This window comes from Natrix helvetica, assembly GCF_964273705.1.
Source record: "Natrix helvetica genome assembly, chromosome: Z".
NCBI classification, from domain to species: domain Eukaryota; kingdom Metazoa; phylum Chordata; class Lepidosauria; order Squamata; family Natricidae; genus Natrix; species Natrix helvetica.
In genome coordinates this window covers 30684316-30750682 of record NC_138554.1, presented here as the reverse complement: position 1 = coordinate 30750682, position 66367 = coordinate 30684316, and the positions used below count along the sequence as shown (strand labels likewise).

General features: G+C 41.0%; 3 protein-coding genes and 1 long non-coding RNA gene across 7 annotated transcripts; 1 reads left to right on the top strand and 3 right to left on the bottom strand.

Annotated features, from left to right (window-relative positions):
- Positions 1-9461: 9461 nt before the first annotated feature.
- Positions 9462-13340, bottom strand: NAT14 (N-acetyltransferase 14 (putative)). Of its 3 annotated transcripts, none has more exons than XM_081932494.1 (3): positions 13064-13340; positions 12327-12425; positions 9462-11755 (listed from the first exon to the last, which is right to left on the bottom strand). In XM_081932494.1, the coding sequence occupies exons 2-3, from the start codon at positions 12405-12407 to the stop codon at positions 11213-11215; spliced, it is 624 nt and encodes a 207-aa protein (XP_081788620.1). In that variant the 5' UTR covers positions 12408-12425; positions 13064-13340; the 3' UTR covers positions 9462-11212. The 3 variants fall into 3 exon arrangements, with proteins under 3 accessions (XP_081788620.1, XP_081788621.1, XP_081788622.1); XM_081932495.1 differs by lacking the exon at positions 13064-13340 and adding an exon at positions 13017-13041; XM_081932496.1 differs by lacking the exon at positions 13064-13340 and adding an exon at positions 12925-12992.
- Positions 13341-17456: 4116 nt separating this feature from the next.
- Positions 17457-24107, bottom strand: ZNF628 (zinc finger protein 628). Its single transcript, XM_081932455.1, has 2 exons — positions 24054-24107; positions 17457-21778 (listed from the first exon to the last, which is right to left on the bottom strand). Exon 2 carries the CDS (start codon positions 21761-21763, stop codon positions 18245-18247), a length of 3519 nt encoding a protein of 1172 aa, XP_081788581.1. The 5' UTR covers positions 21764-21778; positions 24054-24107; the 3' UTR covers positions 17457-18244.
- A 373-nt stretch (positions 24108-24480) lies between these two features.
- Positions 24481-32038, top strand: LOC309381470. Its single transcript, XR_014173559.1, has 3 exons — positions 24481-24789; positions 28358-28486; positions 30018-32038. It is a non-coding gene; the product is annotated as an uncharacterized lncRNA (long non-coding RNA).
- A 6252-nt stretch (positions 32039-38290) lies between these two features.
- Positions 38291-53191, bottom strand: LOC309381464 (serine/threonine-protein kinase SBK2-like). Of its 2 annotated transcripts, XM_081932489.1 has the most exons (4): positions 53098-53191; positions 48670-48834; positions 42605-42807; positions 38291-40872 (listed from the first exon to the last, which is right to left on the bottom strand). In XM_081932489.1, the coding sequence occupies exons 1-4, from the start codon at positions 53135-53137 to the stop codon at positions 40279-40281; spliced, it is 1002 nt and encodes a 333-aa protein (XP_081788615.1). In that variant the 5' UTR covers positions 53138-53191; the 3' UTR covers positions 38291-40278. The 2 variants fall into 2 exon arrangements, with proteins under 2 accessions (XP_081788615.1, XP_081788616.1); XM_081932490.1 differs by lacking the exon at positions 48670-48834 and having other exon boundaries at positions 53098-53183.
- Between the last annotated feature and the right edge of the window lie 13176 nt (positions 53192-66367).

Genomic DNA, 66367 nt, shown 5'->3' with positions numbered 1-66367 from the left:
CCAATTCACTTTTATATGTGAATCCTGGCCAAAAATAGACACAATCTTTCCAAGATATCCACTCATCATTTCTCAAAGTGTTGTGTTTTTAACAGTGGGATATAATGCTTTTTCCATGCAGTGTTCTAGAGTCATGTAATTGTCATTTGCATCCTTCCTAGCCAGCTTCTAACAAGTCAATGGGAAAGCCAGCAGGGAAAGTTATAAACTGCTATTATGTGATGTCTCATTTAATTACCACATTAATTAATGATGAGTTTCCAGTCTCAACTGTGGTCATAAGTCTAAGATTACCTGTACATTTTTTCCTATACCATTTTTAAGAAACATTTTTAATTTGTTTTTTTATTTAATAATTGGTTTCATAATGTTTGTCTCTTATAAGGAGAGATGGTGGTCCAATGCTTAGAATGCAGTATTGCAGGCTAACTCTGTCCACAGTCTAGAGTTTGATCCTAATGGGCTCAAGGTTGACACAGCTTTCCATTCTTCTCAGGTCGGTAAGATAAAGACCCAGATTGTTGGAGGCAATATACCGACATTGTAAACTGTTTGTATAGTGCTGTAAAACTTTGTGTGTGCGTGCGTGCGTGCGTGCGTACGTACATACATACATACATACATACATACATACATACATACATACATACATATATATATATATATATATATATATATATATATATATATATATATATATAAAAGAGCTGTTGTTATTTTATAAAGTTATGCTTCTGTTTAACTGTATTTTCTTATTATGGCATATACAGTACACCATCCAGGGCTTTTTTGTGGATGGAAGGTTATTTAATATATAGATCAAGATATTCACAAGATAGTGCACCAAGATCAAACTGTATAAGACACAACCAACTTATGATAAGTACCTAATAATTAATAAATTAAATATTTTTGTTCCCATAAGATAAACATTAGGAAATACTGTGTCAGGCCTGCAGTTATATTCCTTTTAGAATCTTTGGCCTGCCACACTCTCTATTATTTTACTATGCTGTTTTATTAGTGTAGGAATTGGGAGGGGAATAGTAAGGAGTAGAATCGTAGAATGTTTTGTTGTCATTCCTTCTAGAAGCCCAAGGTCATTCTTTGTCTCTGCACCTCTGCACCTGACCGGAACTAGATGGGTGGAAATGCCAGTGTGGCAGAGGAAGATTGGACCATGTGATGAACTTGTGGGTGTGGGGGCAAGATATTGAACTTTCAACTGGGTGGGAACCCAGGAAGCTTTCAGGTTTGGGATTGCCACAGATGTACCAATATGTCTCTCTTATTAAATTGGAAGTTTAAGGATAGTTTTGCCTTGGACTCTGATTTATTTCTGGATGATATTTGGAATGCTGACATTATCCCGAATCTTCCTAAAAAATAAATCACCAGAAACTCCTTCATGGGGCTGGTGAGGGGTGCTGACTCCCAACGTTGGCCGGGTCAGTATAAAATATCAGTGAACAATTAAGAGAAAGCCTTTTGAGATAAGAAGCTGAGATGAGACGCTTCTCTACATATCTCCCAAGCAGCAAAGGAATTTGTCGGAGAGGAAATTTTCAGATAAATAGCATCAGGAAAGATGCAGCCAGAGGGGGCTGGGAAAACTAATTCACTGCACAGCTGGAAAATGAAAGTCCCAGATCAACTTGAGCAGCTAAACGTGAGTGATGCTCCCCCTCCTCTCCCAGCCAAGGCTTGGGAAAAAAACTGGAGTGGAGATTTTGACCCCTTCCAAACAGTGATAAATGACCCATTACCCTGCAACTGAGTTGAAGACAGATTCCCTGTCAAAATGGGAAATTCAACCCAGCCAGCAAGAAGGGATTTGGCCAGCATCTTTCACTAGCCAGCCACCGGAAATTGGGCTGCAGCTTGTGAATCAAGCACCACCAAATTGGGCTTTCTTCCCAAGTAATGGATGGGACAGATGCCAATGGGCACCAGCTTGGCCATCAACATGGGCAATTTCTTCCCGACCAGCAGCTGATGGTTGGCCTGCAACCTGTCAATCAAGCAACCCCAGAATGGGTTTCTTTCCTGGGTCACGGATGGGAGAGATGCCAGCGGGCACCTGCTCTCCCTCAGCAGATGGCACCATGGCAGATAACTGGGCAGTGTCCAACCCAGAGATTGACCCCTCCACCGAGGCCAGTCTCACCTGCAATGCCCCAACAGGTTCTTACCCCACCTTCCTACAGAGAAGAGTTCTTGAAGACAACCTCTGGAAGAGGATCCCCAACCTAAGGTGATGAAGAGTCCTACCAATGGGGAGGCCTCAGAGGGAAATGCCAAAGACAACCCAGGGAAGTTGAAGCAGTTGTGGACACCGATTGCACTTGATGCTTAATCAGCATGTTGCTGGTAAAGCAACTGGGCATATGCGCAAGACCTCTAGCCTGTCCCATTCCGGTTGAGCAGATAGATGGAACGCTAATTGGAGGGGTCCCAGCCACGCTAATAACTGAACTGGTAAAGTTACAAGTGGGCCACCACTGTTAGGGATATAACCCTAGGCTTGGCTTGGCAATGTATATAAGCTATGATTACTTTGCTGTTACTTTAAATGCTTAAGATATGTAATTGGCTTGTTACCTCATGCAGCTATAAGAGGGAGCCAGAATGGCTGTTACCCTCTCTCTCTGTTTGTTAGATGCTGATCGGATATTGTATCGTGAGTTACTGAGTCTTGCTACTGTTAGCTACTTTGTGGGTTAAACTGAGAATATTGATAACTGACTGACTGAACTGTGTATGACTTGGACTCTGAATACTTCTATATTTCTACATAGTAAACTACCATATTTTTTTACTATTCAGTGTCTCTGTATGCTGGTTTGTGTGTGTTATTCCATATCACTCTCATTACGCTTCTCTGCATACTCGCTCTTCTAATGGGGAGCTCAATTACTTAACAGCCACTATGAGCTTCTCAGATTCATTGTGGCTCCAGAGATACCGGAATATATTATCTTGGGGCTTGCATGGCTTGACAAGTGGAAGCCTACGATAAAGTGGGAAGACAGCAGTAGGAAACTGATGATTGCGTTTGGGCCATTATCACTGGTGGAGGAAAGGGGCCACCCAGGGATGACTGAACCCAAGAGCCCAGAACCTGCAGCACCTGCAGCAGAGACAAAAAACCCAGGGATCCAACAAGTACCAAAAACCTTGTTGGGGGATGTTTTGTTGAGAAAACTGCAGGGCAATATTAAGAAGGGAGAAGTTGTTCACCCCGTTTCTTTCTCCCACCAAAAGGCAGCCCAAGTCACTAACCGAAGCCAGGATACACTGATGACAGCTATGAAATTGGCGCTCCCAACAGACCAGTGGCTCAACAATAACCAGGGTATCCTAACGATGGAAGATGGTTTAGCCTGAAAGGGGTCCAAATTGTACGTCCCCGCAGGGTTGAGGCTGGAAGTTCTACAGCAAAGCCATGAGGCAGAACTAGGAGGCCACTTTGGACTCCTAAAAACACTCCACCTCACCAGGCATCAATTTTGGTGGCCAAAGATGAAAATGGAGGTGGAAGATTACGTAAAAAGCTATGCTATTGTGCAACGATGAAACCACTGGCGGAGAAGTCCCCTGGACTACTACAATGAGTGGCCAGCCCTAACCGACCACGGGAAGAAATCAAACTCCCAGATAGCAGTGGGAACAGAGTAATCTGGAGAGTTATTGATTTGGTTTCCAAGCAGGCGCACTTCATCGCTTGCTCAGGGTTGCTGTCCGCAAAGAAATTAGCGAAAATGTTTGTGAAACACATTTATCGCCTGCATGGAGTGCCCAAGAGGATCATTTCAGACTGCAGAGTCCAGTTCACAGCCAAGTTCTGGAGAGAGGTTCTGAGGTCCATTGGGTCCATACAAGAACTGAGCTCAGAGGTTCATCCCAGCATGAACTGTGCAGCAGAGAGCCAATGCGGTGGTGGAACAATACATCCAGTGTTAAGTGGACTATCAGCAAGACAACTGGTTGGACTTGCTACCCTTCGCCGAAGTGGCGTACAATGCAGTCCACAGCAGCACTGAATTAACTCCTTTCCAGATTACCAGTGGCATGGAATTTATTCCAATGCCTGAGCTGCCTAGAGAACCTCCCTCCTCCATGTCTCTGAATGAATGGATGGACACGCTAAAGAAAGGATGGGAAAATATGAAGAAAGCTCTAGCACAGTGATGGCGAACCTATGGCACGCGTGCCACAGGTGGCACGCAGAGCCATTTGTCAGGGCACGCGAGGTGCTGCCCTGTCAGCTGGCCAGCGCGCATGCGCGCACTGGCCAGCTGAGTTCACCATTTTTAAAAGCCATTTTTCACCCTCCCCAGGCTCCAGAGGCTTTATAGGAGCCTGGGGAGGGCGAAAAGAGCCCCCTGGAGGCCCTCCAGAGGCTTCAGGGACCGTCCGTAGGCTTCCCTGAAGTCTTCTGAATGCTTAAAACGACCCTCCGAGCAAACCAGAAATGACTTCCAGTTTGCTCGGAGGGTCGTTTTAAGCACTCCGAAGGCTTCAGGGACCATCCGGAGGCTTCCCTGAAGCAATTGGAGCGCTCAAAACGACCCTCTGAGCAAACCGGAAGTCACTTCCGGTTTGCACGGAGGGTCATTTTGAGCGCTCCGAAGGCGTCAGGGAAGCCTCCGGACGGTCCCTGAAGCCTCCGGAGGGCCTCCGGGGAGGCAGGGGAGTCTCTTTTCGCCCTCCCCAGGCTCCTATAAAGCCTCTGGAGCCTGGGGAGGGTGAAAAAAGCATGTCAAAATGGGGGGAAGCGCCTTTTGTGCACGCATGCGCACTGGGGGTCGCGCATTCCATTATGGGTGCGGCACGCATGCACACGACCCCTCTGCGCTCCCCCCCCACTTGTGGCATGCAAGCCAAAAAAGGTTCGCCATTGCTGCTCTAGCAGATGCGGCAGAAGCCTACAAGAAGCAAGCTAATAAATACCGCTCCCTCCAAACTCCCTTTTGTGTGGGGGACAAAGTTTTTGTATCTACCAAATACATGAGATTAAGAATGCCTACCCAGAAATTTGATCAAAAATTTCTAGGTCCATTCCCAATAGTGAAGATAGTTAACACAGTTATAGTTCAACTCAGTCTACCCAAGTCTAGGGAAAATTGACCCAGAATTTCATTATAGCTTGTTGAAGCCAGTAATTGGGTCCAGCTCTGCAGGCAGCTGGCCCATAACCATAGAGCGTGTGCCCAGAGCAGCCACTGCCGAAAGACTTCAGTTGGAAGCCGCGGAAAAAGCCAGGCTGGGATGGCAGCGGCGGTGCCCTGGTTTCATAATGAGAGCTAGGCCATGCATCCTGAGGCTGGGAGGTGGGTGAGCGAGAGCGGAACAGCCGCTCACGCAACCCCCCTCTCCAGTCAGGCAGAGTGCCATTCACTGGCATTTGGAAGGCGCCAAGCCGCAGGAGCCGGGCAGCAGCGAACAGGCACTCATGCAACTTGGCAATACCCTTAGGTCAGTGAATGGCGCTGTGCCCAGCTGCAAAGGGGGTTTGCCGGGTGGCTGCTTGTGAGCGTGGCCGCTTCATGGCTGTTGTGTTGCACTGCTGTGATAGCGCAACACAGCCATTCGCCCATGAGGCTGTGCCCGGCTCTTTGGGAGCCTACTCACAAGAAAGCAGCCTCCCTGCAACCCCAAAATAATAACCCCCCCCCCTCATAATAAAGCCCAAGCCATATTTTGTAAGTAAAAAGAAAATAAGACCCTGTCGTTTTTTCGGGGAAACACGGTATTAAATTGGAAGTCTATGGATAGTTTTGCCTTGGACTCTGATTTATTTCTGGATGATATTCGGAATGCTGACATACAGATTGAGTTCAATTAAGAATTTAAATTAATCTCCCCCTTTCTTTTTTGCTACAAATTGGAGGGAAAGGAGACTACAGAGTTATATAATCTGCTCTGTCCATATCTAATTTTATAAATATTACCATTGGGCCAGAGGTGGTATTCAACAGGTTCTGACCAGTTCTGGAGAACTAATAGCAGAAATTTTGAGTAGTTCGGAGAACCAGTAAATACTACCTCTGACTGGCCCCACCCCCATTTATTCTCTGCCTGCCAAGTCCCAGCTGATTGGGAGGGAATGGAGATTTTACAGTATCCTTCCCTACCACGCCCACCAAGCCACACCCACAGAACTGGTAGTTTTAAAAAATTAAATCCCACCACTTCATTGGGCACCTAGTTTGCCATCTTTAAAATAAGTGCATATAGATATTGGAAATTAAATCGTCTCTTTCTACCACTTTTCATCTCTATGGTAAATGGGAAGGTTCCTCAAACAATTCATATCTCTGTCCATCAGCTGGCTTATTATTATTGAAATGAGTGTCGATATCTAAGAGACAAAGGAACTCTCTGTCTCAACACATTATTTAAAAGTAAAATCCATAGTCTCCAATTTGCAGCATACCGATAACTGAAATGTCCAGCAATTGGAACAATTCCAAAGTTCTTGCCCAATAGTTGGTAGTCATGGTAATACAGCATTATATAGTTCAACAATCCAGACCAATTTAGAATAATGGCTAGCGACTAAAAGAAGAGATGGTTAAAGAAAAATGAGGCCAGTAAAATTCAGACAACAGTACTGTTGCTAGGTTCTTTCAGCATTTTATTGATGAACACAGACATGGATTCTCAACATAAGTATTAACTTAAGCTTGCTCCTTTGAATCTTGTTTTTGAAAGTCAAGTTTCAGCTGCAGGACATATGAGGTAAGTGTTTCTGGATAAAATGGAAATCTTTTATGCAGTACTAGGCAATCAGAGCCAAAATTGTACATCATTCACCACTAGGAATAGCTGCTAAGACAGAGAAAAGTTCTTCTAAATAAACAAAACTGCCTTGGCTTAATCCTTTCAAATCTAAGAGAATGTCCTTGATGATATTTCACATTGCATTCCAGATAACCATGAAATTGCTTGCCTCTCAATGAAATTATTATACATTATTATATATGAAGTTATAATTATTTTTGAAATCTAGTTTCTTCTCTAAGATCAGCCTACAAGGATCTAGAAGGAAGTTAGCAGAATTGGAACAATAATCATTACCATCATTATCAGGATTTCTCCCCCTAGTTGATCGTGACATAAAGATGGAGAACCTGTCTTCTTCAAATTTGTTGGCCTCAGACTTTCAGATGAGAAATGGTCATGGCTGAAGGAGATTCATACTCTCTTCCATTCTCCATTCTTCCATTAGGAGAATAGCTTTTCTTACATACCTAACTTGGGATTTTGCCCCTAAGTTCCTATCATATTAACAGAGTCCACATTTTGCGTAGTAGCAATACTCACATTAAATAGCTCTATGTTGTATTCAATTCCATTTGGACACCATGTTACATCTTTTCAGCCTACTTTTCTTTCTTTTTTTTTGGGGGGGGGGGGGAGGTTGTTTCCTACAATCATACCTAGGATGGGATTGTTCATTTCTGTTCTGTCAAATAGAGAACCATCCTTTTCAGCCAGAAGCCTTATTCACTACTGGCAGTTCTCAACTTAAAGCAACAATGGGAATTGTAAAATCAATTGTTAAATGATGCAATCATTAAGCAGAGCATCATGTGACCAAACCCGATTTTATTACTTTTTTTGCTGCAGTTGTTAAGTAAATCACAGTGGTTGTTAAGCAAGACAATTATGTAACTGTGATTTGTTATCTTTCCTGCTGGTTTCTCCACTGATTCTTTGGAAGTTGGCTGGGAAGGTCACCAATGGTGATCATGTGATCATGGAATAGATAACCATCATAAATGGTGTGATGATTGCTAGGTGCCCAAATCTTTATCACATGAACTCAGGGATGCTGCAGTGGTTATAAGTGTAAGGTCGGGTTGTCAGGTTTCTTTCTCTGCTGACATAAACTTGAATGGCCGCTAAATCTAGTATAAGGATTGCCTTGTACTAGAAAACAGCAAAACACTGGGATTTTTTTTTTCATGACAATTTCAGAATGTTTAATGACTCTTTGCAGTGTAAAGACAAAATTTGGCATAGGATATTCACAAACTACATTACTGGTAGTAATGTAGTAAGGCTCAAAGAGAAAGATATTAAACCTTTGGATTCTTATATCTAATCAGCTTTGCCTCTGAACCCAACTTCTTTTTATCCTTTAATATTTTTGTTTGGGATTGATCCTGAATCAGTATGTAAGCAAGTAATGTGTCGCAGTTTGTAAGCAAGTAACCCTAAGTAATTCATAAATCACAGTTCTGCAACATTAAACCTGACTTTTATTCATATCTATCAAAAATACCAACAAGCCTTTTCAAAACTATAGTGAAGGCCAGCATTGCAAAGATAGTGCATCAAATTAAAGCAAGCTAGAAAGAATGACAAATAATGAAAATAGAAGATTCCACAATTGTTACTAACTCCCATATACCTTTATGGGTTGAGAGTTGGGGGCTAGTGAGAGTTAAGAGTTAATCAATATTTTTCAAAGGCAAAATTTCCATCTGCACAAAGTAGATTCCAATGAGAATAAAGCAACTGGCCAGAGCATAAAGGGAAAATCACAGAGCTACATATATAAAAATATTGAGTTGAAGGACTCATGTCTAGTATTCTTATTCCTGACCTTTTCTCTTGGTTTCTGCAGTGTTTCCTAACATAGTGAATTACAAAAAATAAATTGCCACCCCTGAAGTCACAGGGGCAGAACATGTTGGTCCCAACAACTAGAACTCAACTTCCAATAACTTGGCTGTCACACAGATGTAACACATGTCAGTACACTGTGTTCCTAATCACTAGGTACTTAAATTAAAAGACATCACCTCCACCCCGTCACAATATATCACTGTGTGTATACACACACACACACACACACACACACACCAGGGAATCAATTTGAGCTGACGGTTAAACCTCCAGATGAGCTGATGGTTAAAGCTCCAGATTAGAAACCAGGAGGAGACTGTGAATTCTAGTTCTGCTCTAGGCATGAAAGCTGGCCTAGTGACTTTGAACCAGTCAGTTTTCCTTAGCCCATGATGTCAGGCTAAGGCAGCAAGTCAGTTGATCAATTCTTGTTGAAACCAATAGATCAATATTGATCAGAAAAACACAGTCTCTGTATCTGCAGAAAAAAATCTAGCAAGAGAAAAAAAGAAAATGTATACACAAAGCATTTTTGTTAATCATACAAAATTTCCATTTCACTGAATTCTTTTGCAATGTACATCTAATGAGTTTGGAAATCTAGTTCAGCATGATGGAAGTAGGGTACAGACAATGATTCATTCATTATTTGAATTCTTTTGGCTAAAACATCTGGAGGAAGATACATTTGTGAGCCAGAATATAGGCAAGAATTTCTAAAATCAACTTCCTGCCTGGGCTAATAGAGCCCCTAAATAGGTTGCTAGTTAACTCAGCTTGGTTGTTAGAAAAATGACACCGTAGAATCAAGCCACGTCTGGGTTGTTTGCTAATTTGGACACTGAACTATGTTATATAAACATGAATTCCAGAACATTTATTAGCTCATCTTTAAAAAAAAAGCTTTTAAAGACTATTCAAATGTAAATTCTTTTAATCCTTTGTGTGTCTGATACTGTGTTCCTTGTCAGTTACATTTTTATTCATAAATTCCATTCACCAGTTTATCTTCAAAAGACACTAGATGAAGTAGGGATATGCAACATGAATTAAATACATACTGTATATTTAACATGTATCATTTTAAAAAATGACCTCTAACCAGTTTTTATTATCTCCAAATCCTGTGAAAATTAATTTTATGAACATATACAATTTAAACACCTCTAATGTTCTTGGATTTATGATTTCCAATGATGCTATCCACATCCTCATCCTATAGTAATTCAACAGTTTTTATGTGCACGATTTAAACTAGTTGGAACTACAAGGATCATGTTCAAATTTCCCTATATAGCTGAAAAATATTTTATCAGAATGTATAAAAGAACTTCTGAAATCTCATCTTAAAAAGGTGTTTTCTCCTTTTTTAAATCAATTTTACTGAATTTATAAAAGCGAGAATGCACAACTAAATTTCTGACCCTAAGAACTAGAGTCAGAGAATATACTCCAACTCAGGCATGCAAATACAGATTTAGAAAACTTGTCCATATATTCACTGCCAGCTAACAGAAGTGAGGAAATGAATGTAAAATACATTAATGAATGCAAATGACTAGATCTGTCCAGTCTGTTTGGCATCAAGGTACGACAAAATGCTTACCGTATTTCTTTAATTCATTTAAGAAACTGATCAGCTGCTGGGAATTCACCATCCTGATCATTAATTTGAAAAGAAAATATACATTAACCTGATAAAAGATAACCTGATAAATTCAGGCTGGCTTGCAGGTGAAATATGAATCTGGCATGTAAATTCCTCATCTGTGCATTCTGAAAGGATATTTGAACAATAATAATTTTCAGACGGCCTTCTGTTATATGAAGTGCATTCACAGAGAAGTACATATATACAAAGGGTGATGCAAAGATCAGGCCCTATAAGCCAATCTTTCAGTTTTTTTCCCCTCTAGGGAAAATGTTACTATATTTTGGAGTGTTCAAAAGGCATGCATCAAACAAGAGTTCAGAAAAAAAGGAAACCAAGCTAAACAATTAATGTAATTTATGTAATAAATTGTCTATAGGGCCTGACTTTTGGTATATTCTCTGGTTTGTGTATGTGTGCGTGTATACACATTGAGAAAATATGTGCACGTTTGTGTATACACACACACACACACATAATCCTCTGGGTGTAGGTATGTATGCATGCATGTAAGTATGTACACAAACACACATGTGCACAAATTTCTCAATTGTTAGAATTTGCTGTTCCCTTTGTAAAAAATGTAAAGTTACTCTGACCCCAAAAGAGGATACAGGAAATGAGCTTTAGTTCCTGTTTCCAACATCAGTGAATAATGTGGAACAGAAACCCCAAATGACAAGAGTTTGATTGCTATACCAGACTGGAAAGAAGGCACAAACTATCCTGATCTGCTTCGCAGCCACACTTTGTTTTCTAAGCAGAAACCATGTTAATAGTAACTACTGCTTAGAACCTGGATTGCCTTCTTTTAATTGCAGTCTGTTTCTGAAACTCTGTGTTTTCTTTGTTCAAGAACAACAACATTCCAAAACATGCTATTTTGCCTAACAACTTGGTACCAAACTAGTAGATACAGTTCTAAAGTTCTTTGATGAACTCTTGTTGAACAGTGTAACCCAACCATGGGCGCCCACCACTCACACTGTAGTCAGTGTTCTCAAAGAGACCAATAGCAGCCTTAGCCACCACGGAGACCTGGGCTACCAGGAATTTGAAGCCCTGTGCACGAGCCTGTGCCTCTAGAAAATGAAGGAGGCACCGACCCACACCCGAGCGCCTGTACCATCGGCTGACAGCCAAGCGCTTGAGCTCAGCAGTGTGAGACTCTCTATCAAGAAGCTCCAAAGCCACACAGCCACACACATCATCATCATCATAAACAGCCACCCACAGCCCACGATGGTTTGCACTGTAATAGGCATGCAAGTGTTTAAGGTCTGGTGAGCGCCACAGTAGAAGTTTCAAAGCCACTACAGTGAGGAGTACTGGCAGCACAAGGGCCACCACAAAGGAGTTCAGGAAGAAGCGTAGTCCACTGCTTACAACTGCCATCAGTAATAAGGCTAGTGGCCGTGTCAGCACATAAAGTATCAAGCGGTTTTCCGTATCTTTGAATCCATCCTGGTGGGAGAGAAATAGAAGAACATAAAATCTCCTAGAGTTTAGAGGAACCCAAATGCCAGAGAAGTTATCAGGCATACATAACTGTCTCTAAGTCTGTCTCAGACAGCCATCACATTCTTACGTGGCCCTGTTCAAAATCAGTGAACTTTACGAAACAGTAACGAGATGAACTCAGATATTCTTGGTTCTATTCTAGCATTCAAAACCACATGATCATATTGTCACAAATCATTTCCCAATAATTAAAATCTCACCTATCGCTTTCATGTTACAAGAAAAAGTCAAAAGCAACAGGCATGATATCTTTTAAGAAAACTTTTATGCTATTAAATTTTGTAACTAAAAAATTCCAGAAAATATTTTGGACAGATTTGAGACTGTCTAAGACTACACCCAAAAATACAATTAGACTTCTTGTATAACAGCTGAATCCATGAAACTTCCAGAGCACAAATACAAGTATTATCAACTTGATGGAAGATATCTTCTGGCAAAAAAGGTTTATGTGAATCAACATAAAGAAAATAAGTCCTGATATAGCTGGATCCACATTTCTCCTCCATCTCACCTTCAGAAGTTCCAAAACAATGGGGGCTTCATCCTCTCTCATTTCCCTGATTAACAGCTGTTCCGGGTCCAAGGTAGGCATATTGTTAGCAACTGATACCTAAAAGGAAAAAAAGTTCAAATGTTGACTGAAAAATAACTTCAGACTATAGTGAAAGAACCTTTTGCTTAAATGGGGAAATAAATGCTCCTCAATACTCCAAGAGAAGGCAAACTCCAACTTTTTCCATTAAAAGGTTCTCAACCACCTTCACCATATAAAATAAATATAATTTGGTAAATATACATAAGCAGCCAGGGAAGTCTCTTCACCTCTTCATAATCATTTCTACTTTATATTCCCCCCCCCCCCCATGTTCTCCACATATGCTTAGACTACAGTACAGAGCCTTCTTTAAATTATGAGCAAATTTGTGATAGGTATCACTCAGATAAAGGGTGATATCTAGCAGGAAAAAAAGAATTATTGAAAATGGTTTTATTATAAAATCACAGTCTAACATCACGCAGGGCTAAAATCACAGATTGTTGATTACAGCACAATTTAAGATAAAAACATAATTTTCCTCGTAAAATTTACAACAGGAAAACTGCAATACCTCTATTTTGCCTAGCCCCTCCCTTTCATAAGAGGGCCAGCGCAGCCACGCCCCTCCGCAAAAAATAGAAGCACCTTATTTAGCATACTCACTACAGTTAAACCTTTCACGGTTCCCCCTCTGTTCCCAATGGACTCACCCAGTTTGCAGGCTACGGCTGACTTCTCCCCTGCAGAGAGGCGCATGGGATATTCCAATAACTGTTACATTCTCCACTCCTCCTTCCAGACGTATGGGAGGGGTGGGTAGGAAACAGTCTTGACCCAAAGGCCCGATAATTCAATCTCTCTTTCCAGTCTCAAGGCTTCACTGAATATGCGCATGCGCTACGTTCTTTCTTCTTCGACCCCATCCCTTCCTACGCAGCCCTTAGTTACTGTTGCTAAGCGGGACCAATGTGGCCTCTCGGGTATGCCAAGACCGTCGAGTTGTAGAGATGTCAGAGGAAGTGTGTGTGTGGGGGGGGGGGGATGACTGACCCCCCCTTCTTTTCTGTATTGTATAACAACAAAAACAAAAGCTATCGGATGCGTAAATCCTGGCAGACAGGAATGCAACAGATAAATCTATGCACAAATCATGGCAGACAAATTCAACAGGTAAATCTATACATAGAAAAGGATATATTAACTGTTTCCCTTTCTGGATGTTATGGCAGTATTAAAAGCACTTTAAACCCTGAGGAGCCTATGTTGTTTGCACCTGGTGGGGGAAAAGGATTTGAGATTGACAGGATATAGGGATTTTTCTTTTTGCCTAAACCTTTAAATTACATTCATAAGCTAACAAGCCAGCCTTGGTCTATGTAGAAAGCAGAATTCTTACTACCTACGTGGGAGACTACCATACCAAGAAATCCTAGAACTGCAGATTAGAACAGGGAGGATTTAAAAACAAACAAAAAACAAAAGAACAAAAACATTCTGGGAATGGTGGTGGCAGCCCACTTCCATATCATGGCTAGCAAAGTGCTAGATTCAATCATGTATGTCACCAATAGTTTAGCTTGACTTAAAAATGGATTTTATACATGTTTAAATTTTACCTTCCCCCTGTCTTGGAATAAAGCTGGTTGAAAATTTAAATGGTAACCAATTATACAGTAGGTTTATAGAGCACCAGTTTCGAAAGCTACCAAAGCCACAGAAATTCACTATGTGGCTGCACCAATAATTTGGAGTTCAACCAACTTCACAGGATTCAGCTGTGGGACAGAACAAAGAGCTTACCCAACTAAGCCACCTTAAGTTCTTGGAAGATAGAATAAATAAATATAAACAAAATGTATGCTAATTCAAAGTACTGATAGAGGCAGTATTTCATCTGTAAGCTTCTTTGTATCCAGTTGGCTAATGTTAATCTTAAATGAGATCCTGAAAACAAAATCAGCGCTGTTCTGAAAATATTGTGTGGTTTAAAAGCTGTTGCTGAAAATAAAAGAAAGTTCGCAGTACCAAACCAGTATATAGTTAATTAGTTTGCACTTCATTATGCAATATGCATATTACTTGTTGAAAATGTTAATTTATTTTCAGTATTCATTATATGTAGTACATAGATGGTCTGAATGCACCCCCCTGTGGTGACAGGAAATACTGAATACATGAAGGCAAACAGTGGTATATTATCATAGGTTTGATGCATTACATTGATCTGCAGCTATTTGTTGTGCCAAAATGATGAGTAGCAACTATGAGAGCAAAGCTGTGATAAAGAAATCATTTAGTTAATAAGTTTCTACACCTTATGTATACCTATGAAACACTTGTGGCATGTTAATCTATATCACAGGGATATTTAAGTACATGCTTAATGCCTCAAAACCTCAAGGCAGAAATTTTGTTTTAACACTGATTTGGAGATTAAGTACAGGGGGACAGAGGGCTAGTTCTAGAAGTCATCAAAGGCTTTTGTTCTTAGAACAGCACATTTTCTAGTTGTCTTCTATTTAATATCTTCATGAAACCACTAGATATTTTCATTAAATCTAACAGGAGAATGCAGCTATTGTAAACCCTTGACTGAAGATCAATGCACTCCCATCTGGGATGGTCGTCTTGTCCCATCTCCCATCAAGCATGCAAGTTCAAGAGGGATGCACACAAAGCGGTGAAAGAAGGGTACAGGTGTATAACCAGCCAGATCAGTAAAATTAACCTTGATGATCAATGGGGTACACTGATAGATGTCCGAGCTAGATCACCCCCATATCCCCTTCATAAATCTTGAACCTTGGCCAGCTGAGTCACATGTCCAAAATCCTACTAAGTGCCTGAGGCAGGGGAACAGATTGAATCCTGACAAAATCAAGTGGCTGTGCTTATTTGGGTCCCCTGGTTCTGGACATGTTCCATTAACTTTCAATGGATTTGCACTTCCCCATTTGAGCTTGTTGTGCAATCTGTGGGGCCTCTCAGACTGCAACCTTCTGCTCAAAGAGCAGGTAATACCTGTGACCAAGAGGAACCTTTGCACAGCTATATGTTAGTATGCCAGTTGTGACCTTTCCTGGAGTGGGACACCTTTCATGTCCTGGTCATCCCACATTAGAGCTTACTATAACATACTCTACATAAGCCTGCTGTTGAAGACCATCTTGGAGCTACAGCTGATCTGGCAGTACAGGTAATGTTGGTAATGTTGCATTACACTCATATGATCTCACTGCTTCACAAGTTGCAACAGCAATTCAAGGTACTTGTGATTAGCTTTAAAGTTTGCCTGGTATAATCCAGCAGAGAGGATTTGCTTTGGGCCCTGTCCATTAAAAATGTTTTAAAAACACTGCGTTAAACAGTCATTTTATGGGAACCAGGAAATATGCCTTTTCTGTTGTAATGCCGGGAATGATGGTTCTCCAGAATCATATAGCTTCCGCCATTGTGATATTTAGAAAATCTGTTTATTCTCCTAGGCCAGGGGTGTCAAACTAGCACCCCGGGGGCTGGATGCATCACGCACAGACTACGCCCACTCCAGCTCCCTGAAGGGAAAAAACGTTCTGAAACATCATGTGATGGCAATGTGATGCCAATGTGATGCTGCAAGTTTGATACCTGTGTCCTAGGCCTTGGGATATGTTAATTGAGAAGAGAGGTTTTACGTTTGTTTTCCAAACAGCTTTGTATACTCTTTTTATAGTTGTCTAGAGTTCTGCTTAGGCTTGTAAATAACCTATTTGAGAAAAAAAACTTCTGACCCACTAGATCCCCACAATTGCTTCATATGTAGTCCCTCCCTTGATAACAAAAAAAAAATTCCAAGGGTTGGCAATTCTGAAAGCAAGAAGATATAAATCCGTATCAAAACTCTTTTACTAATTAATTGGGTAGTAAGTGTTGATGTTATTATCCTTAATGTGATGTATTTTTCCAGGTTATCAGGAATAATAAAATCTAGGAGACCACAATGTTCTTAATATAGGGTACTTGGTATCAATTCATGAAAAAGTTTCAGTATTGCAGCCCTCATGTGAATGAGCTAATCCTTATATGATACGTGATGAAATCCTTTATTTAAAGTGTGAGCATAAACCTTTAAAATCCTTAATGTCTAAGGTATGTTTGCTTCTGGATTTTCCTTGCTTTTCTAGTGAAAGAGCTGACCATCTTCCGCTTTGCTGCAATGCACTACCTCCAAAACTCTGTTGGACTCTCTCTAGATTTAAAAAAAACCTTTAAAAATGACATTTTTCTAAGTATTTTATTTTTAGTTAATTTTAGTACTAATTTTAATGTATGTATCTACTATTACTTGCTTTCAGTATTACTTGAGTTTGAAGAACAGAATTTGAACTGAATATTTGACTAGATTTTCACAGCTAAGGTGCAAATCAAATAAATCATATTATGACTTAATTTGATTTATAAGCCCAGTTACCAAAGCATATTACTGATTCATCTAGCCCAGTTCTGGCTATATATCTCCCAATATTCCTTTGTTAGCTCAATTAGAATTAAATCAATGGCTTGTCAGTATTTTGAACCACAAACTAGCTATACAACTAGTAGGTTTGCATAGCATGCTAGACATTTTAGTCTAGCATGCTATGCAAACCTACTACTGTCTCTTCAGAGAGGCATTCCACAACTTTCTTCTTCTAGAATATCAAGAGGCTTGATAATCTGTTGAATTGTTCAAGACTGTTACCGAAACCTCATTTTTGTTACCACCTATCTATGCTAAACTTTAATAGTATCTATATCAGGTATGTACTATATCTGAATAAAGCATTATGGAACTGAGAAAACGAAGAGTAACACACCTTTTCATCCTTTAAAAAAAGGCCTTAAGTCAATAGTTGAATGCATAACCTGCTTCTCAAGTTGAATGGCAGAAACCCTGAAGAGCCTACCTTGAATTTTCTTATCCCAGTTCAGTAACAGATTAAATATTAAAAAATGACTTTAAAAAGTACTGCAGAACCTTGACCAAGTTAGGAGAAATGTTTAACATTATTGCATAATAAATGTGAAGCTTACATATGATGGCACACTAAAAAATACAAGTAAAAAAGACCAAAGGTGCATCAAATCAGTCTTTTATTTTCATTCCAGCTCACAAGGATCTTTGATTCTGTTGTGTTTGTTAGCACCAGGAACTAAGGTCCACTCAGGAAGAAATGTACTTTTGCACATGATAAAGGGCTATAATGGAAACAGAAGGAATTAGCCATAAAAGCCATTGTATTTGTATGATGCAGTCTATAGTAGCTCATAAAATTGTCTCCTATAGTATCAAGCAATCTCAAGCCTGAATGTCCCCCGTTTCCTATTTTACAAAAAGAATTATGCTATTTCACAGCAGTATGGTCCACAGAAAGGAAATTGAGAGATCAGCTGCCCATTAATCACACTCCTGACTAATAGAATGGGTAGAAGTCCTAGCTACAATTAGGCTTCTTCTTTCTTTTTTTTTTCTTTCTTTTTTGCTAGAACAAAATGTTTTAAATATAAGGATGGATTTGAGTAAAAATAAAAGACTGGGCTGGCGCTTTCTCATGTGCAGTATATATTGATGCTGAGAGGGATTATTGTGGCTGCAGGGATAGAAGCAGCAGCGGCAGACCACATAGGATCAGAATAATAACAAAGGACATGCTTTGGACCAGCAGGCAAGGGTTGAACCCAGATATTTGTTGAGAAAATTTGTCCTGAGGAACTCAAGCAGAACTCACTTAGTGAGCTGACCACCTCAAATACAGTATATGTTTGAAGTCGTCTAGTTCCAAATTACCTAATGTAGCCCCAGTCTTATTTTTGTAGAAATCAGACTGTTCCTGACCAATACTCCAGTCCAGGTATGTGAGGCAGCTGTTTTCTTAGAAGGTGTGAACAAGTTGCATGTTTGGTACTGTTTGCACAATTTGAATGGAAGACAGTCCTTGGGATGCAACTGGGTTTTGTAAAAGCTGCACCATTTGAGGAATGCTGTTGCTTTCAACAGCAGCTTCACTGTTATCTGGGCTACTTACCTGCAGGGTCGGTACACTCTCCAGTACTTGGAGGGTCTGTTCACCCTGCGCGCTGCGGATAATCAACAGATTCTGCCCAGTCCCTGAGCTACCATCAGTACTATGTAACTGGAGGCCAGACAGTTCCTGCAAAGTCTGGATGTTCTCTACTTCTTGAACACACAAACGGGTTTGTTCTCCACCTGCCCTCCTCAACACTAATACATTTTGAACTCCTTCTTCAGTCTGCAAAGTCTCAATATGCATGTCTTGCACACCCTCAAGGTTCTCAACCTCACTTCCCGACCCTAACAGTTCCTCTCCTGGAGAATTCTGTACAACAATCAGGTTCTGGCTTTCTTCTTCCATGTTGGATCCCTGATGGAGGTCCACTTCAGAGAAGTCATGTGAACTAGACAGAGCAGTTCCAATGTCATTCATTTCCTGAGCTGAGCCCAGAGACTGAAGTTGGACACTGGCCATCTCTTCTGAAGGCTGAAGCTGCTGTCCTTCCTGGGAAGACATAAGCCCCTGGATCTGATTTGCACTATCCAACTGCTGGGAAGGAGCAAGGCCTTGGATTTCAACACTGTTCACAGACTGATTTGACTGAGGCAAATTCTGAATCTGAAGAGAGTTTACTTGTTGGGAAGACTGGAGGTTTTGAAGCTGTAGAGTCCCCACCTGCTGGGAGGATGTTACAGCCTGAAATTGCACAGTATTCATCTTTTGTGAAGGCTGAAGTGTTTGGAAGTGCACTGTGCTAACTGGTGGATAACTGGACAGACCCTTGATCTGCAGAGTGTTCTGGGATAGAGGCAGACTTTGAATCTGTAGAAGACCAGTCTGTGGAGGGTTAGGAACAGCCTCGATCCGAATTGTGCCAGTTTGCTGGGCAGTAGGCAAGGTCTGAATTTGTAGTGTGCCACTTTGCTGGGAAGTGGAAATGTTTTGGAGTTGCTGAGGCAGAGTTTGAATCTGGATAGTACTTGTTGATGGATTGGGTGGTATATATTGTATCTGCACTGTGCCCACTTGCTGTTCTGGCAAACCCTGGAGCACCATAACATTCTGTCCATTACTTTGCAGTCCTGGTGATCTCTGGATTTGTACATTAGGGATAGGCTGCATATTGGCTCCAGTGGTACTGGGAATTAAAATAATATTCTGGTTACTAGATACTGATGATGGTGGGGGAGGTACTGACACAGACTTCTTTCCCTTACTTTGACGGAGTAGGACAGGTCTGTTTGGAGTAGTGGAAGCACTTGGTACCAGGGTAAAGGTTGCTGAAGCAGCAGGTGTAGCTGTTACTATCTGTGGACTGGGCAAAAGAATGAATTTGGGGGGTGAACTTTGGAGAAGTGGCTGCTGCTGCTGCTGCACACTGGGAATGAGCTGCAAGCCCTGAGCTGTCTGCACCAGCAAGAAACTTTGACTGTCGGAAGAAGCAGCTGGGGATGGGTTGCCATTTAGGTCCACATTCAGAGTAGCCTGCATGTTGGGCACAATTTGTACCTCCTGGGTGGCAGCAGACAAGGCAGCAGTTGTGTGATTGGCTGCCTCACTGCTGTTATGGGTACGCAAGTGACGCTGTAGGTAAGATGCCATGACAAAAGCCTTGCAACAAACTGGGCATTGGAAGGGGCGTTCCCGGGAGTGGGTGCGTCGATGCAGTGCCAAGTTGGATGAGTGAGTGAATGCCTTGCCACAGTCCCGGCAGCAATAGGGCCTCTCACCAGTATGCACCCGCTGATGTTGCCGGAGGTTGGAAGTCTGAGTGAAAGCCTTGCCACAAGTCTGGCAGGCGAAGGGACGCTCCCCTGTATGCAGTTGCTGGTGCCGACGAAGGCATGAGGTATTCTTAAAGGCTTTCCCACAATCCTGGCAGGCATATGGACGCTCTCCAGTATGCTGGCGCAAGTGGTATTGGTAATGAGAGGCCCATTTGAATGCCATGCCACAGGTGGGGCAGGTGAAGGCACGCAGCCCTGTATGCACCCGCTGGTGAATGCGCAGCAGCGATGAGCGCTTGAAGGCCTTCCCACATTCACTACAAGCATAGGGACGCTCACCTGTGTGATCACGGAGGTGATAACGTAGCCCCGAAGAGCCCTTGAATGACTTCCCGCATTCTCCACACACATATGGTCGCTCAGGTGGTGGAAGTGGTGTTGCGGTGGCTGTAGGCACTGGCTCTGCCTGGGCTGGACAGGTCACTTCAGCTTCCTCCAGCCTCTGTTCAGCTGGGGGATGTGAACGCTGGTGACCCAATAAGCTGGCCAGTGCAGGGAAGGAGCGTTCACACACCACACAGGTGTAAGTCCGATCTGATGAATGTTGGCTCTGCTGGTGCCTTGCTAAACCTGTCGCACTCTTGAAAGTCTTACCACATACTGAGCAAGATACTGAGGGGGTGGGAGATATTACAGGTGCCGTCTCCTCCTGAACTGATGGTGATGGCATTTCTGGCAGAGGCAATGGCTCTGTTGGGGCCAAGTGCGTTTCTTGGTGATTTAGCAGTTGCTCTTGCAAGGAAAAAGTAAGATGGCACATACTGCATCGAAACACCATCTCTACCGTGGTGGTTGGCTCCTCCAAGAAGAGTTGTGCTGGAGGTGCAATGTCAGCATGAGTCTCTAGGTGCTGCTGCAAATAAGTCTCAGATGCAAAAGCTTTACCACAAATAACACAGGTGTGAACTGAGCGGGCAGTGTGTGCTGATCGGCAATGCAGTGCTAGATTAGATGAGTGCGTGAAAGCTTTACCACAGTCCTGGCATCGATAGGGTCTCTCACCAGTGTGCACTCGCTGATGCTGTCGTAGGTTTGTGGATTGAGTGAAAGCTTTGCCACAGATAGGGCAGACATAAGGACGCTCACCTGTATGTGTGTGGCGGTGCCGTCGCAAGCTAGAAGAGTTCTTAAAGGCCTTATCACATGCTGGGCAGGGATAGGGGCGTTCTCCAGTATGTTGACGCAGGTGATACTGGTAATGGGAAGACCACTTAAAGGCTTGGCCACAATGAGCACATTTAAAAGCACGCAGACCAGTATGTACACTCTGATGGATCTGGAGCAAGGATGATCGTTTAAAGGCCTTGCCACATTCACCACACTTATATGGTCGCTCACCCGTGTGTCCACGCTGGTGATACAACAAGGCCGATGAACCTTTGAAAGCCTTGGGACATTCTGAGCACTTATAAGGCCGCTCGCCTGTGTGAGTCCGCTGGTGATGGATGAGCCGTGATGACCATTTGAACACCTTGCCACATTCTAAGCATTCATATTGATGATCGCCACTGCCACCACCAGGACCTCCACCTGTTGGGGCCACTGCGGGCACTGCTGCTGCCTGCATCTCTATCTGCTGAGCTCCCACCATTGCCACAGATTTCACCTGCTGGAGAGAATCAGTATTACCTGTTTGTCACAACTGTCACTAACATGTTAGCAAGACTTTTCAGAAAAATATGTCACTAATTGACTTGCAATTCAATATATTGCAAGCATCTATCAAAAAGTAGATCGTACATCTGAGATATAAACAAAATCTTCCCTATGTGATCTTCCCCCACTCCATGTACTTTGCCCCAGAACTTAAATAAGGTAAATAAGCAGTACTATGTAAACGTTTAGGGAACTGAGGTTTTCTATCATCATCTTCTAAGGAAGTCCTCTGCTACTGGCAAAATCCAAGAGCCAGAAAAGGAGATAAAATATATTCCTAATCCTGGCTGTTATGGAGCAGAGACACATATTAACACTAAGGTTATTTTACCAAACAATTATCTTGTAACAGAGTTACACCAAAGTATACAACTACAGCAACAATACCCTAAGGAGCAGATATTTTCTATCCTCATCCTTATAATTTTCTAAATTTATTACACCGTAACGTATTCTAGTATCCTTTTTATGGATTAAAATAATGGTAATCTGCATTTAAATTGCATAAATAATAATCTCTGAAATTTAAATCATCAGGCCAAAATAAGAGCAACTATGTTTATTATAACAAAAAGAAAAAAGAAACTAAATGGTGTATTCAAATATAATGGGTGCAATATTTTAATTGACAATACAATATTAGAATTGAAAGATGGATCTGGGAGAAGGGGAAGAAAATTGACAAGAAAGGATATTACTACTCAGATATGAACTCTTGTTCATTTGTAGCAATTGGTAGGCAACTAAAAAGCAGCAAAGGCCTGGCTACTAGTGCTGAGCAGTCTGATAAGTTGGAGGAGTTGAAATGAGGCAAGTCCAGATACTTTGCAGCCAGAGTTCAGATTATGGCTGAGAATTTCTTCATGCTATCAAAGCGGTACCTGTGAAGGTGGTAAGTCACAATTCCTAATATATCTCACTTTAGGTGTGCGCTTGTGTGTGTATAAATAAAAATGGGACATTGGTTAAAGATTTTACATCTTCAGGAATCTTATTTTATCTCTGTGTGTGAGACAGGGAGGTGTTTGTGTGCTGGTCTTGTTGTATTTGGGTCTTTTCCCGTGTAAGATTGAGATTGTCTTGGCAAAAATATGGAACGCTTCACGAATTTGCGTGTCAGATTAGCATGGCCCCTGCTCAAGGATGACAAGCAAATTCATGAAGCGTTCCATATTTTTGCCAAGACAATTTCAATCTTACACGGAAAAAGACCCAAATACAAGAGCAGCATATCTACACCCGTGAAAATCTACGAACACACACTCACACACACACACACATGTATATCTGTCTCACACACAAGAGATAAAATAGGATTCCTAACTAATGTCCCATTTTCCAGCATTCACATACTTTAGAAACCAATTGTTACTGAAGGTCAGAAAAAGGGATACAAGAGGAGCAGAAGGTTTATTTTCCCTCTAATTTTTGTCTCCCACCATTTTTGAAAATTTTTATAGCCCCATTTTATTTTAAGCAATGTCCAGCCTCATAACGCTGTGAAGAGGACAAGCAATTCTTTTCTCCCCCAGTTTTCTGCATCATCTACAGAAGGGCTCTGAGAGTACCACGAATGAGGCTGTTATCAATTGTATTGAAATCCAGCTTTAGCAGTTTAGTATGTGCCAACTCCAATTTGGAGCCTTCTACAGGTATTGGACTGCAGCCTGCATCCTCCAGCAGGCACCACAATGCAGGTTGGGCACTGATGGGAGTTGTAGTCCATCCTAAGGGCGCCAAGTTGGAGAATTCAAAGGTGAATCTCTTGTGAACCGCTAAATGAGAAGGAATTCCACATTGACGTGTCCCTCAATTACAGTCCTTCCTATTGCCTCCGATATTGTAAGATGAAGAAGCATCCTGTAATTAAAATTGCCTTTCCCATTTCTCCACCCGACCGCCTTGGGAACAAGCGAATATTCTGTCGGAGGGGGAAAATCCCCTTTTGTGACATGTCCCTTTAAAGAAAGAGCCTTCCCTTTAAGGAACCCAGCTCTGCCGCCCCTCCCCCTTTGCTGCCGTTCGGTCTCGCGACGTCTTTTTTCCCCTTCCCCCTTGCTGTCCCACTAATGCTCTGAGTTTTCTCCTCACCTGGACCTTTTTTTTCCTTCCCTCGAACCTCGTTGTTATGAGGGGTTGATGGGAGAGCCGCCGCGAGGCTATGGGGGGAGGGGCACCCCCTCCTCCCTCCTAATAGCCAGGGGCGCGAGACATCCAACCTTTACCTTGCTCACACTAACAGCCCGCGACGCCGGCCAACCCCACCCCTTTGCTCTTCTACCATTGGCTACTCAAAACTTCTTGGGAGTTGTAGTTTAAATACGAGTCTTTCGCCATCTTGGCCATGGGGCACGTGACCGCGAACTTTATATGCTGGAGGCTCAACAGGAAGCGCTTTCTATGCTAGTTTGATGTCAGGCGACTCACTGTGAGGCGGAGCCGCAGATTTCAGTGGTCGCGGAACCACTACGGTGTGATAACAATTCGGATATTAAGAACACATCAATGTGCACGGATTCTGCATGTGTATTTGTTTCAGTTGTTAGTCTACTCTCAGGACAAAGTGTTTCTACCTGCTGAATGAAGTTTAATGTTCACACAATGCACTTTATCCAAGTTGAATCATGCAAATACAAGCTACATTATTGGTTCCCTGAATCACAACAATTGTAACTCACAAGTCATATTTGTTTGCTTGAAGCATTGTTTAAACCTTTTGGGCACTAGGGACCGGTTCCGTGGAGAGAGGTTTTTCTGTGGACCGAAGGAGGTGTGGTTTTGTGTGCTGCCTGCATCACGTGGACTGGGCTTCGCTTGTTTGCGCAGCCCAGTTGCTGGCATGCTGTGGACCGGTTCTGTTCCACGGATTGGGTTTTGGGGACTCCTGTATTACATACAGATAGTCCTCGCCTAACAACCACAATTGAGCCTAAAACCTCTGTTGCTAAGTGAGACAGTTAAGTAAGTATTGCCCCATTTTACAATCTTTATTCCACGGTTGTTAAATGAATCACTGCAATCATTAAATTAGTAACACGGTTATTAAGTGAATCTGAATTCCCATTGAGTTTGCTACTTGTATTTTATTCTAAATATTACTAAGGGGTGGGTGATGGACTGGAGGGAGGGGCTTTTGCCTTTAATGGATGGATAGCAATAATGGAGAAATGCTTAGAATACTATAATAGTTAAATAGAAAAAATAGATAAAGGAAATGTATTAAGTTGCAAAGAGTGGAATTAGAATTCAGAATAAATATATTTCTAGTATGCACATATGTATGCAGGCTTTCCGGCTTGTTCATAGTAAATCTAAGATGAAGCCAATGAAACAATCAAAAACATTCAGTTAAATAATATATTGTAGAAAAGCTGAGAAACAATTATGAAAGATTTTGTGACTTGTGCATCAAAAGTGATTCCTATTTGTACTTGTTGGAAGAAATGTCCTTCTGGGTTCAGCTCCAAGTGGGGAAAAAGACAATGGAGACATGGAGGCTGCTTGGAAAGATGGTTTTAATGGTGGACAGGACCACATGGCTTGAGTCCTGAACAGAAAAGGTGATCACATGCTTCAATATTGGTGGAGAAAAAGAGAAGGGAGGCTGAGATGCTGAGTCCCTGGTTTTATGCCCTCTCTGGCCTTTGATCTTGATCTTGTATTCTGATTGGTTGTCAGACTCCCATGGAGCCATGCAGGGGCAACTCTTTAGGCTGCATTTTGAATCCAGGTTTGGTTGAGTTCTCAGATGCCATGTGGTGAGTTGGGTAAAGGGCCAATATTATCATGCCTTAATCCCATCCCCCTGGAGCTGAAGGGGAGAACTCTTTATTATGTAAAGGGCCTGGCTTGGCCTTCTTAATGGCCCATTGACAAAGTGGATGGAGGCAGGAAGCTACAGGGAGCTATTCTGTCTTTAAAATGTTTCTCCCTTTTCACATCCAGAGAAATATTCCGCATTTTCAATATTTACTAGGATATTTCATTTTTCTGGGAGAGGGCTGGGTGATAACTTCCTACATACTGAAATCATTTTTTTCTAATTTTGCTCCTCTTGCCCAAATTATGCAATGAGCTTCATTCATGGTTTCTTCCTTTGGATGGGAGAGCCAATTTCCATTTGTTTGTAGTTTTGATAGTGGACAAATAAAATACCAGGCTATTTTCCTTTGACCATGTAAAGAGTATCCCACACCCCACCTTATAATAATCCAAGCTGTGTTTCAAAGTTCTTTTTTTTTTTCAAAAAATTTTATTGGTTTTTTAAAACATTTATAAGGAAAAGGGTAGGTGGAATGGTTACAAATTTTGGCAGTTGCAAGTATGGCAGACGCCCCCTCCCTCCAAACTCATAAGTTACATCTAAGTATAAAACATTAGTACATAATCATAAAAAATCAGCATATTAATTCTAAAAAAAGTTTTCAATCAATTTATATAGTTATGATATATAGTCTAGATATAATTTCATTATTACTTTCGGTCTGTTTATAACAATGTGGTTTTCTTATTCATTTTTGTGATCTGAGCTTTCTTGGTGTTGCCCCATCACCCCCCGCTGGCAGAGCTCCGGCCCCTCCCGTGTCCTGTATGACCGTTGTAGAGTCTTCTGTTTTTTCTAGGTTCGCTTTATTTTTTTCCATAAAGGCCTGTGCCTCTATGGGTGTATTGATTCTGATTCTTGTCTCCTCCCAGAATATCAGCATCCCTTCAGGCATCAACCATCTAAACCACACCCCCTTCTGGTATAATTTATTCACCAATTGCGAATAGTTTTTCCTTTTCTCCCTAATTTTTTGGGGGATCTGCTTCAAGATGGTTATCTCCCTGTCATGGTATGTCAATGCTTGCCCCCTTTGTACACCCAGAATTTCATCTCTTGTGCTTTTCCTAAGGAATTTAATATGAACCTCCCTGGGTACATTGTGTGTTCTGGCATATGCTGAATTCACTCTATAAACCAGATCTATCTCCCATTCCATCTGCTGCTTATCTTTGTGTATGTATTCAGCTAAAATATTAGTCATAATGTCCCTTATATTTTCCCCATCTGCTTCTATAACATTTTGAAATCTAAGATAAAAGGACATTCTCTCAAACTCTGTTTTCATTTGTTGGATATCAAGTTCTTTGTTTCCCTTCTGTAAGGCCTCTACCCCCCCCCCCTCGCCTCCGCCACCCCACCCTCCACAAGGTCCAGTCTCTGTGAGTTCTTATAAATTTGGACTTGATTCTCTTTAATTTCTTCCTTCATTTCTTTTAATTGTTTCTTAATTTCTTCCTGGCCCTGTATGAGTTGCTGAAGCATTTGTTGCAAATCCATCTCTGTACTCTTGGGTTGCATCAGTTCTGTAATCTTTGACTGTGTAGCTGGACTGGATGTTGCAGATGTCGGTGCAGAAGTAGCAAAGCCAGGTTTTCCAGGGGGTGGTCTTTTTGGAGACATGGTTTATAAAACAAAGAGATCAGTCAGTGTAGAGACTGGACAGCTGGAGAAGTAGAGCAGACAGATGAGACCCGGAGGCAGAAGATCCAAACAGGTGGGAGCTTCTTTAGTCAGTCTAGCAATAGAGAAAAGTTTTCTCTCCAAAGAGTTCAAAAAATAACAATCCACAAGAGATTCCTCTGGGTGACACGGAGACAAAGACCGGAAACCTGAATTTTAAAGGTGGAGTCAGGTTTCAAAGTTCATAAAGACAACAGAAGTGTGCCATCTTGCCCTGCCAGCTTTGGGCTCAGAGGCATAGGAAAGTTTTAAAAGTTCACAAAGTTCTCAGGTCATCAATAAGTTCTGGAACTAAGTCCAATGAAAAACACTTTTACTGGGGTGAGGCATCATTAGTTGGCTCTCCCCCCTCCTCCTTCCCCTGGGGGCGAGAGCAAAATATTTTCAAGCCGCTTGTCCAAGGGGGGGGGGAAATCCCCCTCCCTCCAGCCACTCCTCCCAAAAAAATCCGAAAGTTTAGCTTTTAAAGTTACTGAAAAAGTCCATCAACTCAAAAGAAAGGGAATGGAGAGAGGAAGCACCTCACCATACCGCCGCTGCTTCCTTCAGTTTTGCGTCGTCCGATCGGCATGGAGCGAGACACCCACACGCCCTCCGATACTGCTCCCCGCTGCCTAGAGCGAAGCGGAGAAGCCCCCACCAGCCGGCGCCGATGCCAGGGCCCTCCGCGAGCCGCTCCCTCGGCAGGACGCCTCTCCGGGGCGTCCTGTGCCCCCCCCAAAAGCGGGGGAAGCCCACCGGGAGAGCGGGAGCGGGCAAAGGACTTGCCCGTCGCCGTAGCCGCCGGAACCAGAAGTGTGTTTCAAAGTTCTTGTCCTATCAATGTCGGGGAATATGCTTATTTGTAATGAGCTCTGACATAGATCAGTATGATTGGATGCAGGGTGCTTATTTTGGATACAGAAGCTGAATTAAATGGCAATACCATCTTCCTTTTCTGTTCTGTTTTGTGATATTCTGACATTGCTTTCAGTCCCATCAACAAGCTCACAATTTAACCTTTTTCTTCTCTGTTCCCTTCAGTCCCTTTCCAGGGCAGAGGGAACATGACCTGGGTAACTTGCTGAGTTGTCCTAGCAGTTACATGGCATCCTGGGAGCCAGCCTAAGCTATTAGCCTACTGGAAGAAATCCAGCATGTTCCGGGACTGAGGTGTGAAAGCATCGTTGACAAGAGATTTACACAAACACTTTTACTATTACACAACAGCCTTCTGGCTTTTTTCCTAACTAGTGATCAGAAAGTCAGAATTCCAATTGTGAATAGACCATCAGAGTTTATATTTCATTACAGAATGTGTCAAAGGTTAGATAATCCCTACTGCTATTGAAAAGTTCTGAACATTTTTATAGTACACGCCAGAATCAACTTTTTTGCCTTCTTAAACTGTTTCTATGGATGTTTATCTAGAGTAGGAATTCTAGACTTGCACATCTAGAATGAATTGAGGAACCAATTATCCAGATTAATTCTGAGTAAATCTGCACAAAATAAAAAGATACACTCACACCTTTCCCTAGAAAACAGATAATTCTTGTAGGGGTTTTTTTCTGCTGTTTTCTGTGTAAAACAACTGTTTTATTTAGATTTTGCACAAATGGGATGATGTATAACCCTGGTAAAAAAGCACATTTGGTTTAATTAAATGGAAAATGCTTAAGTGGGAAATATTTGAATTGTGCTGTCCAGCTCTGTGATTTAGTGATCCTTTGTTTATATGTGATCCAATAAACACCTGCATTAGTATAAGCAAGGCCATCCAACTTTAGGACAACCTGTCATTCTTAATTACTTTTTCGTGATTAGAAAGCTTATGTGAAGGTAAGGATTTGCACAGCTCAGTTGAACTAACTTGCAGATGCTGCTTAGTGATCTTTCAGAGGGTGTTTTTTAAAAGAAGTCAAGCATGCTTAGTCTCTGGACAGCTTAGCATGCCTCCGTATTCATCAAATTTCAGAAAATTTAAATTGTTTTGCAGTGCTGTGGAGTGGGGAGAAAAAACAGAAAAGGAGCCTTAACATTAAATGATAAGAATCCCTTCTTATCAAAAGCTATAAGGAGCACAAAGCTTGCCCATTGATCTTGATTTGGGTTAGAGGAGAAGTTGTGACAAATACTGTACATTCAATGGTAGAATAACACAGTTGGAAGGGACCTTGAAGGTCTTCTAGTCTTAGGCAGGAAACCCTACGCATCAGACAAATGGTTATCCAACATCTTAAAAACTTCCAGTGTTGGAGCATTCACAACTTATGCAGGCAAGTTGTTCCTCTGATTAATTGTTCTGTCAGGAAATTTCTCCTTAGTTCTAAATTGCTTCTCTCCTTGATTAGTTTCCACCCATTGCTTCTTATTCTACCCTCAGGTGCCTTGGAGAATAGTTTGACTCCCCTTTCTTTATGGCAGCCCCTGAGATATTGGAACTGCTATCATGTTGCCCCTAGTCCTTCTTTTTATTAGACTAGACATACCCAGTTCCAGCAACTGTTCCACATATGTTTTAGCCTCCAGTCCCCTAATCATCTTTGTTGTTTTTCTCTGCACTCTTTCTAGACTCTCCACACCTTTTTTAACCTGTGGCAACCAAAATTGAATGCAGTATTACAAGTGTGGCCTTACCAAGGCATTATAAAGTTGTATTAACACTTCATGTGATCTTTATTCTATCCCTCTGTTTATGCAGAAAGACATTGAAAGAGACCTGGCAGATCCATGTTATTTACTATGTGCTTGTTCCACGATTGTTGACGACAGCTGCGCTACTCTGAACAGGACTGGAAATCTAAATCAGATGAAGAACGACATTCCTGGATCTTTGCCAGGATCAGAATTAAAAGTGTTGTGTAGCCATAGGCACAGTGAGCCAAGCTGCTGCAAAGTTGGAAAGGAACATAAACTGGATTGCCACCTGCCTGCCTGAGTTTTGTTTGCAATTAGCAGCAATTTCCTTGCTTTCTTTTTAGAAGTTTAGAGCAATTAAAGCTTTTAGCTATTAGATGAATGCTTTACTTTAACAATGAATGTACAGTAAATAACGTCAGGCTGTTTATGTACTGAAAATGCATTAATCAAGGAAAGGGAAAAATATAAACACACAATTGATTATTTTGAATACTTACATTTCAGTGCCTAGTGGAAAACTTTCAGAAGATAATTTGGTGAAAATAGAAAAAAAAACCCATTATGTATCTCTCCTTAAGTGTGAGGTGGAAATCCTGCAATTGCTTGTTGGTCATTGCTGTATTATAGGTATGGTGACCTTGTTAATCATGTAGTCGGTCTTGTAAAAGCTCAATGAATTTCTAAAAACCACACAGAGAAGAAATCCAAGGACTTTATCCCAAACAAATGGGAAGAGAACTGATTTCAATTTCTTGATAATATTGTGTTTTGTACCATCTTTAAGCCACAAATGTGAGTTCTGTTAGTAGATTGATTGAACCTGACTTTGCTGGTCTTTCATAACATAAATATTACTTAGTTTTCATTTAGTGCACTATTGTGGCAAGAAAATTAAGTATAGAATGGAATTTGGACAAAATCTTTGACCATTCATTCAACTTTATCAAATCTATCTGAAAGGGATTTTTCCTGGTACTAAATTGATGTATTAGACATTCATGCATGAGTTGGCAGAAAACTTACAATATGAATATTTTTATCCCTATTGTCCTATGTGTTGTCTCTGTTTCAGATCACTGCAGTCTGTGGGCTTTCCTGAAAAAGCCGATAAGATTTTATACTACTTGATATTTCCCTGTGGATAGTGTTGAAATAAATGGAAAAACTACTTTCATAAGGAAATAGCAGAAGTTGAGTCAGGCCCCTACTCAAGTGCTTATGACACGGACACTTCTAGGAGGTGGCAAGAGGGAACAAATAAGAATATGCCTCATAATGTAATTGTGCAAATGCCACAACTTACCTACTTGCTTCTAATGTAGAGGAGTCAATTCATAATGGTGGATTTTGGGTGATCATATCACCAGATATGTAGTCATTTTGACATCATAACAATTTATGCTGATAACAATAGCACTTAGACTTACATACTGCTTCATAGTGCTTTTACAGCCCTCTCTAAGTGGTTTACAGAGTCAGCATATTTCCCCCAACAATCTGGGTCCTCATTTTACCCACCCCGGAAGGATGGAAGGCTGAGTCAATCTTGAGCTGGTGAGATTTGAACTGCTGAACTGCAGCTACCAGTCTGCAGTACTGCACTCTAACTACCGTGCCAACTCGACTCTATACCAGAAATTGGGGACCAGTGAAACCACCTCATGGGGAACATGACAAAAAATGTCACAGATAGATTAATGTAAGTGAGTTCAACTGGGGAAAAGCCCTATGTGTGACATTTTATACAATTGTTGATACAATTAGAGAAGAGGAAGAGACCAGGTATTTTGACATTAGTTTGGAAAGGAAAAATGGAATATTGATGCAGTAATTGATTATTAATAATTTTATTATTAGTCCTCCAGCCTTTCCTAATTGTATAAATGTTCACTTCTAACATTTCCATCAACACCTTTTAGATTAGATTATTCTTTCTTTTATTATTTACCAAACGCCTTCTCCGTCGTTGTTGTTATTTTTGTCCTCCCAGAATATTTTATACTGTTTTCTGAATATACTTAAGCTTTGATCATAAAATTTTGCTAACTGGAGATGCATTCAATAAAGTGGATGTGATTGGCTTGTCAAAACCCTTGCTGTGAGAAAAGGTAGACATCTATTCAGACAACTTTACCTATGAGTGGGTTATTCTCCATTTAGGAATCATGACTGTTCAAATGTTCTGAAAAGTTCCAATAGCTAACATCTTCAGTACATTCAAGCCCAAGCTATATATTTATTGTTAGTTACGAAGTTGTGTCCAACCCACCGCAACCCCATGGACAATGTTAGTCCAGGCCTTCCTGTCCTCTGCCATCCTCTAGAATCCATTTAAGCTCTTGCCTACTGCTTCAGTGACTCCATCCAGCCACCTCATTCTCTGTCATCCCCTTCTTCTTTTGCCCTCAATCTTTCCCAGCATTAGGCTCATCTCCAGTGATGCGAGTCCCTTGGACTGCAAGGTGATCAAACCGGACAGTCCTAGAGGAGATCAACCCTGACTGCTCTTTAGAAGGCCAGTTTCATCTCCACTATTTGAATAAAGATGAAACTTAAGTACAGATGAAACTCAAAAAATTAGAATATCGTGCAAAAGTTCATTTATTTCAGTAATGCAACTTAAAAGGTGAAACTAATATATGAGATAGACTCTTTACATGCAAAATAAGATAGTTCAAGCCGTGATTTGTTATAATTGTGATGATTATGGCTTACAGCTCATGAAAACTCCAAATTCACAATCTCAGAAAATTAGAATATTACATGCAATCAATAAAAAAAGGATTGTACATAGAACAATATCGGACCTCTGAAAAGTATAAGCATGCATATGTACTCAGAACTTGGTTTGGGCCCCTTTTGCAGCAATTACTGCCTCAATGCGGTGTGGCATGGAAGCTATCAGCCTGTGGCACTGCTGAGGTGTTGTGGAAGACCAGGATGCTTCAATAGCGGCCTTCAGCTCTTCTGCATTGTTTGGTCTCATGTCTCTCATCTTTCTCTTGGCAATGCCCCTATGGGGCATGGAAACTAGTTTGGAATTCCATGTGAATTTTAGTGCATTTGTGTCTTGGGATGTCAGAGTTTCTAATAGTGTTGAAATATTTCTAAGTAGAGAATCACCAGAACTCACAGAGAGTTTAGAAAAAGCTGACTGGCAAGCAGAGGTGATATTCTGCCAGTTGCACTGATTTAGGCGAACTGGTAGTGGCAGCGCAAGACTCTGCCCGCCCACCCAGACATCATCACTGACCTGCGCATGCGCATAAAGTTCTGTGCGTGCCCAGACATGCTGCCTGAGAGCACGAGGCACACGCTCCTGCTATTGAATCGGTAGTGAAGAAGAGATGATACCATTACTGCTGGCAAGGTATACCTTGAACCTTCAATTCTGTAATAAGGGAGCATCAGCACATCTTTAAAATACATAACTAAATGTTGGAAGTGCAATCAGATACCAGGTTCATACTATCATATGTGGTGGACCTGTGGTGAGTCCTTCTTTCTTATTAGGTGACCAAAGTACAGGTGAAACTCAAAAAATTAGAATATCATGCAAAAGTTCATTTATTTCAGTACTGCAACTTTAAAAGTGAAACTAATATATAAGATAGACTCATTACATGCAAAGCCTTTCAAGCCATGATTTGTCATAATTGGAATGATTAAGGCTTACAGCTCATGAAAACCCCAAATCCACAATCTCAGAAAATTAGAATATTGTGAAAAGGTGCAATATTCTAGACTCAAAGTGTCCCACTCTAATCAGCTAATTAAGCCGTAACACCTGCAAAGGCTTCCTGAGCCTTTAAATGGTCTCTCAGTCTGGTTCAATAGGAATCACAATCACGGGAAAGACTGCTGACCTGACAGTTGTGCAGAAAACCATCATTGACACCCTCCATAAGGAGGGAAAGCCTCGATCACTTCAGTTCCTGCTGGCGACGGACGTGCTGTTCGCCGCTTGTCTCCTCAGTTGGCTCCGTAAGGAGCACAGGGGGCCTTGGAGGGGTCTTCTGCCGAAGGGCGGCTCACTGAAACCCCCCGGAATCGGCGGCAGCCAGTGGGGGTGTTTTCAGCCTCGCCTAGGAGCGGAGGGGGGGGCTTGGGACAGCTTCGGGCTGTCCGCCCTATCGCCGAATGGGCTCTGGGAGGAAGGAGAAGCGGCTGAATGCTGGTGGTGGGGGAGCCATCCTGATCTCCTTAATCGTTATTAAAGGATAAGCAGCAGACTACTGTAAATTCGTGTTCAACTTATTTGAAACTGAAGATTAGAGGGAGGTGTTTCTTCTCTTTACCCCCCCCCTCGGATTAAGCAGCATTTGAACTATCTCTCTCTATATTGGAATGGAGAGAGAACAAAGGCTGACTCATCACTTGAACTAATTATGTAAGAAAGATCGCTATCACAATTGCAAGAGAAGATTGCTGAGCTGTCTTTAAAAAAAAAAACTTTATGGAGATCTCCGTTCTTCTCCCCGTGAAAGGAGGAGCCAAGATAGCTCCCTTCTGTCTGTTTTTGCACTTACAAATGAAGTCTGCCTTTTGAAACTACCTTCGAAAAAAAAAAACTCTGGTATTGTTTTATTACCCTCTCTGAGGGAGACCGGGACCTCCCCTGTTACGTGGTCTTCCTGGACTTTGATTATCTGACCTTCCCCTTTCTGGTATGCCTCGGTGCCTTGGAACTGTGAAGGAGAATTAACTCTTCACTTTCGGATTTGCCTGCCTCCTTGGACTGGCACAGCTGCGCAATCCGCTGATGCCATTTTCTTTGTAAAAGACTTATACACATCTCTGAACTTAGACAAATGGGGCCTAAGAAACCACCAACGGGCAAGTCATTTTCGGCTCCTGCGTCTGCCACCTCCAGTCCAAGCATGCAGCAAACGAAAATTACTTCATTGTTACAACAAGAAGGGTCTGGAGAGAGCCCAAAAGAAAAGAGCTATCTGTTTCCCAAATGTTTCAAGAAATTATGAGGGGTCAAAATGAGTTGAAAAAAGAGGTGACAGATCTCAAAGATGAACTCAGAGATGTTAAACATCATATTTCAGAAAATAAACAGAGAATTGTGGTGTTGGAGGAGGAAGTGGCTGGGCTGGGGGAGGAGGTTAAGGCAATCCGGAAGGGAAATGTAGACCTGGAAAACTTTATGGCAAAAATAGAATTTGAAAGAATGTCCTTTTTTCTCAGATTCCAGAACCTACCAGAGACATAAAATGAAGAACTTAAGGATATTATGAGTACAATTTTAGCAGAATACATTAAGAGAGACAAAGAACAGCTGTGGTGGGATATGGATCTGGTTTACAGGATTAATTCAGCATATGCTAGAAGCCATAATGTTCCAAGTGAGGAACATGTTAAATTTCTCAGGAGGACCACAAGGGATGAGGTGCTTGGGGCCCAAAGGGAGGGACCACTAAAATATAAAGATGAAGATATTACCATTCTTAATCAAATTCCGAAAAAGATAAGAGAAAGAAGGAGGAAGTATTCCTCCTTATCAAAGAAATTATACAATAAAGGAGTTTGGTTTAGATGCTTATTACCAGAGGGAATGTTGATCTTTTGGGAGGGAAATAGAATTAGAATTAATACAGTGCAGGAGGCTGAAGCCTTCATTAAAAAACATTTCTCTCTTCTAGAGGACGAACACAGGGAAGATAGTGAAAAGGGTAGCAAGGTACAAGATATGAAGGAGTGGGGGCTGTGGCCTCAGCTGGGGACAGGGAGGAAGGAGCAATATCAAAAAGGCTCAGGTCACACAAATAAAAGTATTTGAAATATTTGTAATTGTTGATATACTAGAAACTGACAAAGGAAAAATGATTGAACACATGGTTGATACAACATAGAATAAGATTCTGTTTTTTGCTTATCCTTTATACGTTGCTTTTAATATTGTAAAAATTGTGAGATTTGGAGGGATTTCTACCACTAGCGTGGGAGCTGCCACAATTTTCTATGTACCCCTTTACCTTTGCCCATAAATGTTTAAAAACCAATACAATTCTTTTTTTTAAAAAAGGAGGGAAAGCCTCAAAAGGTAATTGCAAAAGAAGTTGGGTGTTCCCAAAGTGCTGTATCAAAGCACATTAATAGAAAGTTATGTGGGGGGAAAAAGTGTGGAAGAAAAAGGTGCACAAGCAGCAGGGATGACCACAGCCTGGAGAGGATTGTCAGGAAAAGGCCATTCAAGTGTTGGGGACTTTCACAAGGAGTGGACTGGAGTCAGTGCATCAAGAGCCACCACACACAGACAGATCCTGGACATGGGCTTCAAATGTCGTATTCCTCTTGTCAAGCTGCTCCTGAACAACAATGTCAGAAGGGTCTTACCTGGGCTAAAAAAAACCAGACCTGGTCTGTTGCTCAGTGGTCCAAAGTCCTCTTTTCTGATGAGAGCAACTTTTGCATCTCATTTGGAAACCAAGGACCCAGAGTATGGAAGAAGAACGGAGAGGCACACACTGCAAGATGCTTGAAGTCCAGTGTGAAGTTTCCACAGACTGTGTTGATTTGGGGAGCCACGTCATCTGGTGTTGGTCCACTGTGCTTCATTAAGTCCAGGGTCAACGCAGCCATCTACCAGGAGATTTTGGAGCACTTCCTGCTTCCTTCCGCAGACGAGCTTTATGGGGATGCTGATTTCATTTTCCAGCAGGACTTGGCACCTGCTCGCACTGTCAAAAGCACCAAAACCTGGTTCAATGACTGTGGGATTACTGTGCTTGATTGGCCAGCAAATTCAACTGATCTGAACCTAGTTTGGAACATGGAACCTAGTTTGGAATTCCTTGTGAATTCATAAACTCAGATTAAAACAAAATAAGTCTTTTTCTTTCCAATTTCCTGTCATTGCCAATGCATTATGGTTCAGGACAAATCCTTTATCAAATTAGAAAGGTTAGTCTATTGGCATCAGTCCAAGGGTAAGTTCAGTTAACAAAGCAGTATAGATATATTATGTCTTAAATTAACTTTAAGGGCAATTTTTCTGTCCTGTAATGTTAATATTAATTATTGCAAAATGTATTGAGACTTCAGACATCCAATCAAGATTGGTACATTCTAGTAACAGTTATTAGATTAGTGAAATGAACATGGGGTTTGATATCAGATTTCCCCTAAAGAACCAAGCATCACTGTATCCATTTAGATAATACCTATGTTATGTTGTGTTATGTTAACAAAGTTGAGAAGAGATCAAAAAGTTCTGGAAAGTTGCAGGGAAAGATATGTTGTCCTACGTACATGAAGGTATGTGTGGTCATGACATGATTCCAGGAGACCAACAGTCCCTGAAATCTGCCCCAGCTATCACATAACTTCATGATGCAATAATTATAGCAGGCTGCCACTGGTTATAAACTTCATTTATAATGTTTTCATAGGATATATTAAGAATATTTGACTTTGGTCGTATAACAGTAGCTAACTCCTAAATCAAAGGCAATTGCATTATTATTGAGAGCACATCATGCTCTTTTGTCTGGAATAAGAGATCAATGTCAGGAGAGATTTCTGTCCTTGCTGAAATTAATTAAAACAAGAAATCAGTGTATCTTTATCTCAGGTTGCATAATATTGAGTGTTCCTGCAGTGCGTATAAGAAAAAGTGTTGGTCTATGCCAAAAGATTCTTATAGTGTAAGAATCTTGCAACATGCCCACCCAGAATCTTTCTGACAGCACTGAGCCGTGTCTTTATCACCCATTGGCTTTTCACACCTGAACTATCAATTTTCAACAGAGTTTACAGGCAGAGGATTAGACTTTTCCACCATCTGCCTAAACTTCAGCAATATTGGCACACAGCATAGCACATTCAGTCCTGGAAGGTGAGGCGCAGGCCACATGTGAGCTTGGGAGGTGCTGCAATGAGGGACTTTTTTGATTGCCTGTCTCCAACCCAAGGCACCCCGTACTCCACTTAACAACCCATGTGGTCACTTAATAATCAATGGGAGAGCTGGGATTGTGGTCTTTAAGTGAGGTAATCATATGAGTGCCTCCTTAATAACTGCAACAATGTGGACCATAATTCCATGCCCAATTGTGCTATAATGATGTTCTAAAAATGGTTATCAATATAACTAGTAATAGTACTTTGATTCTGATTTTAGGAAAGCAAATATTTGGGAAGCTATATAAAAAGAGAGACCAGAAGAATATATCCCTGTCTGAGTACATTTCCCCACATCCCTCAGGAATGTGGTGGAATACTCAGAGGATAAAATGAGTATTTTTCTTCACATTACTAACAAGGAGTATAACATACATCAAAAAAAGAGGACTATGTTTGATTACTGGTTGAATGCTTATAATGAATTGATAATGAAGGAAAACATTAAGAAATATGATTTGCAGTTTGAAATGACAGAGCCTAATCTAATATTCTACAGGTAGTTCTCACCTTAAAACTACAATAGAGACTGAAAAATTCATCTTTAATAACCATCCTTGGTTATTATGACTGTGGCTTGTGACTTTGCTTGGAAAGATTCCAAAGGACAAACGTGACTGCAGAATGCTGCAGCCATTGTAAATGTGTGATGGCTGCCAATTGCCCAAATTGTGATTATGTGGCCATGGAGATGCTGTGATGGTGTTAAGTGGGAGAACCCATCACTTTTATCAGTTGTAAACTTGGATTGTTGCTAAACAAATAGTTGTTAAGGAAAACTACTTATATTACTGCCTTCTTCCAATTGTGTGATTGCTGGAAAGCTAAAAAAAAAAACCAGGGATTTTTTAAAAAATGGTAAGCCATAAAAAGAGTTTGGGAAAAGACTCCAAATGTCATTCCAGAAAGGAAGGACTATAATAATTAGCAACAAGGCCTATTAAAGGAGAGCTAAAAATGTGAGCGGACGGGAATGAAAGCATTTTGTAGCTTGGAAGTCGGAGGGAAAGGGCTGAGCTTTATATTTTGACTCAGATTTACTTTAATATTGTCTCTCAGCTTGAAACTGAAATAATATTTCTTTAAAATATTGTGAGGCAGTAAAACCTGAAAACAATAAAAGCAAACAATATATTGTTTACAATATAAATCTATACACTTTATTTACAACTATACACTTAAGTGAATATTATTATAGCATTAAATCAGATATATACATACAGTGCTAGAATCACAAAAACATCAATTTCAGATCCCCAAACAGAATGTCTCAGAAACTCTGGACAATTTTGCCACATAAAAAAATCACAGGACTTCTTGCAATAAAACCTCATTTTGCCATTCTTTAGTTAGATATGTCACAGCAGATACTATAAGATGGCTTTCGGCAAAGAGCTATACAATTGTTCATTGATGATCTTTCTTTATACTCAAGTTTCCTAGGCTGATTTTAAAAAAAATTCATGCTCCATGAATTTTTTGTTGTGAAGACTCCATGCTTCACAACAGTATCAAATAAATTTCTTACATTTGACTGCTGTTGTAGAAAGCAGGGTCACTAACTTTTACCCCATTCATTCATTGGAAATTTTAAACTGATTCCATTTTATTGGATCCAAAGTGAAGGAAGGAAGCTATGATTTCTTCACTTGGTTCCTTTTAAGAAGCTTTAAGAATTCGAGGGATAATTCCTGATTAAGGAAAGTGTCAGGCCGACCATTGTGTCCTGCAATTTTGTTGGAAGAGGAGGCTTGCTTGTATTTTTGCATGCTTTTGCTTTGACTGTAACTGTTTGGGAATTAGGGAGGGAGATGGTCTTCGGAGATGGCTGCACTCCCAGCCTGACTTCAAGGGCATCCTGCCCTGAGAGTGACCTGTTATTTGCCTAGCACCTCGGAATTTCAATAACAACCTTGCAGCATCACATTGGCTACTGGTAGATTGCTCGGGGGGGGGGGGGGGTTAGATTTGGGGAAATGAAAAAATGCTGTTTGCATCACATGGGCTTTTTCGGATTTCGCCTGGCTTTCCTGCTATCACTTTCTCTCAGTAAAAGTTCTTTTGATTGGACTTAATGGATTCAAGAGGTTTTCTTTCCTGAAGGACTAGTTGAGGCAGGTCCTTACAGAAAGACTGAACTCAAATCTTTTGAAACTGTGATCTAGAAGAGAGGCAGGAGATTGGATAGCAATATTTCCAAGACTAACTCTCTTAGGTTTCCGCTGAGTTGGCTTCTCCTTCCTTGCTCAATAAGCAGCTTGTTTTGTTTCCTAGTCATCTTTTCTGTTTCTCTGGCTTCACTGATTTTTATCAAACAAAATGTGTTCATCAGGTGATGGACATCTTTGGTCCTTTAAAAGCTAAGGTCAGGTTTCAGAGCCTCTTGTTTCTCCTTGCAACACAATTGGTTTTTAGCATCTCCTGGTAGTGCCAAGAAGTTCTCTGCTGGGTCGGACACGACTCTTTACTTCTGGTAGCAACCAAGGTGTTTTGATGTAATTCATAATCATTTTGGCAGGGCTACGGAGTGCTGGGTTAGGTGTCAGGAGCCCTTGCAGCATTTCTAATGTTTGAGGAGTGAAACGTTCCCAATGGGCTGGGAGTGATACAAAACGGGGGCTACGATGCCAGGAGACAAAGCTGCGATAATACCGATCAGAGGGCATAGCTGTAAGCCAGGGGAAGTAGCCAGTTAGCACACAGAATAGCAGCACTCCGAGAGCCCAGGTATCAAGGCTTGGCTGGGCTTCCAGAATAGTTTTGGGACCCAAAGTACACATTTCAGGTGCAGTATAAGGCAAACTTTCAGGCAAGGCCTTAATGGCTTGGCCCCTTGGGCAGCTCAGTCCAAAATCAGTCAGCTTGATGCGCCGGCATTCAGGGTCACAGAGCAGCACATTTTCTGGTTTGACATCTCGATGGATTAGTCCTTTAGATTCCATGTATTCCAGGGCACTTGCAAGCTGCAGGGCACAGCGCTTTACCTGTTGCTCAGGTACACCAACCTGGAAATAAAAGGTGACATTTGTAAGCCCCAGCCTCACAGTTGTCCTAAAAACGAGGAGAAATATCTGGATCCACCACCTGGTCCTTTTGGATCTTAAGAATAATTAATATCATAATTGATTAAATTAATAATTAAAATAGAACATTTCATGAGCTTAGGGTACTTTTTAATATGGTAGTTCTTTTTAACAGCTTACAGCTGATTTACTGATTTGATCTGTAAGGCCAGCAAAGGGGACACAAAGTCTTTTAAAGTGCTCACATTTCAGGCAGCTTTCCAAGAAATAACTTGAAACATAACCAAGAAGTGGAAAGCAGCATAAGCTTGGGTTGTGTTCAGTGTCTATCACTTAATGCATAAACAGTGTCTGGCATCAAAAGCTAGCATAGCAGACAGTTTCTGTCTCTTTCTAGTTACGTATTTTCAAAAGATAATAATTAGAACTATTATTATAAGTAGTTCATACCATCTTCAAAGAAGCACTTTCCCTTCTGCCACAGTAGGAAGAACTACCTTTTTCTGAGCAACTGTCTGCTACAACAAGCACGTATGCAACAGTTAAAGACATGCTTTTTGCCTCAAAATATTTCTTCTACAATGAGTGCATATAAGGAATACATGCATAATAATAAATAAGTGCACACAAGCAGTGTTGGGATTCAGCCAGTTCGCACCTATTCGGGAAAACTGGTTGTTAACTTTCTGAACAGTTTGGAGAACCGGTTGTTGGAAGAAATCTCATTTTGTTTTGTTTTTTCCACTTTACAGGGCTAATCCTATAAGGAAGGCAGGAAGAAAACATTCTGGTGTTGTTTCTAGCCTAATCGTTATTGCCATGCTTACAGAAACTGCCTCTCTGGTTAACCCTTATTACATTGTAACAGCTAAGACGAAGCGCCCATTGACCTGAGTGATGCTGAGTTGGCCACACCCACCAAGTCACATCACCATTGAGCCCCACCTACCCAGCTGATCATTAGGGCAAAGAACCTGTTGTTAAATTATTTGAACCCCACCACTGCACACAAGAAATAAATCAACCAGTTGGAATTGTGAAATCCAAAATATTCGAATTCAATCTCATCACCAAAAACATGGTTTATATATCGTTTATATAGGCTGAAAGTTCATGATATAGATTAGATAGGCTTGGATAATAAAAGGGAGATGATATATAAAATATCTAAATTGACAGGAATAATTCCAGTGTTAAGGAGAGCAATGAAAGTACGGTGCACATCATTAGTAGGAAATCCAGCCCCCCCTCTCTCTTTCTCCCTCCCCCTCCTTCTCCCCTCCCCTCCCCCCTCTCTCCCTCTCTTCTTTGTCCAGCTCTTTCCCGCCCCACCTCTCTCTCTGTCTCTCCCACTCTCTCTCTTGCTGTCTCTCTCTCGCTCTCTTCCACTATCTCTCTCCCTCCCATCTCTCACTCCTGCCGTCTCTTTTGGGTTCAAGACCACAGTCCTGGGAGAGCCTAGTACTAATATAATTCATCCTCACAATGACCCTCAACTGAGAAAATTGGCAAGGAACACACCAACTGGAGTTCCAATGGCTGTGTGTGTGGGCTTCAATCTCCCCATCACCACTGGCATTACAAAGTAACAGCCTTTTTCCTTTTTGAAATACCTTGATAATGGATTGTGTTGAAGGATGATTTCTGCATGCTTTACTATTTGTCGTCTTATCTATTTAGGTACTACAGGAAATCATTAGTTGTAGGTCCTTACCTTTGGCACCATGAGAGTGAAGAGGTCATGAGACAGTGCCAATTCTTGTGCAAAGACATAGTGTTGGGAGGTTTGGAAGGCAATCCCAAGGGCAGTGGCAATGCAGGGGTGTGCCCCCAAAGTCAGTGCAATGCAATATTCACTAAGGAAATCCTGTAGCTCTGTACCTTTCTTATGTACAAATTTCAGTGCCATGGGGGTTCCTGAAAGAGAAGAGAGCTTGGTTCATGAAAAGAAGAATTCCAGTGTTCTAACTTCTCCTCATTCTAGTTTGAACTAGTTTGACATGCAGGTAGGTATGCATTTGTTGTTCTTCCTTCATTTCTCACAATTCTGTAAGATAGGCTCGGCTAAGAGAAAATGATAATAGTATGTGGAAATGACCTTGGGAGACAGGAAGAACAGTTGCACACTGGACAACTGGCATATAAAAACTATCTCAGTCCACAGAAGAACTGGGAAGCATTTCAGAAGGGACTCTTCCTAGTTTTCTGAAGAGTAAAAGGAGAGGCGTTCTAACCCCCTGCTCAGTCCTATACCATTTCGAACAAATCAATGCCAATCTCTTCTTAAAAATCTCCAGTGTTGGATCACCCACAACTTTTGGAGGCAAGTTTTCCACTGAATTAATTGTTCTAATTGTCAGGAAATTTCTCCTAAGTTCTAGGTTGCTTCTCTCTTTGTTTCCATCTATTGCTTCTTGTCCTGTCTTCAGAGGCTTTGGATAATAGGTTGACCCCCTCTTCTTTCTGGCAGCTCCCTAGATATTGAAACACTGCTATCATGTCACCCCTAGTCAATCTTTTCATTAAATTAGACATACCCAATTCCAGCAACTATTCTTTGTATGTTTTAGCCTCCAGTCCCCTAATCATCTCTCTTGCTCTTCTCTGCAGTCTTTCTTGTTAGATCTGGGCAACGAGAGACAGACTGCGGACACGAAGTGACTTATCAGCTCTTTATTAGTAATAGTAGTGATCCAGCTTGCTATGTGGTCGGAGGGTTCCCCTTTTATAGGGATCAGGTACGCCCCTCGACCAATCAAAATGATACCTGTTTCCCGCTGTAGCAGCGGACCAGAGGGGAGACTTACTACGATATATGCTAATATCTAACACCCCTCCCCTCCTAGATGGAACGTTGCGGTAGGTAACATAGTCTTTTAGGTATGTGGGTGTTTGTCTTGCTCGGGAGGAACGTCGTAGTTCGGGTTGGTTAGAAGTGGTTGCAGGATCGGGTGCTTTTCCTGTTTCACGTTCAGGAGTTTTTGTGCCTTCGTTGCTAGGGCGTTCTGGAGTCTGCTCGGTTGCGTTGTCTGGGGTTTGCTCTGCTTCGTGCGTGTTTTCTTGTTCCAAGCTTGGTTCGCAGGTGTCGTAGTTTTCTATGATGGGGCTCTCGCGTGGCTGACTTTCTGTAGGCAGGAAAATCTCATCTTCGTTTCGAAGGTCTGAGTGCGCTAGGCGACCCCGAAGTTGATTGATGTGCCTTTTCCAGTTCCGCCCATCTTCTAGTTCCAGCAGATACGATCGTGGACCCGTGATGCCAATGACCTTTGCCGGCATCCACAATGTTCCCCCTGCATAGTTGTGGGCGTATACTGAATCCCCTATGCTGAAAGACCGGATTTTGCTTGTGGAGTCTGGGGGAGCTGTGGCAGAGTAATTTGGGTGAAGACGGTCCAGGTGAGACCGTAGACGGCGGCCCATGAGTAGTTCAGCGGGACTCCTACCCGTCGTTGCGCTTGGGGTGATGTGCTGAATTAGGAGGTAATGGTCAATGCGTGTTTGCCAATCACCTGGACCCATCCTAGCGAGGGCCTCTTTTGCAAATCGCACCATTCTCTCCGCCTGTCCGTTTGATGCCGGATGGAATGGCGCGACGAGGGCATGCCGAATTCCCTGACCTGCTAAAAACGTTTCGAAATGCATGGCCGTGAATTGGGGCCCGTTATCAGAGACCAGGAGGTCGGGCAGGCCATGAGTGGTGAAAAGTCGCCGTAGAACCTTAATGACTGCCTCTGCCGTGGTTGAAGTCATTAGGACTACATCTAGCCATTTTGAGTATGCATCCACAACTATAAGGAAAGTCTGACCTTGGAATGGCCCTGCGAAGTCGATGTGTATTCGCGACCAGGGTGCTTTAGGTTTCTCCCATTCTGTGGTGGGCGCTTCCGGGGGTGCTGGTCTCGATTCCTGGCATGGGTCGCAAGTGGCCACCCACTCCTCTATTTCTTTGTCCATGTTTGGCCACCAAACGTAACTTCTTGCTAACGCCTTCATTCTAACAATCCCCGGATGACCCACATGTAAAGCATCTAATACATTCCTACGTAAAACATACGGAATAACAACTCGATCCCCCCACAATAAACAACCTTGTAACACTGAGAGTTCGTCCTGTTTTGACCAAAACATTTTGAATTCCGGGCCCACGTTGCCCTTCGGCCACCCCCTCCAAACCCAAGTTTGAACTTGCTTGATTACATTGTCTTTAGATGAGAACCTTGCAACGTCGTATGAAGAAACCGGTCCAGAGTCCAAACAGTCAATGAGCAATACCGGTACTTCTGGAGTGGGGTCTGGCAGAATGTCAGGTAATGGGCAACGGCTGAGTGCGTCTGCGTGTCCGAGAGTGGAGCCCGGTCGATGAATCAATTTGTATGAGTACGCAGCCAGGAAAACAGTCCACCAGGTCATGCGTGGAGAAAGGGAGACCGGAGTGGGGCGGTTTCCCGCCAAAAGTCCCAACAACGGTTTGTGATCTGTAATTAGTTCAAAATCGCGGCCGTAGAGGTATTCGTGGAAACGCTTTACTCCAGCTACAGCAGCCAGAGCTTCCCTGTCCATTTGGCTGTAATTCCTTTCGGCCGATGAAAGAGTTCTGGAGTAGAAGGTGATGGGTGCTTCTTTTCCGTCGGGCATCCTGTGGCTGAGGACTGCTCCAACTCCAAAGGGTGATGCATCGCAGGTCAATACCAGCGGTAGGGTCTGGCTGTATTGGACAAGCAGTGAGTCAGTGGTGAGCAGGCGCTTTACCCCGGCGAAAGCTGCAGCTTCGGATCGTCCCCATTTCCATGGTGCGTTCCTCTGGAGTAGACGGCGTAGTGGCTCAGCAACGGTCGCTTTCTGCCTCAGAAAAACGCTGTAGAAGTTAAGTAGTCCGAGGAAAGCCTGCAACTCGGTCTGATTTCGTGGTGTGGGGGCGTCCTGGATCGCCTTAATTTTCTTTGAAGTGGGGTGTATTCCCTGACCATCGATTCTATAACCCAGGAATTCTACGCTAGGCACGTTAATTTGGCATTTTTCCTTTTTAAGGCGGAGACCCTTTTCTCTGATTCTGGCCAAAACAGTTCTGACTCTTTTATTTAATTGCTCCTCGTTTGCAGCGGACACCAAGATGTCGTCAAAATAGGGGACGACTCCCGGTATCCCTTGCAAAAGTCGTTCCATGACGCTCTGGAACAATCCTGCGGCAATACTCACACCGAATTGTAGCCGGTTGCATTTGAATGCTCCTCTATGCGTCACTATAGTTTGGGCCTCCGCTGTGGCGCTATCAACTGGCAGTTGCTGGTAAGCTTGTGCCATGTCTAACTTAGCAAATACCTTTCCTGGCCCCAACGAGTGCAATAAGTGCTGTACTACAGGCACAGGGTATGCGCTCTGTTGTAGCACGACATTAATTGTGCATTTATAGTCCGCGCAGATGCAGACTGATCCGTCTGGTTTGACTGGGGTCACGATGGGTGTTTCCCAGCGCGCGTGATCTACCGGCTCAAGGATTCCTTGCTCCACTAACTTATCTATTTCCTTATCTATTTTTGGGCGGAGTGCAAAAGGCACTCGTCTCGGTTTAAGTCGGATTGGCGCCACTTTGGGGTCTAAATTGAATGATATTGGTTTACCCACATACTTACCAAGACCGGGGCTGAACACATCCTCGAACTCCTTAAAAATCTGTTCAGCGCTGCTGTTTCTCACGGCGTTGATTCCGGTGACTTCTAACCCCAGGGCTTCAAACCAAGCAAGCCCCAGAAGGTTCTGTAATGGCGCGCTGGCGATGGTCACGGGCAGCTGGGCTTCGATGTCCTTGAAACGGATGTGGAATGTGCCTTGGCCCACGATGGGGACTTGGTTCCCCTGGTAGTCTCGTAGCAGGACATCTGGAGCGCGTAGTTGGCTCTTTCTGAGGCTAGGGATAGCCTGTTTCATGGATGCCCATGAAATAATCGTCAGGGTCGATCCTGTGTCAACTTCTAGCTCGCAGGGTGAGCCCTCCAAGAGGACTGTGACTCTCAGCCTTTTTGGCCGCTTAGGGCGGACCTGATGTATTGTGGTGAGATACGTTCACAACTCCTCTCTCTGGGTCAACTCTATCTCATCGTCTACATCCTGAAAATACTCTCGTTGAGCGTCTTGATAGAACGCTCTTTCAGCTCTTTGTGTGTATTCTCTCTGGGGATACGCTCGCTCAGCTCCTTGTGAGTAATCTCTCTGGGGATACGCTCGTTCAGCTCTTTGGAAATTTTCTCTCTGGGTAAACACCTGTGGATTTCTCTCTGGGCGCCCTTTTTGATTTCGCCAAGCCCCTGGGTTGGGCTTCTGTTGGCGGTACATGGGTGGCTGCCGTGAGGCAGGGACTCCGCTCCGGCACACTCGTGCGATGTGCCCAAGTTTGTTGCAGTGCGAACAAACAACGTTCCTGAACCTACAAGTAGACCTGGGGTGATTCCCTCCGCAGCTTGCGCAGGGCGGCAAACGGAATCCGGGTCTCCCCCCAGGCCTCAAGTGACTGCTCTGCATCAGGTGACTGTCCTCGAACTCGGGATTCTCGTAGTCGGGGCTTGTGTCCTCGTAGTGTACTCTGGTTTGTCTTGGTGCTGGCTGGTTTACGTTGGCCCCTCGTTGTATGGTCACCGATGATTTCTCCGCTGACTCTGACGCTCTTGCTTCGTTTAGCGCTATCTGTAGGGTTAAATTCGGGTTTGCCAGCAGCTTCTTTTGTAGCGAAATGTCTCTTAACCCACAGATGAGCTGCGCTAAGATGTGCTCGTCCAGATCCCTGAACTCGCAGTGAGTTGCTGCTTTTCGTAAGGCTGCAACATATTGATTTATGGATTCTCCCGCCTTCTGGTTCCTCGTGTTGAATTCCTTGCGGCAGACATGGCGGGAAGGTTTTGGTGCGTAATGAGTTTGCAGAGCCTGTTGCAACGCCGTCCACGATACTGCCTGTATTGGAGTAGGCGCAGTGAGGTCTCTGGCCGTATTGAAGACTTCCTTTCTGCAGTAGCCGAGGAAGATGTTTTTCTTCCTCGCGTCGGTGATCCCCGTGTATTCGTTCGCTTCGAGGAAACACTCGAAACGAATCATGAAGGCTTCCCATTCGTCGTTTGCTGGGTCGAAAGGAGCAGGGGGAGCATGCATCGCCATCTTCTCTGTTTGAATTTGCCGCGCTGCGGTGATCTGAGATGGCTGTCGGAATTTCTGCCGAATTCCTGGGCTGGATCAAATCCGGAGATTCTGGAGGTAGCGTTCTTCGTCCTATCTGCCTCTCGATCCCACCTTCGTCGCCAATGTTAGATCTGGGCAACGAGAGACAGACTGCGGACACGAAGTGACTTAACAGCTCTTTATTAGTAATAGTAGTGATCCAGCTTGCTATGTGGTCGGAGGGTTCCCCTTTTATAGGGATTGGGTACGCCCCTCGACCAATCAGAACGATACCTGTTTCCCGCTGTAGCAGCGGACCAGAGGGGAGACTTACTACAATATATGCTAATATCTAACACTTCTAAAGTCTCATCATATTTTTGCAAGATGTTAACAGAACAGTTGCAGTCTTGCAAGATCCTGTTAATGTAGCCTTATAATAAAGATAAAATTAGTATCCATACTTTATTTCTGAGTCTGGACTGATTCAAAGGGCTAACAATAGCTGAATTTCTGCAAGATCCAAGGCACTTTTGTTTTGCTTAAAATCATTTTCCAGATTTGCACAACCTTTACAAATTATTTTGGTTCATAGCCTTCCCTAGTCTTTCTTTTGCCTTCTGAACCCAGACCCACCTTGGCGATGGTGGACTGCCATCAATACATGCCCAAAGGCACCACTGCCCAGCTCTCTAAGAATGGTGTAACTACTGGTCACCTCCACCAGAGGTAGGTTCTGAGCTGTCAGCTGCACCATCTCCTCAAGTCGTTTTCCAATGTCACCCGAGATTAGTTTCATGACTGCAGGGAAAGAGAAACATATATACATATAGAGAGGGTGGGAAGTGAACACAGAAGAAATCATTAAATAAGTAGCACCTCATCTCCATGGGGCTTTCTTGAAGTTTGTCCTGCTAAGCAAAAGGACGATTTTATTATTCCTTTGATTCCCTGATTTTCATTTGGAGAAAGGATGTGGGGTAAATCTTACAAAAGAAAAAAACATTTTTCCTTTCACAACAGACTACTTTTGAAAGCCACGGGGTTCCTTTTAAAGATTTAAGTATTTTGACAGTCAAAGTTGCAGGATACAAAGCAAAAATGGAATTATGTTGGCCAAGTACGTAAGATGCTTGATAGTTTTTTTTCCCTTTTAGTGGCTTGTTATAAGATCACTAAATAGATCTTATAGGTGCAGATCTTATAGATCTACACCTGCCCTCTTGGCCTTCCATAGGGGCCTTAACACCTGACTTTACCAAATGGATTGGGGCCTTATGTAGGTGTATTGTACTGAAGGTGGATAATAGATTGAGGGATGATTCTAGTTTCACCCCATTGCTCATTTACTTAGGTATCTTTTAGTGTTATTGTTAATCATTTTTATTTAAATATTTCATTGTTTTGTATTTCTGTTTTTACTTTATTGTAAGCTGCCTAGAGTCATCTCTGGGTAAGATAGGTGGAAAAAGAAATAATACTCCATAGAGTTTAAGCTGCAGGTGCCTGATCTATAAAATAGGAATGAAAGAAAACATACACTTTTTAAAGAAATAAAATGAATGCATTAGTGGAAAGTAAGAACCATGATGGATCTTGCAAAATAGTGAAGATAATTTGATCATTCCTTTATTTCTCTGCTCTTCTGTTGTGTTTAAAAGCTGAATAGTCCTCAATTTATTACCATATGACCATATGCACTGAATGAATGATGGTTTTGACTGGTTCCTGGAATTCCAGCTGTCCCAGCACCATTGTGGTCACATGATTGTGATCTAGGTGCTTGGCAGCCAACTCATGTTTATCCCCAGTCATGTTGCCCCATGGACACATGATGCCATTTGCAATCTTTTCCACCTCCATAAAGTTAGTGGGAAAGCCAGCAGGGAAAGTCACAAGTTGTTGGAATACACGTGGTGGCGCAGTGGTCAGAATGCAGTACTGCAGGCTACTTCCGTTGACTGCTGTCTGTCTGAAGTTTGGCAGTTCAAATCTCACCAGTTCAAAGTTAACTCAGCCTTCCATCCTTCTGAGTCGGTAAAATGAGGACCCAGATTGTTGGGGGCAATATGCTGACTTTGTAAACCACTTAGAGAGGGCTGTAAAGCACTGTGAAGTGGTACATAGGTCTCAGTGCTATTGCTACCCTTTTCAATTACCCTCCTATCCCATAGCACTTCTGCTGTGCTGGCCACTTGCACACTCCCAGATACCCTGCCTGCTCCAACTCTTGCTATACCTCCTTATACCCCAGTGAACCCTTGCACGCCTCATCAATCCTTGCTGTGCCTCCCTCACACCTACCTATAGGTATGCACATTCCCTCACCTGGCAGTAGCTCTTGCCTGCTTGGTGGCCTACTTACAACTTTCTGCTGGCTTCTCTTATTTAGGTTGTTGTGTGAAACCAGAAGGAAGTTGCTGAACAGCCACAGGATTTGGTTAATGACAGCCACTGGGGCTGCTTGGATTGCCATTGCAAGCAATGTAATGGCAATCTGGTGTAATCATAACACTTTACAATTACTTTAAAACTCCAATCATAATTATCATTTTAAATTGATGTGTACCTGATTGCTATTCCCTCACCCACCAACCCCTGCCCCAACACATCCAGCAATATGGAGAATGAATTAAAATTGTTAGTTATCAAAGAATAACATTGTATCAAACAATGGTGAGAATTTTGCCATGCTCCTAAATGTTACATTGGAAACTAAAATGTGCTTGAAACTTCACTTATTGTTCGGCAAGATATGATATAAATCAAATTTGCATCTCTGGAAGACCACCTATTATTTTTAAAACACTTCTGTCTCCCTTCCACCAGCACTTTAAGGATACATTCTTTAACCCTTCTTTGCATTTCTTTCTCACACCAGCCCTATGAAGTAGATTATGCTGAAATTACATCAAAATTATACCATGAATGTAATGGCCGCCAGGGGGTTTAAACTTGATTCCCCATTGGATAAAATCATTCAAAGCCCAGATAGAAAAATGATAGGGAGAATATATAAATTTCTCCTGAAGTATAAAATGGAAGAGGAAATTATGAAAGAACAAATGATAAAATGGGCGCAGAACTTTGGATATAATATTGAATTAGACAAATGGGAAAAATTTTGGGGAACAAACTTAAAAATGACACTCTCAGTTGCATACAAGGAAAACCAGTACAAAATGTTTTATAGATGGCACCTGGCACCAACAAGGTTAACTAAAATATCATCAAATACCTCCCCAAAATGTTGGAAATGCGAATCGATTCACGGAACGTATTACCATTTATGGTGGACCAGTGAGGAAGCTAAAAAGTTTTGGAAAAAGATCAAAAATTGGCTGGAGGCAATAACGGGAGTTAAAATAGAATGGAAACCGGAAATCTTCTTATTAGGAATAATGTCTGCGAAATACAAAAAAGAAATCCAGTATTTAATACTACATATAATAACGGCGGCAAGGATTGCCTATGCCCAGAAATGGAAAAACAAACTAACTCCAAGTGAAGATGAAATAATAAGAAAGGTTATGGACTGTGCTGAAATGGACAAACTAACTAAAGAAATTCAGGGAAAAGAAGAATCAGAATTCTACCAGATATGGGATAAATGGTATAGGTGGATGGAGGAAAGAAACAAGAATCAATGAAGGAATGTAACAAAACTTAAAAATAATAGTTATGGGTAAAATAAGAAAGTTAAGAATGGTGAAACCCAAATAAAACATAATTGAATGGGAAAAATAATAATAAAAATAAAAACTTAGTTAATTTTTGGTGATTAATAAGTAGAACGTTGTAGATGCTTATAGAATGTTTTTGTTTTTAAAATGTTTATTCGTTAACAGATAACCCATCATGACAATAATAATGAAATAATAACTCTAACTGGTAAAAACAATTTGGATATAAACTATAATATGGGACCTGGAGAAAAGATTTACTAATTTTATTAATATTTTTTCTGTTTAGATTTTGTTATAAAGATGTAATCTCTCCTGGGTACTTATAACTTCTAGTAATAAATTTTTGTCTAGATTTATTATAATATAAATATAAATGGTTCTAGACAAAAGCACGTTTAAACAAATATAGTTAAATGAGAATGATGGTATACTGATGGTATAAAGATTTTTGATTTAAAATGTACAATTCAATATGAAGGAAATATAAAGAATGATTGTAGTAACACACGAAATTTATTTGTAATCAATCGACATGCTTTCTGGAAGATGTAATGAAGAATGTTTTTGTGTGTTTTTTTTGTTTAATTAAAACAATAAAATTTGAAAAAAAAAATAAACTTGATTCCCCAATCCATGCAGATTCAGATAGAATAACTGCATGAAAATAATTATGTCACCATGCAGACATGTCCTATAGTGAACATGGGTGTTTTGTCTTCAAATATAGCTTTACTTCCTATTTACTCTCAATGTTCCTTACTTGTTTTGAAGCAACATGTATTCCAACATGAGAACATGATTCCTCCTGGCAAAACTTCAGAAATGTCTACACCCCTGTGTTTACATAAGCAGATAAAGCAAATTCTAGACTGTGTACACACTGAAGGACAACTGGATACCCTTCAGTTTTAGCAAGTTGCAAAATAATACAAGACCCAGAATGCTGGTTCAGATAGTAAAAAGTGATGGTAAATGCTGGAGACATACACTCAAATTATTAAGTTCTGAATGCTTCTGCTGATATACAGAATGCCTTTTTTCTCTCAAAGCAACCACAACTAATCCTATCAGAATTGGAAAAAATACTTTTAAGCAGAGAATGTGATTTATAGGCAGAGGGGTTTCACTTCTAAAATTTCAAAGCTCTGTTAGCAGGTGTAGGGCATAATATAAAGGGCTTTTGCATTTACCACAAAAGCATAATAATGGGATTTCTCCCCACAAGAGCTCTATAAATTCCCTTTAAGTTGCAGTTGACGCAAGAGAATAAGCAAAAGAGACAATGGAACTTTCAGTCAGTTGCGCCATTTGGCCTGTAGGTTTTGCAGATGCAATAATTAGAAATAACAATCTAAATGTCTGTATAGCAGATCCTTACCTGAAACTCTGGAGCTGGGGTACCTGTGCCTCTTTTCCATCTATTTCTTATTATTTTGTTGATTAAACAGTCAATCCTGCCTTGTCAGCCTAATTCAGTACCTGTTCCATGCAGATCCCTGTAGCACCTTTTATAGTAACTACTTCCCATCTGATTCTGTCCAGTCACATTAATAGGGAACTGTACCAAACCACTCCTCTCATATCTTCTCCACTCTGCCCCAAAAGGTCAAGACTTTGGAAGTCCAGGCAGTTCCATGGGACAGGATTAACAGCCACTTATCAAGGTTATTTTTACTGCTCTTACCCAGATGGTGTCATACTTATGTGTACCAGATGTTCCTGGAAAGAAATGCTTCTCCTGTGTCTGGAGAACCAATGGTTAAGCTTCGATGAGAGAAAGTCTTGAGACGGAATGAAAGGGGGACTTTACTGGGGTGCACATATAAACTCACTGTTTCCATGCTGATAGATAAACACAAGCTTATTAAGCACACATTACTTTTTTTGCACCCTGGTTTTATTCTGGGTCTTTCATATGCTATTGTTGAACAGTTCAATCCAGATGACACCAGTTTGTTTTGAGGAGTGAAAATGTGGATAATTCTGGGGTTCTATGCTGGTTTATCTGAAAAACAAGAGAAAATCGGAGCCTTTTCATTTTGGCAAGAATTAAAATGGTGAATTTTTTTTTTCCTACTATCATTGCTTTGCTTTCACTTAATTATTTTCTTGGTGTAAGTAATCCCTTGCTTTCTGCTGCAATTTAAGCATGAAAAGCAATGATTTAAAAAGTAAAATTTCCTTTGTGTCAAACATTTCCTCATGAAAACTGTGTGGTTTTCTGGGCAATAGTATGAATGATTTGATACTGTCTTTCATGGTGTTCTTGATTTGTTGAATATTTGGACATTCTTGGATAATTTCCCTTTTATCTGTTAACTTTAGTTTCAGAATTTCTGTAAAGCCTTGATTTCTTTTTAATGTTTATACAAGATTTTACTGTTGTCCTACATACAAACACACCTGTTGGAACTTATAACCAGTACTATTGTGAAAAGTGTTGGATTGCAAAATCTCACCAAAATATTATTTCATGTTTTACCATATTTTCTGTATATCATATATCACAAGCTTTGTACTAGAAACAAAAAGAATAGCATCTTTATCATAGATTTTGGGCTCCTTGTATTTTCTTATAAAGAGATTTAGAAACTCCTGATTTTCTTCCTACTTTGTTCTTTTAACTGATACATGCATACATCATCCCACCTCCAAACACAGACAGACATGCAATGTCTGAGAGGGAGCCTGTTGCCTTATGGTATGTTGTTGTTGATTATGATGACTTTGCAGCTATAAAGGTTTCAGAACATTTTCTGGACACTTTTTTCCTATGTAAACATATAAAACAAGATGAAGAAAACATGGCCTTTAAGATGGTGTACTCTAGAATCCCTCAAAAGAGCAAATTAGGGAAACTTGTTCTTTGTTTGGAGGATAAGTAACGTGTTATCCAGATCATTATTAAATGATTTCAATACATGCGTTTGATTATTTGTTTATTGAGCACTTGAAGTTATGACTGTGTTGAAAAAGTGATGTATGACTGGTTCCTGCACATTTACAATTGTTGCAGTGTCCCTGTAGTCACATGATCAACAATTTGGATGCTTGGAAACCAATATGTATTTAAAAGGGTTGCAGCATCCTGGAGTCATGTAATCACCATTTATAACCTTCTCAGCTGACAATAAAAAAGGCAAAGGAAAAAATGGTAATTTGCTTGATAACCATGGAAATATAAGGTCATAAAATTTGGTGCAGTACGCCTATGGATCATGGGCCATTAAACAAGGACTACATTGTTTAGTGACATATATTCTAGTTACAACTGTAGTCATAATTTGAGATATTTTATAGAGACAGACACATACCCAGAGGCACACCTACCTACCTACCTACTATCTATCTATCTATCTATCTATCTATCTATCTATCTATCTATCTATCATCTATCTATCATCTATCTATCTATCTATCTATCTATCTATCTATCTATCTATCTATCTATCTATCTATCTATCTATCTATCTATCTATCTATCTGACTGAATAGTTGCTTATTAGATCACTTGATGATATCCCTTTTCTGCAAATCTGTTTCCATGAAGACACCTGTTTTTACAACTAGATATCATTCACACAGGCAGAGTCCCTTGCCTGTTGGCATGCCATCTTGCACTCAGATGGAAGACAGATGCATTCTGACCTTTCCATATTTCTTGGCAGCCTTCATATTGCAGGTGGATAGCTCACACCCAAGGCCACTAATGAATGTATGACATAGAAGCCTGCCCCTGGGGAAGAATGGGAGGACTTAACTAAGTGGGTAGGCAGGACACTGTTTGTTGTATCCTGAACTTGGGTTTCCATGGAGAGTCACTCTCTAACATGGCCTAATTCTCTTGGGAAGCCAAGAGAAAATGTACAGAGGAGCTGGTTCAGTGGTACACAGAGTTTCAGCTTTGACTGTAAGCAATGCAATGAAATCTGGAGATAAGTGAGGAAAAAGTAATCACCTTTCCCTGATGATTAGCTGTATGGACTGCCATCACTAAAGGGTTAAATAAACCGGAAGCCAAGCCAGGGTCTCTTTGCTGATTGGCCAACTTTCCTTGATCAAAAGGACAAAGAGCACCATGAAAAGCAGTAGTAAACATCTCCTCGTTTCTTGCATTTTTCCTCCCCTAGCTGGCAGCAACCATTTGTGGGGAGGTAGAATTTTTGTACAAAGAAAAGCTTTAGTGCCCATTTCATTTTGGGGGGTAAACCCTGCCAAAAACATGTCTGCCCTCCCTGCATTGAACAATGGGTCAAAATATAGGCTATGTATCATTTTAAGGATTACTTTTTTAAAATAGGGATGGTAGTTTACAAAATGATCACAGGTTTAAACAAAAAAACCCTAGATCATGTGCATTTCCAGTTCAAGGTCAATATATTTTTGTTTTAATACTTTCTGGTTGTTGGTTGATTGCATAAGTCCTGCCCAAACTGTCAGGCCCAATTCATTTTGAGGATGACAAGTTTCCTTCAGTCATATTTATGAATACTGCCTCATCCTTCTTTGTGTTTTTTGGTTGATTACTTCTAGAGGAGATGGGCCAGACCATCTCAAAATGCCTTCAAACCTGTATTTGTTACTCTGAGCTAACTTTGTTCTGTAATTGAGGCATCAGTGGGGCTTCCATTCCTTGATCTAGAGTTGGCAGATATTCTGTCCTTTGTGATGCCCATTGTTCCATTCTGTGACAGTTCTCCTCCTTAGCTATTCAGCTTCCTGCCCTAAAGTTGGCAGTGGCATATTCCTAGTTAATGAAGTGCCAGGCAACAGCTGCGGTTGTGGACTCTGTTTACTTTGGCAAGTATGCTTTATGCTGGTCATTACCTTGGCACAATAATAAGGGGATCAACACTCTCTGGCTTTTTGAACAGAAGGTTTAACTTTACACATAGATAAACCTATGGTTTCAAATAATGCACACCGAAAGCTGCATTTTTGTATTCTGTATCCCCACTATATTCACATCAGCTGGCTATGTTGATCCTCCTGTGCTTTCTCTGTTCTATTGCCCATTTAGATAATAGGGTAATTTTCAATGTAAATATCAGCTCACCATTTCAGTAGCATTAAACAAGCTGGCCTCTCTCATCTTCAGTGCCTTCCATTTATAGTATTTGGATTAATTAGCATGCTCCTTTACTGTTGTGAGACAATGATAATTGTGCATATTAGCTTTTCAAAAATTCACACACAGAATATTATTAGTGTTAATGTTAAAAATAGTACTACAGTTGGAACACAGGGGAGTCATATAGATGCCAAAATGTGCATTGAAAATGCTCTTAAAGATTTATCATATCAATTTCTTAGTTTTTGTGAGAATCTGTGAATGAATAGAAAGCTATACCATTTTAGCTATATTTTATTGTAAAATATTTAATGTAAGAGGTAAAGTTCTTTTTTAACAAGTATCAGTTCTAATTCCATTCTTCTTTCAAGGAATTTAGACTAGCAGACAGGGCTTCTATTTCTATTTTATCCTTTGAATGACAGACAATTGAGCAGCTTGCTCAATGTAACCCAGCTTTGAAGTTATTAAATTGTTACCATCAGCCCTGCTTCAACACCCAACTGTTGTACCATCTGAGTAACTGACTAGACAGCTGTTGCAACTGTCAAGTAGTTCAGAAGATTTAAAAAAACAAACTAAAACTACACTTTACACTTGTTGGGAACTATAGTCCAGTTCTATGCTACCACCAGGTGGTAACATAGAGTTACAACTATCTTCCCAAAACAAGAGGGCCTAAAGTCAAAGGCATTTTAAATAAACCCTCTTTGGATTTTTTTTTTTAAAGGAGAAAAATTCAGTGAATTCAACAAGCGAACAAACAGGAGCTACAACTTTCAGCTCCTTTTCCATCCCAAAATAGGGTATTAAAATGGCAGGAGAGAATATCCTACATTATGCATGGTAAAAGAAGAAGAAATATAATTAAGAATGAATGAGGCAAGAAGGGAAATTGAATACTTGGTTGCTCAGAGAGAATGGATGGGGACTGTATCCCAAAACAAATACAGAGAAGAGTGAATGGGTCAAAAGGAACAGAAACATTACTATGCTTGGTGAGATTCTCAAAAAGAGAAAGATGCAGCCTTTTGAGTTAGTTTTTTTTTTGTACTGAAAAAATGAGGAAGCACAGTCCATGAGAATTCCCAGAAATGTTTCCTGCATGTATTGTATGTAGAAAGTTAGCACCCATCCATTTCCTAGAAGAATGAAATATTCTAGGAAATATTAAAAAAGCAGAATATTATACCTCCCTGGATGAGAAAAGGAGAAACGTTTTCTTGGAGAGCAGCCCCACTTTTGTTAATAACCATGTGGTCCTGTCCACCATTAAAACCATCTTTCCAAACAGTCTCCATATTTCCAGTGTCTTTCTCCCCACTTGGAACTAAATCCAGATGGACATTTCTTCCAACAGTTAGATAATGGAATTCACTTTTCCATATGTAAACAAAGATCAAGAAAATCTACATTAAGCAATTACCTTTATTAGGCAAGTAGTTTAATAAATCATAGCACGCAAATGCTACAAATTATGTTTTAATCCTAACATAATTTTTGTTCGGACGTCACATACCTGTAAGGCATTTCAGTCTTTATCACATACAATATATTTGTTTTTGTTTCCCTTTTCATGCAATTCTTACTGCTTTCAAATTCTCTCTTGCCTTTTCTAAATACTGTATTTAGTAAAACACTGTTACAGATACCTTTAAGTATACCTTGGCCTTGCATGCAAATAGCATTTCAGACTGAAGTACAGTTTCAGAAATTCAAATCTTTCTACCAAATGTGACTAATAAATTTCTAATTGGATTGCTACTCAAATATATTGGGAAAAATTATCCCTAATCTGGAAACCAGATTACAGAAGAGGCTAAGTAGAAGCACCACAATAACATTACAGATAGTCCTTGACTAACAACTATTCAAACTGTCAAACTAATGACAGTTTGAAGTTACAATGACACTGAAAAGTGACCTATCATTATTCTTCACATGTACGTCCATCATTGCGGCATCCCCATGGTCACATGATCAAAATTCAGATCAAAATTGGCAACCGGTTCACAATGGTTGCAGTGTCCCAGGGTCATGTGATCTTTTGCTATCTTCTGACAAGCAAAGTCAATAGGGAAGCCAGATTTACTTAACAGCCGTGTTATTAACAATATATGCAGTGATTAACATATTGTGGCAAGAAAGGTCATAAAATGCAGTAAAACTCACTTAACAACTTGTCTTGCTTAACAGCAATAATTTTGGGCTCAATGGTGATCTTAAATTCAGGACTACTGTATATTGTTCTCCAAAGAACAGAAAGAATCCTCAGAAGTAGAACAACATTAACCAAAAAACTAAGTCTCTGCCATTAGAAGTCTCTATATATACAATGGAAAGTTCCTAGAAGTATTTTTTTTTAATTAGTCACTATTCCTCTTTGAAAGCAAAACACTCTACAACTGTCAAAAGAAGTTTAATGTTCCACTTTTTATCCTGAGATTTTAGAAACAGCTGGGAAATAGAAAGTTCAGAACTCCTCCTGTTACTGATGGACAATTTTCAAGCATTCTCAAGCCTGAACTGTTTAATAAGAAAAAGGAAACAAAGAGATATATGATTTTCTAGCACCATCTTCTATTTCTTTATCAACGTAAACAAATTATAACCAGCCCTGGAACCATATACAACAATGGGCTATTGACTAAGAGACACCAAAAATACTATAATTCATGGGCAGACCATACATTTAATAAATCTGGTTTCCTCATTTGAATTCTAAATTAGCTACAACACATAAGAGCTTAATCCAAAACGAATAGGAACTGAATGTATTTAAGTGTGAGGCATAGCAAGAAGTAGATTCTTTTCTTCTTTAAAAAGGCAGACAGAACTTGCTGGTTGATATGTAGCCTTTTATTGTGCAAAAGTTCCACGATCTTTTCATTAGGAATAAAGGCTGTCATCAGAAAATATGTCAGGAAAACTACCAAACTGGCTGAGTTGATGCAACTGGGAAAACAAGCCTAATCTGATATTATATTCTTCCTTGCTGAGTCTTACTGTAGTGGACTGGAACAAAGGAACAAACCATTTTTTCTCAGCCCTGGCCAAATTGGGGAATGAGAATCAAAGTGACTCATATAATAAGGCTGGAAGTCAAACTAGTGAATGCTGAATGTTCTCGAGATCCTTCTACTTTTTACTTCTGTTAAAGGAGTTAAGGAAATGGGGAAATAAAAGCTAATGCGAGCAAATAAATTATTACATACATTATTAATATTTTGGGAAAATCTGCTTTCAGACTTCTGTTGCATCACAGATTTCTGACCTGGAATGTATCGATTTTCTTTTTTCATTTGAAAAAAAATATAAATAATGATTGACCCACCTTAAATTATCAACTCACCAGGCTTTTTCATATCATCAGTGACTACATAAAAAATTTCTACTTTGATTTGCTTGATATGAACATACTGTATTTTAACGAACAACAGTTAAAACGAAGTAGCATTTCATGCACAATGTTAATAGGGGGAAAAGGGCAGGGGGACAAAATAGAATTCAAAAACAGGAAGGCTGAATGTAATAAAAAAAGCTTTAAAAACAGTTCAGGAAATCCCATCTCTTTTTACTCTTTTACTATCTATGCTAATTCTTTGATAGACTTTTCAAAAAAAGAGCCCAGACTTCCCACCAGTACACTATTATCACAGTTGTCATTAGTGTTGTCAACAATTTATTTTTGATTTGATAAAAAGTTCTCATGTCATTGGATAGGAAGCAAACCAGTGGTGGATTTCAAAAAATTTAGAACCTCTTCTGTAGGTGTGGCCTGCTTTGTGGGAGTGGCTTGCCAGCCATGTGACCGGATGGGAGTGGCTTACCAGCCATGTGACTGGGTGGGTGTGGCCAACTTGTAAAATGTGGTAAACTCACTTAACAACGCTCTTGCTTAGCAATCAAAATGTTGGCTTAGAAACTCTGGCATTTGAAGCACCCAAGTCTTAAAGCTGTCAAGTTACTAGACCCTTGCACCCCTAACCCTTTAGAAAAAAAACCCAGGGGTGTTCAAACTTGATAGCTTTAAGACTGGTGACTTCAACTCCCAGAATTCCTCCTCTCGCTCTTCATCTTGATGATGTGCAGATGGGTGGGTGGGGGAGCTGGAACTGGTTCTAAACAACACTGTAGATTTGTGAAACCTCTTCTATAGAAGAGGCAGTGAGGTGCGGTGAGGGTTATGGCTGGTGATGCAGCAATTTTTTTAGACTTATGGACTTCAACTCCCAGAATTCCACAGCCAGGCATGCCCAGTTCCGATTTAAAACGACCATTTGTTTTCCTTCTTTCTTTTTCTTCTCCTTTCCCCTCCTTACTCCCTCTCCCCTCTCTCTCACACACACACACAAAGACAGACAGACACACACACACACACACACACACAGAAGTTGGATTGTAATGTTTAATTCCATGTAGCTGATTTACAGTGCAAAGGAGGAGTTATTTTTGCCCTGTCCAATCAGTTTTTCTCTTGCATTTTCTTTGATAAAAGGGATGGAAAGATGGTCTTTGGGTTCCCTCTTTGAATGAGAGAATCCGTTTTAGTCAGAACGTTTAAATGTAATAAAATGATCTTCCTGTCTCGATCTGTTTCATTGGAAAAGATGCCCGCCTGAGGAAAGAGCCTTTCACGTCTCTGAAAGCCAGCCCGGGGTAGGATCCCTCCAAGATGGGCGCAAGTTCGGCTTCCAGAGCGGGCTGGCCTCCCCCGAGCCCACTCCTCGGGCACCAATGGGCTCCTCCGGACTTCCGCCTTTCCAAAGTGTGTCCCTGTTTTTGCGGAAAGCAAAAGAATAGAGAAGAAACGGGGAAGCTTCGGGTGTGAAATGAGGCCACATTCACCAGCAAAGGGCAAAACTCTCTTCCACAGCCTCATGCACTTTATAATTTTTGCTACACTCCCAAAATTGTGCACAATATATTAGGATCCCTGGTTATTCATCTCAAATTCTAATGAATTTAGAATCTTTTCCAAAAAAATGAGTTAAAGGACCTGACCTGCTTTCCCCCTTCTTGCTGTCTTAGGAGAAAACCTTCCACCAAGGCCACAGCCTGGGCGCAGATCTCTGGCTCAAATTCCCAAACTTTATTTTGGATTTCCTCTGGCAGGATTAGCAAGAATTGCTCCAAAATCAGCAACTCCAGGATCTGTTCCTTGGTCCGGCTTTTAGGCTCCAACCACCGATGGCACAATTATTGTAAACAGCTACAAACTTCATGGGGGTCCCCTGGCTTCCAGGAACTGGAACTGATGGAAGTACTGATGTTGCAACTCCACATTTGTAGACTCTTCTTGTGGAATGGGAACCTTTATCTTTTCACTAGTGCCTGTTTCATTGGCTTCAGGACTCTTAAAGGCCTGCTGAGTTTCTCCATTGAGATTTGGCATAGGTTTGGCCATGCCATCACTTCATGGCCATTGACAAGCATTGCCTGCCTGTTCAAATGCAGATAGCTCATCCCAGGGTGGTGACTTTGACAGTTGAGAATTTTCCCTGTTTGAGTGAGAGGTCTTAATTTTTTTCATAAATCCTTGGCATTGGAGATCTTCATGGAGAGGCATTCCCTCTTGTCTTTCAATCTTACTATCCTGGGGTGAGGCCTATCTTAAAAACTCATGGATTATCCCATTCTGAATGCCCCAATATTTTCTTGCCCCTTTATCTGAGTTATGATTTAGATCTTCCGTTTGTCTGGATTGTTCACAAGGGCAGATAGATCGGAAGAATGAATCTTATAAGTTTTCTTGGATTTCAGTTCTTTTATCTCTTTGATATTGGCCTTAGCGTGGATCAAGTCCACATCCCCTGAAGCCCCAGAACTTGGGTCATTAACCACCATACACAGTATAGTAATCTTCCATTCTGAGAAACTCAACTTCTTCTGAAAAAGAGAAAGAAGCATAAAGAGCCTAGAAATCTTTGCACATTAAGAAATACAACAAAATTTCCTGTTATGCAATTCTTGCTCCAGTTATTGGCTAAAGCTATAGTGTCACAAAATATTTACCAAAATGGTGACTTTTTGTAGAAAATAGTAACTGAATGTTGGAAAATCAAGGAAACTGAAGACAAATTTGATGAGTGAAAAAATATATTCTTGATGTGAGAAAATACTGAAGACCAGAAATGGAATTTAGAAAACTCAAACAACTGAAATAGCCTGCGATAAACATTCTAAAAGGGATTCCACAAAATGTGTTGGATTACAATTCTCTGAATTGCAGTTTCCAAAAAATGTAATATAGCAAACTGGAAGTGTTCACCTGCAACATTACTTTAAATATTCAAAATTAATGAAATACATATTGAGCAAGAGCTGTGATGTGATCATGAACTAAAGAAGAAATTATTCAGGACAACTATGATATAGGACCAATGTGCCTTTTTCCTGAGAGGGTTGCACAAACCCCAGGAAATAAGATTTCTTAAAGCAATTGCATGTACAGATGTTGCATGTACAGATGCAGCATATGTGTTCAAAATTATCTTTTCCATTTGAATCCAGATTTTAGTCCAAACACTGCAGCTTACTAAACAATTTGTGGAAAATCATAGCAATAGCACAAATTATTTTTTATTGCAATACAATTAATCTGTGATTTACAACCATACATGTAACAATTGTTCAAAATTACAATGGAACTGAAAAAAGTGATTTAAAACTGGTCCTCACACTCATGTCCATCATTCTCATAGTCACATGATTAAAACTTGACCGCTTGGCACCTGGAATGTATTTTTAAAAGTCATAAGCGCATCAATGGGTCATAAGATCACCACTTGCAATTTGCCAGCTAGCTTCCAACAAGCAAAATCAAAGGGGGAAGCTGGATTCATTTAATGACATGATTGACTTAACAACAGCAGTGATTTGCTTAACAAATAAGTCGTAAAATCAAGTACAATTGTCTTAACAATCGCCTTGCTTAACAGTGGAAATTCTGATCCCAGTTGTAGTTGTAAGTTGAGGACTACTATATAGAAGTCTATAAGCCATCTGTCTGCTTGCTTGTTTTAGGGTGAGAGGGATGGCGTTGGCATTCTCTCAGATATGAAAACATGACTTGGCTTTTCTTCTATTCTCTAAGACTGCTCATTTACTTTTCAGGCTTTCTTCACAACTTTAAAGACAAAACTGTTGCAGTGCTGATCTGCACGTATCTTCCCATAAGCAATGTGACAGCAGGACATGTGGCCATTAATAATCTAATGTTCTCCTGATGAAAGTGCCTTGTCATGATATTATTCTAAGCAAATTCCGTAGTGTGGGGGCAGTATTTGCTTACTTGCTAATAATTTCATATTCTAAAGAGGATTCACACAAGCATGTGCATAATTTTATCTGCAATCCTTTTCCTGTTTAACTGCAGTGTGGAAACTGCATTGAATGCTGGGTTGCTTTGGAGCAGATATACACGACACTGGTATTTTCTGGATTTTTAAAGAAAGGAAGGTAAACAGAATATCAATAAAGTACAGTACACATGCTGTCCAGCCTCTTCTTAAAAGCTTCCAGTAATGGAGCTCTCACAACTTCTGAAGGCAAGCTGTTCTACTGTTTAGTACATATAAACACAACCTCTAGATATTTGATCCGAGGGTAAATTTGCTCAAGGAAGGCAATGTTCACATTTAAAGCAATGCTGTTTATTGCAATTCATTGACAAAATAGCCAGAGAATATCCCTAGTTCTCCTCAAATGCACAACAGGAGAGACCTAACTCACTGAATAAACTAAAGCCTGTGAAGGACCTGTTCAAGATTTATAGCTTTTTGTCTGCTTATTACAGAATTATTAGGGCCATGGAACCTTTAGAGGAAAGGATATCCGTTTTTCCACAAATTTCTCCCAAATGCTGAGGGTCACCATAATAGACTTGTCTTATTCTTGGACTCATCTTCCCTCTTGCTAAAAAACCTGTGTCCAGAACTTCCCTCAAATCACACCGATGCACCTGCAGATCCATTGCTGACTTATCTCTTAGCTCACCTTGGAGAATTCTACTGTCAGATTGTGATTTTTGGTGTTGCCGGGGGGCACAAATGTGTGGGATCAGAACTTCCTCAGAAAGAGAGGAAGCTCTCTACCAAATTCTGTCCATTCACCGCCCCCCTTCTCTCTCTCTCTCTCCCTCCCCCCAAGCAATTGCCAGCTTTAGGTCCCAGAAAGCTCCACTCATTTAACCCTCTGTAGTCTGTTTCAGAGAACTCTCTTGGTTATAAACTCTGTGATTCAAGGCAAGTCTCATTCAGACCAGTTCAGCTACTCCCTGGTACTGCCATCAGGATGATTCAGAGTCCTTATTCTGCAGTCAGTTGCATTGATTTTGTAGTAATACACTCATAAATAAGAATATGCAGATTGCAGACCTACAGGCAAATATAATTCCTTGCAATTGTACTCCATTTTCAGTTTGCTATCTACAAGCTACCAAAAATGCTGGCCCAATTCACATCTCATGTTATGCCATAATGTGGTTTATTTCATTCTGGCTCAGTGTGTTGCGTGATCCTAGACAATAGTGGCTTATCTAACAAATCAAAGTTAAGCAAATCGTGGTTTAATGTAATATATATGCTAGTCTTGAGTTGTTCAAATACAACAGTAGTTAATTTTATAGTCTGCAGATATTTAGGACCATAATTTACACAATCTTGTGCCACCGCTTATGCTTTATGGCAAAACTGGAATCCTGAAAAAGGCACTAAATTGTTACTGTATAGATCTATATAATCTTATAAAATGTGACACATTTAGAATACTATGTCTGCTTATTCCTTGTATAATTCAAAGATGTGCATAATAAGAAAAGGCCCCTCCCAGTCATATGACCATAATGGCCTCTGTGCAGCATGACCATAGAGAAACATAGTGGATGTTTCTAATATGCTACAAATTTGGGGGGGGGGGGGAGAGAAAAAGCAGAATATATTTCCAACATTCTCCCACAAAATTAGTTATTTTGTCAACAAGGTGCAGGACAAAAGATGAGACTGGCACTCTGAGAGGGAGAGACTGGTGATTTTTTTATTTACTTGCTTTGCTCTGAAAAATTAAAGAGCTAAATATAGCTTTCATTACTAACAGAATAACAGAATTTAACAGAATAATTTAACAGAATTTAACAGAATAATATAGTTGGAAGGAACCGTGGAAACCCTATACTATTTCAGACAAATGGTCATCCAATCTCTTCTTAAAAATGTGCACCGTTGGAGCATTCACAGCTTCTAGAGGCAAATTGTTCAACTGATTAATTATTCTGTCAGGCAATTTCTCCTTAGTTCTAGGTTGTTTCTCTCCTTGATTAGTTTCCACCCATTAGCAGCCCCTGAGATAATGGAATACTGCTATCATGTCACCCCCAAGTGCTTCTTTTCATTAAACTAGACATGCCCAATTCCAGAAACCATTTTTAATGTTTTAGTTTCCAGTCCCTAATCATCTTTGTTGCTCTTCTCTTCACTCTGGAATTTCCAGAGTCTCAACATCTTTTTTAGATCGTGGCGACATCGTTCAATTCAATTTTCAATTTATTAGCGCTTATAGACTGCCCCCTCTCCCGAAA

Excerpts from the sequence above, each read along its gene's own strand:
- NAT14 (XM_081932494.1), bottom strand. The coding sequence starts at position 12,407 with ATGCCTACCTTGGACCCGGAACAGCTGTTAATCAGGGAAATGAGAGAG. Across the intron at positions 11,756-12,326 it reads TTGTTTTGGAACTTCTGAAG|GATGGATTCAAAGATACGGA; the intron begins GTGAGATGGAGG and ends CTCTCCCACCAG.
- ZNF628 (XM_081932455.1), bottom strand. The coding sequence starts at position 21,763 with ATGGTGGGAGCTCAGCAGATAGAGATGCAGGCAGCAGCAGTGCCCGCA.
- LOC309381464 (XM_081932489.1), bottom strand. The coding sequence starts at position 53,137 with ATGGAAAAGAGGCACAGGTACCCCAGCTCCAGAGTTTCAG. Across the intron at positions 48,835-53,097 it reads CCCCAGCTCCAGAGTTTCAG|TCATGAAACTAATCTCGGGT; the intron begins GTAAGGATCTGC and ends CTTTCCCTGCAG. Across the intron at positions 40,873-42,604 it reads TCACTCTCATGGTGCCAAAG|GTTGGTGTACCTGAGCAACA; the intron begins GTAAGGACCTAC and ends TTTTATTTCCAG.